General features: G+C 40.4%; 2 protein-coding genes across 8 annotated transcripts; both read right to left on the bottom strand.

Annotated features, from left to right (window-relative positions):
• Window positions 1-35,603: 35,603 nt before the first annotated feature.
• LOC132239671 (serpin B8-like) lies at window positions 35,604-51,026 on the bottom strand. 4 transcript variants are annotated; one of them, XM_059706320.1, is made up of 7 exons: window positions 50,837-51,026; window positions 46,576-46,815; window positions 44,320-44,457; window positions 41,850-41,967; window positions 40,095-40,237; window positions 37,957-38,109; window positions 35,604-36,130 (listed from the first exon to the last, which is right to left on the bottom strand). In XM_059706320.1, exons 2-7 carry the CDS (start codon window positions 46,741-46,743, stop codon window positions 35,726-35,728), a joined length of 1,125 nt encoding a protein of 374 aa, XP_059562303.1. In that variant the 5' UTR covers window positions 46,744-46,815; window positions 50,837-51,026; the 3' UTR covers window positions 35,604-35,725. The 4 variants fall into 4 exon arrangements, with proteins under 4 accessions (XP_059562303.1, XP_059562305.1, XP_059562307.1 ...); XM_059706322.1 differs by lacking the exon at window positions 50,837-51,026 and having other exon boundaries at window positions 41,801-41,967; window positions 46,576-46,716; XM_059706324.1 differs by lacking the exons at window positions 44,320-44,457; window positions 46,576-46,815; window positions 50,837-51,026 and adding an exon at window positions 43,195-43,240.
• A 2,482-nt stretch (window positions 51,027-53,508) lies between these two features.
• SERPINB10 (serpin family B member 10) lies at window positions 53,509-71,015 on the bottom strand. 4 transcript variants are annotated; one of them, XM_059706317.1, is made up of 9 exons: window positions 70,859-71,005; window positions 70,287-70,339; window positions 66,220-66,396; window positions 63,995-64,060; window positions 63,411-63,548; window positions 62,327-62,444; window positions 58,334-58,476; window positions 56,506-56,661; window positions 53,509-54,055 (listed from the first exon to the last, which is right to left on the bottom strand). In XM_059706317.1, the coding sequence occupies exons 3-9, from the start codon at window positions 66,385-66,387 to the stop codon at window positions 53,651-53,653; spliced, it is 1,194 nt and encodes a 397-aa protein (XP_059562300.1). In that variant the 5' UTR covers window positions 66,388-66,396; window positions 70,287-70,339; window positions 70,859-71,005; the 3' UTR covers window positions 53,509-53,650. The 4 variants fall into 4 exon arrangements, with proteins under 4 accessions (XP_059562300.1, XP_059562299.1, XP_059562301.1 ...); XM_059706316.1 differs by lacking the exon at window positions 70,287-70,339 and having other exon boundaries at window positions 70,859-71,010; XM_059706318.1 differs by lacking the exon at window positions 70,859-71,005 and having other exon boundaries at window positions 70,193-70,291.
• Window positions 71,016-72,089: the final 1,074 nt, after the last annotated feature.

Raw genomic sequence — 72,089 nt, 5'->3', positions numbered from 1 at the left:
AGTGTAGATGGTTCTAAAAACGCAGTTTGTACTCCCATTAGGTCCCCACTGCCCTTGGTGGTCATCACTGATGCTCTTGGCTAGAAGCATTCTTCAGCTGGAGTGTCTATGCACAAAGAGAGCAGGCCTTTTGAGGATGTAAAGGCTGAGGGGCTTACAAAGAACTCTCCTACTGCTATTGTGCATTGAGGAGCAGAAGAAAGGTCCCCCGACTCTATACCTGGCCAGCAGAATGTCCTTCTCACACACACACACAAATGAGTTGCTGAACTCCGCCACAAGCTACACAGCTCACAAAGTATTCACAGGCAGAGTGGGTGAACAGAGGGATCAATTTCGGGTAGATTGTTGTCATAATCTGAGCAAAATAGAAGTGCTTGTCCTTTGAGTCAGAAATCAAAATATTTCCATGACAACAGAAAGCTTTTCGGCTCTACAATGACCAGGGGCAAGTTTTCTGATCTCTTGGAATTTATAATCACAGAGCATAGAACAGTAGGCATGCAACTTGTCTTCCTGGAACCCGAATTTCACTGAAATTCTTCAAATTGTGCATTTACATTAGAAAAATTTTAGATTTTTTTCATGCTTCATTTTTGCAGGCTAGTGTAAGTAAAATCAGAAATAAATATGAATTATTGGTGTGAATAATAAAACTGGTTGGTGCAAATTAAATTTATTTCCCGTTAAATTTTAAAGGCCTAAAAAAAAAGTACTAACTTCAAAAAGTCATAGCTAAGGCACAATTTTACCCTTTGATAGCTGCCAGAAATGCTTCATTCCATTGGTTATGATCAAATTTTATTACCTCATGACTTACATATTCTATCTGCTAGCTTTTCTCTCTTACTAGAAGATTTTCAAGTCCCTCCTACAAAGTAGGAATAAAATGCAATGAAATGTTCTGTGTTAAAACAGGGGAACTATGCCTTACTGTCAGAAATTGCTTTCTTAAAGAAATTCCCAGAAACTATAGTGAGGACCACAGGTCACTGAAAAATACAAAAACTAAACCAACTATTTGTGAAAGAGGAAGTTAGGCCACAATGGGCAAAGGCTAAAGTACATCAACCTAATGTTAAAGAAAGTGTTCATGTAATACATATGCACTTACTATATCTGGAATAAGTTTGTATTTTAAAAGTTTAAAAGCAACAAATTCTTCCACCTTCTCTCCCGGCCTATGGTTCAACTGCAGAAGGTGCTATTAAGTTGGGTTTTATCATTTCAGTAGATCTATTGTGACTTATAAAAAGTTTTTAGCAGCTTTTTTAGAGAATAAGTAACAATGAATTGCACATATGGAGAGCACCCAGTTTGATAAATGCAGACATATGTATGCACCGTGAAAGGGTCATTATCATCAAGTTAATGAACACAATAACTCCCTAAATATCCTCCTATCCCTCTGTGAGCCTCCTTTGGCCCCTCCTCCCATCTTCAGACAACCATTGATCTATCACCATAGATTCGTTTGTATTTCCATACTTCTATTTGAATAAATCTTTTGACTTTGGCCTGGTTTCTTTTACTGAGCAAAATTACTTTGAGATTCATTTGTGTTTTAGCATGTATTAATAATTCATTCTTACTTTACTTCTGAATATTCTGTTGTGCAAATGTAGTACAATTCTTTTTCCATTCACTGGCTCAAGGACATCAGAGTTATTTCTAGTTTTTGGTTAGTACAAATAAAGAAGCTACAAATAATCATATACAAGTGAACATGTGCTTTCATTTATCTTGGATAAATTCTAAGAGTAAATAAGAATAGATAAGTAATATGTTAAGTGTATGTTTAACTTTTTAAGAAACAGACACATTGTATTTTGTTTGGTTTGTTAATCTTCACTTGAGGATATTTTTCCCATTGATTTTTAGAGAGAATGGAAGGGAGGGAGGGGAAGAGGGAGAGAGAGAAACACACACATAGAGAGAAACATCCAGAGAGAAACGAGAGAGAGAGAGAGAGAGAGAGAGAGAGAGAAACGTCAATATGAGAGAGGCACATCAATCAATTGGTTGCCTCCAGCAGGTGCCCCAACAGGCACTGGACCTGCAAGCCAGGTACATGTATATATATGTAAAGAAGTAAAGAAGGCTGTGTTCACCAGACTAAAACTGGGAGCAAACATCCGTAGTTCCTTAATAAATTAAAAAATACAGTGGACAGAGTGTAGAAGTTTGACCCTCAGAAAGTACACATGATATCTAATAATATTCAACAGGAGAGGAGGTATTGAATCCTGAGGTCATAAGTTAGAAAACTTAAAAAATATTAGATAGATCCTGGTAACATGTATTTCAAAGTGGCCATAAAATTTATCTTCTGAACCTAGGTAATAAAAATTGATACAGCTTTGGTCTGTCTCCATGTCCTTTCCTTGGGTTGCTTGCACTGTAGGGATATTACTTCTATGCAGAGAAGAAGCTCAATATATTCTACGAGGAGAAGCCATGTGGAAAGCCAAGAGGAAAGGAAATGAAATCTCTCAGACAAGATGTGTATCTGTTATCTTAGGCCTCCAATTATTTCTACAAACAAATTTGCAAATAAAATGTGTAGCTCATAATCAAAGACAAGCAGACTAATCAGGAACTTGATGATGTGAAAGAGAACCAGAAAGTACCAAACAAACAAGAATCCCAGATAATTAAGCATTAGCTTTATATAATTATGCTTACTGTGTTCAAGAAGATAAAAAAGACAAGTTTAAATATTTTGGCAGATGACTGGAACATAGCTTTTAAAAGGACAGAGCTGATTTGGAAAAGAACAAAATAAAATTCTAAAACTGAAAAATAAGAACTCTACGGATATGTTTGAAAGTGCACATCTTAGAAACAACTAGTGAAAACTAAGTTAGGAAATAAGGTGAACACCAAGAAAGATCCAGAATAAAGCCCAAAGAAACAAAATGTTGAGGAGAAAAAAGAGAGAGCATGAACTTAAGAAACCAGGACAATACAATAAATAAAGTCCTGAGGTGAATTTACTAGAGAGAGAGAGAGAGAGAGAGAGAGAGAGAGAGAGAGAGAGAGAGAGAATTGGAAAAGAATATTTGAAAGAAATATGGCCTTTTTTTTTCAAAACAGTGAATGATTACTACACAGATTCAATAACCTCAATGGATTATAAGAATGACAAACAAAGAATTACATACCTAAATGATTATGATAAAACTAGGGGCCTGGTGCACGAAATTCGTGCACTGGGTGTGTGTGTGGGGGGGAGTGTCCCTCAGCCCAGCCTGCCCCCTCTCACATACTGGGAGCCCTCAGGCGTTGACCCCCATCACCCTCTAATCGCAGGATCGGCCCCTTGACCAGGCCTGAGGCCTTCGGCAGAGGTGTCAGGCCTGGGCAGTGGACCCCCAGCTCCCCGTGGTTGCAGGCTCCGCCCCTGCCCAGGCCTAACGCCTCTGGCTGAGGTGTCCGGCTCGGGCAGTGGGGACCCGCAGCTGCAGCGGCCCCACGATCGTGGGCTTCGCTTTAGGCCCAGGCAAGGGACCCCTAGCTCCTGGGACTGCCAGCTTCGACTGTGCCCAGCTCCCATCGCTGGCTCCACTCCTACTTCCTGCTATCACTGGCCAGGGCGGAAAAGGCACCTGATTCTCCAATCATGGCTGGGGGGCAGGGCAAAGGCGGCCCCAGGGCCGCCTTTGCCCTGCCCCCCGCTCTTAGCTCCCCCCTGGGTTTCCAATCACTGTCAATGGCAGGGGGCTTCTTCCTGCTTTCCCTTTCGCCTCCCTGCATTGTGCCTACATATGCAAATTAACCGCCATCTTGTTGGCAGTTAACTGCCAATCTTAGTTGGCAGTTAATTTGCATATAGCCCTGATTAGCCAATGAAAAGGGTAGCTCGTACGCCAATTACCATTTTTCTCTTTTATTAGTGTTGATTGGAGGAGGGGAGACAAATGGAAGGAAAGAGGGAGGAAGGAAGGTTGGTTATTTACTTTTGTATTAAATTACAAAACCTTTTTAATTCCACTCCTACATAGGTATCATAAAGAAGGCACACATGCTACAGGATCTACCAGTATTCATAACAATATTATTTGTAATAACCTAAACAAGAAACAGCCCAAATGTCTACCAGTAGTGTATATAAATAAATGGTGACATGTTCACTCAATGGAATACTTCACAGTAATTAACACATTATAGCTCTATGTAACACTGGGGATTGATCTCACAAACATGGTAGTGGACAAGAGAAGCCAGTCTGAAATATTTGCTTTTTGTTTCCAATTAATCACATTTCAAAGGTAGATGAAATTTAAGTAGCATTTAGAAATGCACACGTAGGAGTGAAAGTATAAAGAAGAGGTATAGAAAAAGCAAAGACTTAGATTTGCATGAAATTCTAGATAATGGATAACTTTGATAGAATGGGGGGATTTGGTTATGAAAGCACATGCAGTGGCTCAAGACACTGTCAACATTATAATTCCTAATCCAAATGGTGTGTGCATGAGTATGTCAAAGAAAATTGCACCAGTGGAGTTAAACAGGAAAAGAAGACTTTACCCAAGACTATTACACTAGGGAGTTCATGGGTAAGTGCTGACGGAGGTTAGTGGGAAGATTGGTCAGTGTGATTAGACCATCTGTGTTTGCTAATTGGCAATTATGGAAGTTAGGCTCCCACGGGAAAAGGGGCCCTGTCTTTCTTGATGATTACATTTCAAAATATGACTGTCAAGTACTTCTTGGATTGACATTCCTGGGTTGTAGATTTTCATATCAAAGGAGCAGAGAAAGAATTGACAATTGCCAGTTTTCTAAAGTAAATGCTCTAAGAAAAAAAGAGAGGCTAGGAGCTTATTGTCAGAAAGAAACCTTTCTGAAGAAAGTTTAATCAGCCCATGCAGGTGTGGCTCAGCAATTAAGCAGCTACCCAAAAATCAAGAGGTCACCAGTTCAATTCTGGGTCAGGGCATATGCCCAGGTTGAGGCTGGGGCACCAATGGGAGCATGCAACATCAGTGGGAGGCCTGCAGGAGGCTCTCATTATTGATGTTACTATCTCCCTCTCCCTTCCTCTCTGAAGTCCATAAAAATATATTATTAAAAAAAAAGAAAGTTTAATCAAGCCAAGGAAAACCTTAAGTCAATCTTGGTCAGATAGCAGCTTTATCATAATTCATTTAGCTGTACACCAATGTTTTGTGCAGTTTCCTGTATACATTAAAAAATTGTTTAGAACAAAGTCCATATAATTTCCAATTTGTTTTAAAAGAAATAGATATATTAATAGTTATGAAACATAAGAATTCTGTTGTAAACAGGTACAACATAACAGTGACCCTTCACGAATGATAGGATATTAAGTGATTTCAATTAATTTTTGTTTATGCTTGTTTTTAATTTTTCTTCTCTGGTCTTGTATGGCTCAGGTTATAGTAAATGACTAGAGGCCTGGGGCATGACATTCATGCACCAGGGGTGGGTAGGTGGGCGGGAAGGGCCCTCAGCCTGGTCTGAGTCCTTTAGCAGTCCGGGAGCCCTTGGGGGATGTCCGACTGACAGCTTAGGCCACAATCAGACATCCTTAGCGCAGTGCTCCCCCTAAGGGAGTACACTGACCACCAGGGGGCAGCTCCTGCATTGAGTGTCTGCCCCCTGATGGTCAGTGCACATCATAGCAACTGGTTGTTCCTCCATTCGATCAATTTGCATGTTACCCTTTTATTATATAGAATAATAAAAAGGAAAATATTTCCCCAAATACAATGCATCTATCTACATTCTGCTTGTATGAAAAATATATGGTTTTATAATTAACATGTTTATATTTAATTTTCCCAAAGAATCTTAGGATCTGTTTTGTTTGTCTAGAAACCAAAATACGAGTAAATAGGGTTAACTGTACTTACCCTTTCTCCCTCTTCCTTCTCTTTCTTTCTTTCCCACAACCAGTATGAGAATGCAATATGGGACTGAACAAACTCAACTGGGCCTTCCCAGAGTGTGACCTATTTTCTGCAAAGATTTTAGGATCTGTGAGGGACCAATGTATCAACCTGTTGAAGGACCGTCCTCTGTTTTATTAAGTGGAAATTTTTAGACATGTGACTTGAAGAGTATCCTAAAGGTCAAATGTCCTCCTGGGGAGTAATTTAAACAGAGGGGAAAACCAGAGTTTCTTCTGTGCATCACTTTACTTGAGTTCCTATGAATTCAGAATACATGGAGGTTGAAGTGACTTTGTGGAAAGCACCTGAGTCAACTCTTAGTGCCTGTGAGAAAATTCAATCTAATAATGTGTGTTGAATATTTACATCTTTATACGGTTCATAATATCTTTGTTTTCCCCAGCCTTTGTTATTACTTATGTATACTTCTCCATTCGATACTTACCAAACCCTGAGGCTACCCAATAACAGTGTAATGTTCCTCACTTAAGTCAATGAACTCTAACAGAAACCAATGCATTTTAACTGAATTTTTGTTTATCTCAAGGAGCACATTTTAATGAAATCAATACATTCTTGCTGAAAGCCACATGAATCCACTGGAAAGCATACATTGTTACCAAATCCAATATACAGTTTTTTAATGTCTGTATGTTTTAGGGTAAGCATAGCCATACATTTTCACTATAACCAATATATTTCTGAAGGGCTGATACTGAGAAAGCCTTATTTCATAATGAAGTCAATTCATTCTTACAGAAACTAATACTGTATTCCAGCAATGTCAGGCTGAATGAAGACTATGATTTATAAAATGTAAATTCTTCCAGAAATGACATTTTTTAAAAAGTAGTTTTGAAAGTGTATAAAATATTTTAATATCTTCATTAAAGTTACAAAAGAAGCTGGAGAAAAGTTTTTGAAATGAAAAGCTAAGGGCCTTGTTTATAATTTGTGTTTAAACACTCAAATATATTTATTATATTAGTCACTAAATTTTTGAAAATGTGTTTTTATTTCATTAGATGCCCACAAAAAGTGGATATATTTTGGAGAAAATTGTAGGTTAAATTGTAGGTTAAAATATTTAGAAATTTCCAGTCCTAACAATATTACATCTTCTCTATCTTACCTAAGAATGACAAACCTCATATGATTCTTCCTCTGAATTCCCTCCCCAAAATATGAATAGTCATTGTAGTAAAAAAACTACATTTAAGGAAATAAATTCAAACAATGACTCAACAATAAAATTATCAAATAAAAATACTTTGTCATGCAAATTTTTACCTATGTAATACCCATGTATGTATGTTTGTATTTGTAAGTGTTGCGTAAGTCTCTTGACTTGTGTTATGTTATTTCCACACCCAGACTGGCCTACTCCATTTAACACTTAGCCTAGAAATTGAAAATGCATCACATTTTATAAAGCTAATATTTTAAAATTCAAATGTGCTTGTATTTAGAAAGTGGCTGGTTATCTCCCAAGACATTATCTAATTGGGAGAGTAACCTTATTGTATAATTCATCCAGAAGAAAAGCAAGGGCAGCTTGTTTCCCCAGATATCTTAATTTGCCCTTTTAGTTTTCTCTCCTAATGACATTTCCAGAGGATGAATAAAATGAAGGGGAGAATTATACTACAGTAAATGTAACAAACCCAGTCAAATTTTTTAAAAGCAGCTTTCAGGGAAATATACATCCTAGTTCAAATTAAAATGTTATAGTTCACATTCATATAAATAATAAGAATCCAATAAGCAATTAAAAAAAAATTCTCAAACCACCCAGTGAACTTCTCTAATTAGAAAATGTAGAAAAACACCAAAGTTCTAAAGGAAGTGCAATATTCTTGTTAAAACAAACAAACAATTCAATGGAGCAGATGCTAAACCAAAATATAGCCCTGGAAACATTTTCTCTTATTAAAACAACTCTAAATTATTCCAAGTCTTTTGGCTTCAAGGCAGCTTTGTAAACTTGTCCCACTAGGGATATGTCTCTGAACCTACAAAGACCGAAATTTTTAAATGTTACTTTTACTCAAGGTGTGTGTGTGTGTGTGTGTGTGTGTGTGTGTGTGTGTGTGTGTGTGTTTAATAAGGTCAAACTCAGATGTAGCACTTCACCTTACACAATTAATAGCAAATACCTTTAATCTCCTTGTTTAAGAATTAGGATTCCAGACCTGAAGCAGTTAGTGTATCTCAAAAAGCACATTACTACAACCTGGAACTTCACAAAAAGAAACTCCATATTCTTTCACTTCCCCTATTTGGAGGGGCAGGAGGTCTACAGTAACTTTATTGTAACCCGAGAAAGGAGGCGATGAAAAGTGTATGTGATTAGAGCAGATGGGGGCAATCTTTCCAAAGCTTGAGCCTGAGCTCAGTGGGCAGCACACAGAGGTGAAAACCAAAGCCCAGGACGTGACCTTTCCTGGTTTCCCTGCCCTGCCCAACTCGCCATGTGAGGTGAGTGACTGCGCATGTGCACTGAAGGCAGCAAGTGGTCTGCCTGGGCAGAGGCCATCCTATGGGAGACAATCCATCAAGCATTCAGAGGATGCTGAACTAAGGTGCAAAGAAGTGAACCCTGAAGCTTCATTTAATGTTACAATCCACGATTAAAGCCCTTCCACATGGAGCCTGGAAGGTTACTCCCCAGCTTCCACTTCCAGGTTACTATCCGCTCACCCTGAAGTAGCACCATCGCTGTTAATCATTATCCATCTACACATCATTTAAGATTGAGTATAAATCTCACCTCCTTCTCTGCACATCCTCCCCATATCATACTGCTTTTTTGTTTTTAACAACTTCTGGGCATTTACTGTTTCCTACCGTGCACTCACAACGCTCTTCACACCCATTAGGCCCCCTTTCCTTTTTCAAACCCATTCCGTAATTGGCTTCTCCTCCCCTGGCTTCACTTTGTCAAGCCATCAAACAATCTTTAAGCCTCAGCAACTTAACCAGCAATAGTGTGACCCATCACTCATCTATGAATGTGGCCAAGAAAGCTAAACTGAATCCAAATGAACTTAGACGGTTTATTACTTATGGCACAGGGGGCCTGGATATCATGTTTGCATTGTTCAACCAAGTCCCCCAGGTCCTGTGGGGCAATGCAGAGGCAGGACCATGGTGGATACTGCACACATAAGAAATTGGTGTCACAGTTGAGGAACTCCAAGATAAGGAGATCCTGATCTTATATAGGACCCACTGGCAAACCTGCCACTCTCTCCCTCCAAACAGTGATTCTCACTCAACTTTCCTAATGCCGCGACCCTTTAATACAGATCCTCATGTTGTGGTGACCCCCATTTCATTGTTACAAATTGAACATAATTAAAGCATAGCGATTAATCACAAAAACAATATATAATTATATATGTTTTTCGATGGCCTTAGGCAACCCCTGTGAAAGGGTCACTCGACCCGCAAAGGGGTCGCGACCCACAGGTTGAGAACCGCTGCTCCAAAAGGTGACATTATCTTTATTCCCAAGAACACTCCTAGTGATGGGAAGGAGACATCCAGGGAGAGAAAGCCCTCAATGTCTCTGGAGGGAATCACTATTTCTATCTGCCCCATACCCATGTACTGTGCAAATATCCTTGGCAAGTTGTTAACATCCTTTGCTCAGAAGATGTGCAGAAATGCCAGATTGTGGAGAATTATCTCCCAACATACTTCCATATCCAGCCTAGACCCCATGGTTTATTATATCAACATGTTTCTTGCCAGCATCTTCAGCTCCCTGCACCTGTCTTGCCACATACACCTTGCTACAGTCCACACCGGTTGTCTAACAATTTGCACGTTGACTTTTTCATGGAATTTAAGCAATGTTGGAAAGAAGATCTCACAATAGAAGACACTGATGTCACTTCAAGTTCAGATGGGCCCTCAAAACTCCTGAGTAAGCCTTTTCCGTCTTTGATCAGGTCCTTTCTTCCCCTCCCCGCAATGGCTAATTCAAACCCTCAAAGCTCCTATAAGCCTTCATAACTCCCTGCCAATCAACCTGCCTCCAACCTGAAGAAAAACATCTACACCATGGGCCCAGCCTAACTGCTCAAGTCCTCTGCCTTACACAGAGTCACTTCTTGTTCTGTCCCAGGTTTATGATGTAAATCTCACTCCTTTTCAAGCCTTGCCCAATCAGTATTTCCTGTCTATCTTGTTTCTCCACCCTCTTTATTCCTCATTTCTCTAAAATCCAAGCTTTCTAAATTTCTTTCCATCTTAAAAATAATCACATCTCCCACACACTGTATTTATCACCCCACCATTTGCCTTTCTTTCATAGCTAAACTCCTTGATAAACTAATTAAATCACATTTACTTCTCTACCTACTGTCCTCACCACATCACACCAAGCTGCTTTCTCCAGAGCAGTGACCGTGAGCAACCTCTACTCAGTCACTCAAGCCAGAACCACAGGACACCTGCTTTAATAGACATATTTTCAGTGGGTCTCTCTCCTCTTTAAAAAGCTCTAACAGAATCATTTATAAAGTTCTTTCCAAAATAACACAAGAAGTCCTAACTGGTTTGGCTCAGTGGATAGAGCATCAGCCTGCAGACTAAAGGGTCCCAGGTTCGATTCCAGTCAAGGGCATGTACCTTGGTTGCGGGCACATCCCCAGTAGCAGGTGTGCAGGAGGCAGCTGATCAATGTTTCTAACTCTCTATCCCTCTCCCTTCCTCTCTGTAAAAAATCAATAAAATATTTTTAAATAAAAATAACACAAGGAGTATACATCTTTTCCCAGACTTGACAGCATACCCCCCTCAAGAAATTGTAAAGAATTCTAACTCCTACTTTATTTTCACTTATAAAGAAAAAACTTGTATGTTACTCCAAGTGAGGAAGAAGTTAATTGCTCCCCCATGAAATCATTGTTGTGTTTTAAAGGAAGAAATTGAGGCACACAGCAATTTTAAAGACTGGCACAAAGTTGCTGCATGGATGATTAAGCACAAATTTCATCACTCTTGCAATAGATGGTCCTCCTTCCCAAAGAACATAAAGGACATGAAATTTCATTAATTAATACTCTTGTTGAAAAGAATTTCACAGGAGCTGAAAATATGGGTTCTAGACTATTCCATGAAATACATGTCCACTACTTTCAAGTGAACACATAAGGTAAATGTTACTATTAACAAAGTGTTGCCAAAGAGAAGACCTGCTTGGACAGTCTCTAATGAAGAGTCACATAGGTTGTTTGCAATTAAAACATCAAAATGGTGGTTATTAAAATTAAAGTGCTTTGCAAATGGTTTGTTTCCAATACATTAAATGTATTGGAAAGGTCCTAAGACCTTTCCACCCTATTAATTTACCTAGGTAGTATCAAGGTAGACTTCTACCAGCCACATAACTATTACGAATTTTCAGATAGGTGGAATTGAAAATGAGATTTTACTATATAAATTTAGGACAAAAGGAAAGCATCAAATTGTGTGAAAACTAACTTGAAAATGTGTGATATTTTTAAAAAAGTGTTGTCGTACTACAGCTCAAAATGTACATCATCACCTCTTCTGTGAATGGCCCACATGAGACAGTCCCTTCCCCCTAACATATACTATGTTATAGATACATCTGCGTCATAGCAATTATTACAGTGTTTTGTAACCATTTATATGTCTGCCTCACCTTTATAATTTGTGATCTTCAAAGGAAAACAGATTTGTCTTGTATGTCTTTGTATGAGAAGTAGTATGATATTATTTGAGCATCTTTTGAGCCAAATTGATTAAAATTTAGCTGCCTGCTCTGCAAATATATATGAACATTTGTGTCAGAGACTTTAAGTGTCTGGTACATAAAAGGCTCTCAATAAATGATTGTTGCTATCACTATTAAAATGACCATTATTGTTATTGTTGATTCTCCATTGTACTTCCCGTTGTTTGGTATCTTTAGGTGCTCAGTAAATGGGTTACCAATGAATAATGTATAAGCTATTATATAAATACTAGAGGCCCAGAGCACAAAAATTTGTGCACTTAGGGGTCCCTCAGCCTGGCCTGTGCCCTCTGGCAGTCTGGGACCCCTCAGGGGATGTCCACCTGCTGGCTTAGGCCCACTCCCCAGGGGATTGGGCCTAAGCTGGCAGTCAGACATCCCTCTGGCAGCCCGGGAGCCCTCGGGAGATGTCCACTTGCCAGCGGGGAGCAGGCCTAAGCTGCAGTCGGACATCCTTAGTGATGCTGAGGAGGCGGGAGAGGCTACTGCCACGACCGCTATGCTGGCAGTTGTCAGCCTGGCTTGTGACTGAGCCGAGCTCCCCCTGTGGGAGTGCACTGACCACCAGGGGGCAGCTCCTGCATTGAGTGCCTGCCCCCTGGTGGTCAGTGTGTGTCATAGTGACCAGTCATTCCCAGTCATTCTGCTGTTAGGGTCAATTTGCATATTACTCTTTCATTATATAGGATAGAGGCCTGTGGCACCGGTGGGGGCTGGCTGGTTTGCCCTGAAGGGTGTCCCGGATTAGGGTGGGGGTCTCACTGGGGTGCCTGGCCAGCCTGGGTGAGGGGCTGATGGCCATTTTCAGGCTGGCCACACGGGGGGGCTGGAAGCAGGTATCTGGTATTTATATATCTTCTATAATTGAAACTTTGTAGCCTTGAGCGGAGCTCAGGGCCAGCAGGGCAGGCGGGAAGCTTGGTTTCCTCCATCCTGGGGGCAATCCAAGTCTCCTGCTTGCTCCAGCTCTGTGGCCACAACCATCTTAGTTGGTTTAATTTGCATACTCTCTCCTGATTGGCTTGTGGGCGTGGCTTGTGGGCATGGTGGAGGTATGGTCAATTTGCATGTTTCTCTTTTATTAGTGTAGACTAGAGGCTCACTGCATGAATTTGTGCAAAGTGGGGTCCTCAAGGGGCGAAGGGGATGAAACTTGATCGACCCTCCAGGTGGGAGGAGGGACGCCCTTGCAGGCCCAGGATCGGTCCTGCTGACATTCATGCCAATTATCGGAAGCCACCTGGTGGCTGCTTTTATATTGTTTCTTTCTTGTGGAGCATCCAGGGAGGGGAAGCAGCCACTCTCCCCAAGGCCAACTTCCAAGAGGTCAGTAGTACTGTCGGGATTGTGCCGGTGGTGCTAGCCCGTCAGTGACTCGCCTATCCTCTGGAGATTGGACTTGCAGGCCTACTGAGGGAGTGAGTGGCTGCCACTGGGCTGGTGGCCTCAGCTGAGCAGCACTCCCACTGTGAGCTCACTAACTACCAGGGGGCAGCTTCCGCGTTGAGCATCTGCCCCTTGGTAGTTAGTGTGCATCATAGCAACTGGTTGACCTGTCATTCTGGCCATAATGGTCTCTTAGGCTTGTGTGTGTGTGTGTGTGTGTGTGTGTGTGTGTGTGTGTGTGTGTGTAATTACTTTAAATGACTATCTTATTTGTTGACAATGGCTCTATGTTACTTATTGGTATTCTTCCAACAACTTTTCAAGTAGGTATTCATTAGATGTTTATTAATTAAACTTCTCAGCGGTCTTTCACTTCTTTGGAGGATAAAGAGTAATTATTTTTCTTTTTTTAGTTTTATTTACCCAACTTTATTCAAATTTTTATTATTGGCATTCAAAATCCTACAGAGAGTTTTACATTTATAAAGATGCTGTTTGAATTCAACTAAAATTTTTTTGCTACTTAAATGACTTTCAAGAAGAAATTAAAGATAGGGCTTTTGAAAATAAGCCTACTTTAACATACTCAAACCTCATGACCAGTTTTTGAAGCTCTCAAGAAACAACTTGAAAATGTCATACACTATACACAGGCTAAGATTAAAGTCCCAGTGTTTCATTGTTGAACTCGAATGGATTATGAGACATTTAAGAGGTATTGATAAAAATCAAGTGGCATGGTTGTAGATTTAGTTAATTAAGAAAAGGATTATAGTAAGTGCTAAGTGTGGTAACATTGCTTTGTGTGGTGTAGATTTAATATTATTAGAGGCAGCAGATGGCATCTTCTTCCAGTCCTTAAAGCATTTCCCACCAGGCAGGGTGACCAGTGTGGGGCTGGCACTTACTATAGCTGATGTGGGTGGTTATGATGATAATCTCATGGATGAATGTCAATAGATTCACAACGAAATTATCAGTCTGCCAAATCCCCTTTTCTAACCACATTTTTGATCATGGAGTTTTTAAGTAAAATCAATGTCAAAAGACCTTGCTTACTACAACAAAACAACCTCAGTTATCAATGACTGGGGGGGAAAATTTTGAGACCAACAATTTCAGAAACCACTCTTTCCCCCTCTTGCTTATATAAAACCCACTCTTTTTAAGGGCAACTTTTAAAGGCTTTACACCCTTCTAACCCACAGGGCATCATTATAGTAATGAGCAAGAGTTAGAAAACTCAGAGTTAACTGACTCTACTTCACCAAAAAGGATATTCAACAATTAGGGGAACATGACTATCAGAAATATTTATAAAGCATATAGCTATTACTTTGAAGATACAGGTATTTTCTTTATTTTGTGATACATAAAGAGAATACCCTTTATCATTATGGCTACCCTTTGACATATTCCTCATTGAAGTATAACCTCTATGACTCCCAACAAGAAAACCTATGCATTTGGGATTCACATCAGTCCTGTGAAAGGGGAACAACCTGGGCCTCTATTTGGACTGTTGTTCATTTTCATACCACATAACCTTATATTCTCATCCCTTCATCTACACAATGGACAGCACTCATAGCTTCCTAACTTCAAAGTCTCTGACTACTTTAAAAATAAGGTAAAAGATTTCTATTGTCTGGGATTCACCTCACCCTACAGCTAGTTTGTGACTTAAATCATGGGGAATAATGTTTGCAATGGTGACCTCTGGTGGTGATTTTTATTCTACTCTTTTTTTGTTTGCTTACTTGTCCTAATCACTTATGTAATAGCAAACACACACAAAAAAATTAAGTCAGTTTGAATACCAAATAGAACCTTTCAACTTCACACATGAAACTGGAACATATGACCTATCAACACTACTGGGATTTGCTCCTTACTTACCCTCTAGTCACACACTTAGCTAAATGTACTTTTATTGTCTCTTAACTGTAATCACTACAAGAAGAGATTGGAAGAGTTGATATTAATTAAGCACCTTCCATAATCATTTAAAAGCAGTTAATTCATATCTCTTTACCTATCCACAGATAGATTATTATTAGTGAAATGTGTTTGTCATTTTCCCCTCCTATTCATCTCTGAAATATTTTAACACAAAATTGTGCTTGCTGGTAAAATCTGGTGACTACAAAACCAATGGTTTTATTCTGCTTGAGCATGCCTTTTGTAAAATGCAGCCCTAATTATTATTAATAATAATAATTATTATTATTATTATTATATGTGTGAGTTATTAATCTAGTCTATGTCCCATGCTTTGCAGAATATGAAAAATAGTGTGAAGTCTAAAGGTTCACCATCTCTATTAAATGATGACTGATAACCCCAGTGGAAGCTACATTAGAACATTTACTCTCAGCACACCTGGAAGGGGCTCCTTCTTATATTAGGGAAATAGACTAGTATCCATCTAGATAAATGTGATATTTTTAAAAATAGGACCTCTGGGTCCTAATTTCTAACATTTGAGTAATTTGGAATGTCACTAATCCTTTATAATAAATCTCAGGGCTACATAGTTACAGAGTTCCTAGAGCTGACGAAAGGTGTGCTGTGAACAGGAACTAACTAGTATTTGTGTTACATTCTCAGGTTATGTGGTGGTAGCTCTTTCTAGATTGTTTTAAATGTGTTACACAATTTAAGAATTATGCTTTGCATGCCCATAGCTATGTCATTTCACAACCAGTGCATGCTTTGATTCTATCCAAGGAAACTAAACAACTCAAGCATATCCACAGACCAGTGAGTTTCTTCTATTTCTTACTGTTTGGTTCTTTCTTCTCCATCTATCTCATATCCCAGATTCAGCTCACCCTTTCTCATTGCTCCAATCACTACCTTCACTGCTAAATCTCAAATTGTAACTCCAGGTAGAGTTAACAGTAGGAAGGCAATTTCCTTCCCACTGTTGGGGGAATGGTGAGGAGCGTTTCCCCCCTTGATTGCAATCTGCAGAGCAGATATCTAGAACTGGTTCAGAGAAATCTAGTGACTGAATTAAAATGTTCAAACACAAAGATTAGGCCAAAGTATCAAAAAATAAGCCATTAAACCAAAAAGAGAAAACACTGATTACCTCCACTTGTGCTTTCCATGATACTTTATGCAGTCTTCTAATATAACATCAGTCAAATTGTATTGCATTTTTTATTTTACATGTGTCACACCTTTGTTAGATTATCAGCTCATCATGGAGAAGGAATATATCTTATTCATCTTATATCCCTGGTGCTTACGCCAGGGCCTGATGTGCTGGTGTTACACACACACACACACACACACACACACACACACACACACACACACCCCTAAATGAGTGAGAAAATAAGAAATGCAACCTAAGGTATTTGACTCCTCCATAAATTCCACTAAATCTTAGCAGATTCACAGGCTTTCTGAAGCACAGAGTCTTCACTATTAAAGGTCTTCAGATGCAACCTCACCCAACAAAGGACCTCCTTCTATCCTGTGATTTAAGATGATAGAAGACTCACTGTCTTCTGAGGCTGTTGTTCATTCTTTGACCAGTTTAAATTGTTGGAAAGTTGTTCCTTTTATTGACATATCTGGCTTCCTCCCACATACTAGTTGTGCCCTTCAGGCTTCCAGTGAATAAATAGAATCTTTCAGAAGATTATTTGTCGTTGATTTGAGAGCTATGTCTAGGCCATATTTGATTTCAAACTGAATTTGTTACCAATCTTACGTCATTTCATTCACAAACCATAATAAATGATTATCAAAAACTCAATTGAAATTACTCAGTGCAGCATCAAAGGGATGGCTGCTTTCTTAGGACTTACCCATGTTGAATCAAGAAGGGAGAAAAGAACTGTGAGTTGTTTAGTGCCAACAATGTGTCAGCTAGTTTCCACACACTTTGTACTTCATCTAATTTAACTTTTCTCATCAAATTATGCTACAAACAGTATCATTATTCTCCTTTTACAGATAAGCTAACTGGTATTGTTAAAGGAGCAAATTGTACCTGGTTCAATCATATAATAATATGTATGTGATTTTAGATAAAATTGACTAGAAGATTGTCATAAATTAATACATGAATTTTTTTAAAAAAAATCCATTATTGGCAGAGAAATTTACTTCCTCTAGACAGGCACCATGGATTTTAGAATGAAGGGGATCCTGGCTCTAATTCCTGGCTCTGCCTCTTTATAGCTGAATCATAGGGCAAGTCATGTAACTTCTCTGGGATAGAGTATCCTAATCTGTGAAATGGTGATCAAAGTATAGACTCGGGAAGGTTGAAGTGTGGAAAAAATGAGATCATGTATGGAAAAGCTGAGTACAATGCCCAGAACATGACAGTGGTGATAATGATGAAGAGACATTGAGATCCAGTTCAAAAGACTCACAAGATTTCAGAGCTGGGAGTCACTTTAGCAATCACTTAGTCAATATATATATAGACATAGACCCTGAGGGGACATGGGTCTTATTCAAGGTCATAGAGCAAGTCAGCATTGCCTGCCAGTTCCCTAGGTCTGTGCTATTTCCTGCAGTCCACGGAGTTCCCAGACTTGACACCTCTTTCTACAAGTTAGGACAGAAATCAGCAGGCAAGATAGCCCCTGCACTCAGCATGTCCTCCAGCCTGCAGGAGGGGTCCAGGAGAGAGAGAAAGCACAGCCTCGTTCTCCCCAATGTGCTCTTTCTCTAGTGTTCCCTTTATACTTAACAGCAAAAGACAGTCACATGAAAAATAAAAATTCATTCCTGTGGGGTCCATCTGTTCCCATCACTCATCTGCAGTGAGAGATGCCTATTCATAAATGCATCTCAATTTCTAATGAACAGTCAAATAAAAGCTACTACCATCAAGGCTGCCTCATAGGTGATCAAAGCCACAAAGACAGGGCTCCTCCTGGGGCAAGAAGCTCATGGCTTCCCTGCATCATGACCACGCTCCTAATACTGAGGCAGGTAAGAAGAGCCTGCCAACGCCACTTCCCCAGACCTGGGGCCCTCAAGCAGGCAGATGTGTTGAGCGTGAAGAGAAGTTTCCAAAAGCTTCCTCACCCCCAGCCTGGGGCAGAGCAAACAGGGCTGGGACCACTGAGTCCTGAGCAACTGGCCTCCAGGGCTGAGGACCTACTTATGGGATTTTAGCTTCACCTTCTTTCTCACCCCTGCTCCAGTTAGTTTAGTTGTGTGTTTTTGTAGACTTGTAAAGTTATTTTTCTTTTATTTTTTCCCTCGTGCCTATGTGCTGATGTGATACCAAATTGAAAAGACAGGCACCTGACTAATTCTGACTGAGTGAAGAAGGCATATGGTTTTCAGGGAAAGGCGGGAAAGGGCTGAATCTTGTATTTTTAGTAACTCCCACTTTTCTTGATACTGCTATCCACTTTGTGCATTCTACAAAGCAGTGATGGGTGGGAATCATGCCTGAAATACTGTGAATTTTCTGAAGAAAACCACATCTCCCCCATAAGGCTTTTTTTTTAAAGACTATTAGAAAATAATTAAGTTCTTGCATCTGTGGACTTCAATATGGAAATATATGAGCGTAGAAATGTTGGGGGCCACCATGTGAAATCGAAGAATGAAGGCTACCCAATTGAAGGCAGAGCCCAGAAATGGAGAAAAACTGAACTCTGATGAAACTCACTGAGAACCTAGATTAAGCAATGACTGAAGCTATAAATGTTCCCTTTTGCCAGTGTCTGCATTTTGGTATTCATTTGAAAAAAGAACTAACTTATCAATTTCATTTAATAATCTACATTAATAAATATTTTGGTAAGGCAGGTTCAGCGCAAGGATATGTGAATTTGCTAGCACAAAATATTAAAATAAAACATCACACATTATTTCATAAAACAATAGGACGATTTATCTTTTTTTCTTTCTTTCTTTCTTTTTTTTTTGCAAGCACTGCACAAGAAGAAAGCTATTAGGAACAAGTTATTTTAATAACTTACTCCCTCAAATGTCTTGAGCAGTACAATAAATTGTCACCCATTTACTACTTTGACTAAATATTTCTGAAGTCCAGTTCCCACTTTGTAACAATGTCTTCTTTTCTTTCCTAGACAATGGGTACCTTCCCTGGGTTCCTTTAAATGCAAAGAGTCAGTTTGACTGGTGCCCCTGCAAAGAGAAAAAGTGAAAAGCATGCTCAATGCTGTGGGCTCATGTGCTCCTCAATTATAGCCATTGCTGACAGGTGTGGCTGTTAGTTTCAGGAGCTACAGTGACTGAGGACTCACTAAATTTCTGGCCTAGAAAGAGTTCTCTAGATGCTAGGGAGAGAATGATCCTTCTTCCTCAGTGTGATGCTCCAATATTGTCACTCCATGCCAACATGGGCATGACCCAGTGCCAAAGCGTTCTAGAATCTTGATAGCCTTGGCTTACACACTCAGCTGTTCTTTGAGGTGTGGCCTAAATACCAGGGTGACTGGATTACAAAGAATTTGGCTAGGAGCCACATTTTGTATCAAGAGGTAAACCTTCCCTAGGAATATGGAGAGAAGGAGGGAGTGCACTTATGCAGGAGCACCTTTATTGGGTTCAAGAGGTCATTCTGGTTCCTCTCACTAAATGTTAGAATTATCTGACCAAAGGTGGTGTAAGCATGTGGGTGGAGAAAGGTTTGGAGGTGATGGGCAGTCAAAATAACCCCCTTTCCAGTAGCCCCCAGTAGACCACCACACATCCTAATTTCAGCCTGACTCTATGTTTCTCCAAGACATCATGTTTTAGAATAATTTGGGTTTTCCTGTAATACCCAGAGCAGGTTATATTTTCTATGGAGATCAGCTCCCTACTCCACTATACACTGGTTTCCCCCAGCATTAGCTCCTGCACCCTGTACTTGTTTTTCCTTCATCACAAACAGTTCTTCCCTATTTTAGCCTTAGCATCCAGTGTGTGCATGAAAGGGTACCTAACCCACTTTCTGCCTGTGGTGTCTATGGAAATAACACATCTGCCAAACACTCTAAGATATTAATCGCAATCTAAAAGTTTTCCCTGTACGCCACCCTAGGCATGCTTTCTACGATCAAATGGGGATTCACACTTTCACAGACCACACAGTCCTTCCACACTGTCAGAGGAGGGCTGGCCTCACTACAAATCACTCTGATTCCACGTGAGAAGCACTGAACCCCAAAGGGCCAAGTTGCACTACCTTGATCAGAAGAGTGAAACCTCCATGCTCTTGAGTGAGGACACACTCCTTGTCACCTAGGCTTTCTGAGCCCAAATGAAATGCTTCTGATGTGTCGTACATGATTGTAAAGTTTCAGCCAGCGTTTCTTGTTCCACAATTTGGAAGCAATTTGGGAATGTCTAGCTGGGAGCCAGGTAGTAACCAACCATCATAGACGTCACACCGTCATAGACCAACCTATCCTCAGGAACTCCAAGGCTCTGAAAGCTGTCAGGAGAATGAAAAGAAGACACTGTGGGCTGGGAACAGACACAAGAAATTAAGGAAGAAGAAATGAGAGTTCATCTGAAAATCTGTGAGGAGACCAGCCCGTCACTCTCCACTAGTAGCTTCAGCAGCTCCACAGAAATAACAGAATGATGAGAGTAGACCAACAGGTGACACCGAGGGGGACAGAGTCATACCCTCAATGCAGCTGGCCACACTCTGACAGCCTCATGTGCTCTCAGGATTCTGACTACATGTCCCGGGGACTGTGTCAACCTAAAGAATTGGGATTTGAAGCTTTTCAATAACATCAAAATGTTGAGTCTTGAGCAGCTGTTGAGTGGATGACAGAGAAAGCGAGACAGTGTTTTATTTATTTGTTTTGGTTTTAGTTTGGGGCTTTTTGTTTGTGTTCAGTGAAACTGTCAATTCTGAGAGAAACTGTGAGAAAAGCAGAATCTGCTCCTCCAGATGGAAGGTTGGACACCCGCCTGCCAGAGGGGCTGTGGGAGTAAGAACACGAGGGAGAAACAGGAGGGAGCCCAGGGAGCTGAGGGGAGGGGAGGGAGGAGGCGGAACGGGCAAGGAGGACACGCTTAAACCAGGGTGTGAAAATAGAAATGGAGGGGGCCTGATGTTCTGACAAAAGGCACCAGGAGAGACCTGCATTTGACTTGCAGCCAAAAGGGAGGGACTCTGGTGTCCCACGAGGGACGGAAATTCATCCACCAGCTACACTTGAAATTGGAAAGTGGAAAGAAGAGCAGTTTGGGAGTGGCCCAATTCCCTTTGCATAGTTTCTGAGAGATAGAAATTAACATAGGTGAAAAGGATACTTTTTGTTTTATAATTGTGTGTTCTGTTTTTAAACCTCTGAGGTGTGACATCATTTTTAGCACTATTGTAAACCTTATTGACTACACTCGGACATAATAGGGTTTTCTGGAGACTGTTACTTCATTTGTGAAAGTCAGACTTTTGTATTCAGACTCTGCCCACTATCCTGTACAAACTCATAAGAGGAGAGGGGGTAAAAACACAATTTTGTGGATACATATTAAATTTAAAATATTTGATTTTTTTGTTGTTGGTAATCCTCACCACAGGATTTTTTCCCATAGATTTCTAGGGAGGGTGGAAGGGAGGGAGAGAGAGAAACAGAGAGAAACATTGACATGAGAGAGACATATTGATTGGTTGCTTCCTGCAAGTGGCCACAGGGGGCCAAGGATCGAACCTGCAACCAAGGTACATGCCTTTGACTGGAATTTAACTCATGACCCTTCAGTCCGAGGACCAACACTCTAACCCCTGAGCAAAACCTGCCAGGGCTAAAACATCTGATTTTAAACATTTGAATGCAAATATTAAGATAAAGACAAAAGCTACAGGTGAAAAAAAAAATGTTAAATACAAAAGATTAAAAACTTTCCATTACAATAATTGCCTAAGTCACTTTTAAAGAATTAAAATGTCATTACTTAGGATCAAATTTTCTGAGGTAGGTGGCAAGAAAATCTCCTAGTGTGGATGTGAGCATAAAGCATTCTGATCTGACTGGCAGGAAGATGTGTTAAAAACAATAGCTGAGTGAGTTACGAGCTTCAGTAGCTAAAACTGCTGAGAGTTTTATTTAATAAGATTTAGATGAAATGCTATTATATAACTCATAATGAAGAAAAAAATCTTTTTTCTCAAAATGCCTAATTTTAGTTTTTATGGAATATACTAAATACAAACAAAGGATTTTTTAGCTGTTCCCAAAACCAAAGGCAATATATACTGGAATTATGCAAATCCTGTAAAAAACGAAGAACATCAGTTCTCAAATAACAGGGAAAATGAATTCTTTTTAAAATTGGTCTTTAGCAGGTATAATGAAGAAAATAAATTTGAACAATTAGAAACTAATAAAGACTGTGTAAAAATTGCTATTTACAAAGAATAAGTGGGAAAATTATTGGGGGGGAAATGGACATATATTAAGTAATAGGTCTGAATGACAAATGCCCTAGGCCAGTGGTCGGCAAACTCATTAGTCAACAGAGCCAAATATCAACAGTACAACGATTGAAATTTCTTTTGAGAGCCAAATTTTTTAAACTTAAACTATATAGGTAGGTACATTGTTATTAACTTAATTAGGGTACTCCTAAGGCTTAGGAAGAGCCACACTCAAGGGGCCAAAAAGCTGCATGTGGCTCATGAGCCGCAGTTTGCCGACCACGGCCCTAGGCTATTAAGGAAATCCTATGTAATAAGTCCTATATAATAAAGAGGTAATATGCAAATTAGCCATCATGGCCACCCCCATGTGATCACAAGATAGCCACGCCCATGTGGTCAAAAGATGGCCGGCTCGGGAGGGCAGTTGGTGGTGACCAGGCCAGCAAGGAAGGGCAGTGGGGGTGCTCAGGCCAGAAGGGGAGCAGTTAGGCATTGATCAGGCTGGCAGGCAGAAGTGATTAGGGGCAATCAGGCAGGCAGGCAGGCGAGTGGTTGGGAGCCAGCAGTCCTGGATTGTGAGAGGGATTTCCCAGATTGGAGAGGGTGCAGGCTGGGCTGAGGTACAACGCCCTACCCGCCCCTCCCCCCCCCCCCCCAGTGCATGAATTTTGTGCACCGGGCCTCTAGTTAGTCAGTAAACTTAATTAACTTAAAATGGTATTTCAAAACTCTTATAATAGATCAGATACTGGCAGCATGGTGTCCAGCTTCAGGAAAAGATCAGAAAGAATGAACTCAGAAATTGCCAGGGGGGAATTTTTTCATTAAATATATTAATTACTAATAAAATCATAAGGTTAGAATGCAGTACATGCAAAAAGATCATGGCACCAGATTCATAATAATCATGAGCTTATATTTGTTAAAAAAAAAAAACCACACAATATAAAAAAAACTTTTATTTGTTTCCCCTCAATACAATTGAAATGCAGAGAGAAGGAAAATAAAATTTACATTGACTAAGAACATATATATTTTTATAAATTTGGAATGTAAAAAATCAAACATTCACTTGAAAAATTACTTTGAATGACTTGTTTAGAAGTTTAGCTATGTACGTTGAAACCTGCCCTTGGCAAGGAAAGACTGATCATTATCGTCACATAAAAGAAATCTCTAGTGAAGGGTCAGAATAGTTCTTGGAAGTCTAATTTCCATTAGTCTGTACCCTATAGTAATGATGTCGGGACCTAACGTTGTGACATTTGGTTAAATCTCAATAGTGAAAATAATCTGAGGATTTAAGCTTTCATTGCATTGGAAATTTGTGGTTAGTACTAGTATGGGGGGAGAGAGAGAGAGAGAGAGAGAGAGAGAGAGAGAGAGAGAGAGAGAGAAAGAAGAGAAGAGAAGAGAAGAGAAGAGAAGAGAAGAGAAGAGAAGAGAAGAGAAGAGAAGAGAAGAGAAAGAAGGAAGGAAGGAAGGAAGGAAGGAAGGAAGGAAGGAAGGAAGGAAGGAAGAAAGAAAGAAAGAAAGAAAGAAAGAAAGAAAGAAAGAAAGAAAGAAAGAAAGAAAGAAAGAAAGGAAGGAAGGAAGGAAGGAAGGAAGGAAGGAAGGAAGAAAGAAAGAAAGAAAGAAAGAAAGAAAGAAAGAAAGAAAGAAAGAAAGAAAGAAAGAAAGAAAGAAAGAAAGAAAGAAAGAAAGAAAGAAAGAAAGAAAGAAAGAAAGAAAGAAAGGTTCTAAAAACTCAAAGCCAGGAGAAAAAAAAATAGCTTTAAGTGGGAAAAATTAGAGACAAGTAAGTATTAGAGAGGAAACAAAGTCTTTAATGAAGATAAATGTGTGGATAAAAAGCAAGTAATCAGTGGAAGAAGGATATTCCCCAGCCCGTGGCCATCCTGATGAATTATTCACTAGAACCATGCCCAGGGCCTGCTGGGAACTGTCCTCTCCTCAACTCTGCAATTACTGGCAAAGGCAATGGCTGTGTCCGGACTTGACTCCATGCACCCTGGGCCCAGCCTTGAGAGGAGTCAGACTGTGGCAGGTTTGGGAAAATTATCTTCATAGTGTTGAAATAGACAGGAACCTGCATAAAAACCTTGCTAAGCTGCTTTGATATTTGATGTTCTGGAGACTCTTCATGCTATGTTTCCTTTGTCTTATCTTTTTCTTCTCATATCCTGATAAGAGAAGGGAGAAAAATAGAATATTTGATGCATTTTGGTTGATCCTAGAGACAATATTAGTCATTCGGAAGAGGAGCTTGGGAGAGCAAAAGTTGTATATCCACAGTATAAGTGTTGCATCGTCTCTTACTTCAGCATTTATGCATTTGCATTTAAAACCCAGAGCATATATACTGTGAGTCAGAATCAATTTTGCTTTAAATCATTTGGGTAGATCCAGAGCCAAGGCACACTGGCAGCCAAGGTACCTGTTAAGGGAGATGATAAATTGAGTCCTTAAGTCCTTGGCAGAGGAGCTGACTTGGAGATAAGAGATAAGAAAATTAGTTTGCAATAGAATCTCTAATGATTGCTTGGGATGGAAATCAGAAGGTCTTCTGCAGTCTTGATTACATTTTTTATTACCTTGGCAACTTATTTGGCATATCAGCATCTTTTGCAACTTTTCCCCCTCAGTCCCTTCAGTAGCATCTTTTGCTCGAGTGAGCAGTAAATAACAAGCAGAACTAGAGACAATTAACTATTATCGTAGCCCTATGACTAATGAAAATTCGTACATTGCACTTTGGGGGAAAATGTACTTATTAACTTGCCTGCGGGGGGTAGGTTAATGTTGCTATTTTAACTTTGCTTAGGAGAAACTGAAGTAGAATAAGTTAACCAAGGTTATCCAGCTACCTATAGCAGCCAGAATTACACAGATTTCCTCCCAGCAATGGCCCTAAGCTACCTTTTTAAGAAAGTCCAGGGTACCTACAGGGTCCTCTTGCCATACCCCAGACTCTAGACAGAGGATTCATCTCTGTATAGTGAAGCTGCTTAGCTGACTAACTAAAAATTTACGTATAAACTAATAAATCTTAATACTCCCAAATCTTTTCACATGCATTCACACATTTACTTAATCATTAATTTTTGAGGATTTTTTTAGCCCAACTCAAATTTCCAAAGCTCCCCCAAAAATAAAGTTTCAGTGGTGTGGCAATTGGCGGGGTTGAGGTGCAAGCCTATTCTCCATCAAATCACACTTAAATTCAAAATGCCTTGAGGACTTTTTGGGTAGTTCAGTGTGGCCATAGCATAAATCGTAACAGAGTACTGTAGTATTACACAGGGAGCAGATACTAAGTGCTTTCTGATTTTAACCTCTAGTTAATGGTTAGCTACTGGGAAATTCTGAACACAAGTGTGACTTGATTAGATTTTCTTGGCTGGTTCTGGCAACAATCTGGAGGACAGAGTAGAGGAAAAACTGGAGCAAGAGTTAGGAAATAGTCCTTTTTGTAAAAGAGATGATGAGAACTTGAACTAGGGTATGCAGAAATTGCCAGAGATATCAGTATCCAGAGGACAAACAGGAAGACATGAGTGACTGGATATAAGAGACAGGAGAAAAGGGAAGTCTAGGATGACTTCCAGGCTTTCTGGCTTGAAGAATGGGGTGGATGATGGTGCTCCTGGAATCGCAGGGGGCAAATAAGATGGGGTTGGTTGGGATGCAGCTGATATAGGGATGGAAAATGTCTTTAGTTTGAAATATGCTGAGTTTGAAATACCTCCAAACACTCTCAAAGACTAGGCAGCTTGCTATGCAGGGATGACCTCAAGGCGAAATCAGTACTTACATAAAGATTTGGTAATCATGATGTAGTTGACCTTCATGCATGTTGGTTGGCCTTGACTTTTCACCCAGCTGGTATTTGCTCTTAAATAAAGGTTATAATCCTTAGACTTGAAAAACTGGAGACAGTTTTCTTTTTCTTTTTGTCTTCATTATTAATATGTATTTTTTAACCATGAGGAAATATGATGAATTTAGCAAGTACTAGGAACAATGTGCAGTCAAATATCAAGATGTGTCTAATGAACTTGGGTACACTTTTATAAATCCATAATAATAGGGAGTATAACTCATGGATGTTTCTCCTGTGTCTTCTTTGTTTCTGGTTTCCCTGAGTATTTTTTGACATTTTCCCTCTGCCTAATGGGAGTCATTCAAAGAAGTGCTTTGTAAACTGCATAATATTAAAGAATTAAAATGGTCATAATGATGATGATTAGACTTCATAAATGTAAATCACTTAACAAAAATATTCACATAATAAGTACTCAATCAATATTTTTTTTTACCCACCTCAGTGGACCCACATGCTTACATCTTCAGCATCATAAAAACTAGAACAGTACTGATAATCAAATTACTAGTTGGAAAAAAATCAACTCTAAATATTCCAACTCACTTTGCATTGATTTGGCTTTGACAACGTTTTTAAGAATTTCCTTCTGGTCCTTTTATTTCTGCTCAATACACTGAGATGACTTGGATGCAATAACCAAGGCTTTTTATTCTTAATTAGAGAAGATCTATTTGTTCAGAAGTGTGTCTACTGAAATAAACCCAATGTTTTGAAAAATAATATTAAAAAGCAAGACATTTAGTTGAACTCTGATAGATCTATTTCAGCTTAGCCCAAAAATATTTCTTTAAAATAAACAAGTTGTCATTTGTTTAGAATATATATACACTGAAAGGAAATCATTATTTGGTCAACAGGCTAACAGCGACACCAAGTGGTATCATGTTAGAAATGTTTTTAGTCTGGTTTTTAAACATCTGAGAGAAATTACAACCCGGGAGAATGGTTACTGTGACCAGCCTATCTGTGTTCCGGCCGTAAGTGGGTGGAATTTTTAAAATTATAATTACAACCAGTACTTCTGAAACACAAATGTTGTCTCTAGTGCAGACTCAGAGTCCAATAAGAAATTCCATTGAGGCCACCATGATTAGTACAGAAATGAACATAAGTAATTTTGCTTATCCTTTTAGAAATAAGGGGGAGGCAGGTGTTGAGCAGTGTGGCGTCAGCATTCTACAGAGGCAGCTTCTAATCATGAGAAGTACCAATGGGAGGTTCAACCCAAAAGGTTAAATCTTTCTTTGCTGACTATTAGGTGCACTCTTTGCAGCGCATTATTTAAAATCTCTCATTAATACGTTGTTCCTCCATCTCTAAAATGGGAAACCTAACCTCATCTGTATGAGGGAAGGCCAGGCAATGGATCTGTGATCACATTCAGATAGCTGGACACCTCTTGTCTTACATTTATCTGGAACCACCTGAGTTATTCCGGGTTGCAAGATGCTCCATACGATGAAAAGAAACAGAGAGTATGCCCCCTGTTTAACTGATACCCGTGGGCACGAGGACACGAAGCCATGTGGGATATTCACCAAAGTACCCCACTCACTACAGCTGAAATATTATGTACAAGTACCAGTAGAGTCTCATGCCTCCCCTTCTTCCACACCCATCATTCAGGACTGCCACCAACAAGATTTGTGCTCCAGAACACTCATTCAAAATAGTTAATAAACTTATAAAATGTGTAAGGCTATGTGCAGGGTGCTGGGCAAGCCATACAAGCTCTATAGGTCTTAGATATCATAAAAGAAAGAGTGGTGTTTAGATTATTCTTAAAATCCCTTCTCATTCAAATACCAAAACTGTGACTTTCCAATAAACCGGTCTCCATCACTTGTCAGTCTTAGCAATAACAATGTTTATCCCTTCCACTCATCACCATTGGTATTTCTCTCTGGTGTCTACCTAAACATACGGAAATTAACCTTCAACCTCCCCTGAAAACAGAAGTATCAGAGATTCTGGGCTTTCTAGAACAAACCTGATTTCAACCAGAACAATCTTGATTTCAAGCTAGAAAAGAAAACCTGGTTTCAAACCTGTTTCTCAGAAAACACGTCTGCATTGTGCCCTGATTCCACTTGAACGCTTTCTTTGTGTGCCTTCAGGAAAGCTCTCTGACCCACTGGATAAGCGAGGCCTCTCCCTGCTGAAGGGCTTTATGGTGTTTCACCAGCTATGCTTCTCAGGAAGGGATAACCAGGTCAGCTATTCCCACCCCCCAGCCCCAGGGCTCCCAGGCCTCCCTCTCCTGGGGAAGAGGCATAAAGGGTCTGGAATATAAATAAGCCAACTTCCAATCAGCATCAAGAAGGCTACAGAAGCCACCAAGCCTTAAGGGAGTTGTTTCCTCCAAATTGTGGTCCCCTAATTGAATGTTGGCTCTCTTTATGGGGAGGAGAGGAGATTGCCCAGAGACCTTGGTTAGCACAAGCAGGTTTTCGTAAACCTCTTTCTGAGGCACAAGCAGCAGCCCTGAGAGCTATTAGCAGAGGCCTTAATTCTGATGAGAAAATCTTCACAGGCCCCGAGTGAGGGAAGAAGTGTCACTGAAAAATGTTAAAATGACAAGTAGCAATATTCCCGCTGACAAAAGATGAAGATGAAACACATGTTAGAACAGAAAACATGATTTTATTTGGCGATGCTCTCCCTGGCAACTGTCATCAAAGTCTTGAACTGAAATGAAAAAGGTTATCGATATAACAAGCACACGAGAGCATACTTAGATTTCTAACAACAAAAGTTATCTTTGAAATAACAAAAGCTTGTAACAAAATGAAAGCTCACAAGGCAGAAAGTAAAGGGGGTGGCCCCAAATAGCCTGGTGCTGCACATTTGTTAGAGCACGTTAGAGCTGGAAGCCACTTAGGGATCATCTGGACAAATCCTTTAATGTTACAAAGGAGGAGATGCTGAACCCAAAGGACTTTAAGTTACTTGTTCAAGGTCATATAACTAGTTAGTGACTTCTGAATTGTTAGCAACTACCTTCTCTGCTTCTGCAGAGCCAATTTTTGAAGTCTTGAACCTGAAAACTTACCTTTGCCTAGTTACTGAAGTTCAAGGTCACCAGTTGTTGGGCCTCGTATTTGTCTTGTTGTCTTTGATCCATTCTGTGTTCTGCTCACATAGACTTGCTGGAAGACACATCACTACCATAGACTACCACCCCCTCACCTGCAGATCCAGCCTGCCATTATCTGACATGATAGAGACAAAGACTGTAAATCCCAGAAAAATCTTGGGCAAAAAGGTTAGAGAAGGCGTGGTGCATCCTAGAAACTGAAGCCCACAGAATTAAATATTGTGAATCAAATGAAAGATAGAAAACCCGAAAAGTAAATAAATAAATGAATAAATAAATAAAAATTTTAAAAAAATTAAAAACTTTAAACACTGCTCAGTATGAGAGGTCCTGAGGATCAGTCAATAGGTGAGACATTTGGACAATTTACCTTGTAGAAACTTGTCAAGGATTTGGAGCTCTGTAGCTTAATCTGCCTTTCAGATAAACAGATTATACATTTTTTAAAAAATGTGAAAAACATATTTTAAAAAGCATGGAGCATATAGAGCAAAACAACTTCAGATCAAAGGGCAAGAAGCAGCATGAAAAATACTCAGAGAAACACAATTGGAGAAAGATCTTCTGCAGAATCTAGTGTACTGGCATATGCAGCAGAAATCAGGATGTGCTATTTTGAAATGGGATCACACCATCAAGGAGAGAAGAGTCTAGCATGGCAAGACTGAGATAACTGGCATACGGAAGGATGTCCCAAGGACACTCAATGCACACTCTCTTCCCAGGTCTCCTGCTTTCTCAGCCTCACCATGGCCTCTCCTCCAGCTGAAACAGCCTTCTAGGTTCTAGACCCAACTACGAAGCTGTCTTCATGAAATAAAATGGTGGAATCTCAATGTTAACAAGTTCAAGATGGGACTCTTGGTCTCCATCCCACCTAAAAATTCTTACTCCTGATCCCCTTCAGCTGTCCCTTATTGCAGGAAACACATCTCCTTCCATTCCTTTGCTCATCCCAACCCTTCAATAACTTTAGTTCTCCACACCAACCCCACATGTATGTTGACACATTCTGTCCAACACTTGGACCTCTGATTTCTTCTTTAATAGATGACTCCACCACATTCCCTTCCCTACATATATTTCTCTACCAATCCAGTGTGAACAGGACTCATCTGTTGTCAAGGCTATTAAATAATCTTCCAGTTGGGCTTCTGTTCCTATTTTTGATCCCTTTATTTCATTCCTCATATAGTAGTCCAAATAATCTTTATAAATTACAAATTTAAATGTATTTCTCCTCAATGTAAAACCTTTTATTCATTGGTTTACTACAGGACAAATATTGACACTCAGCAGAGTTGATCTGGAAGAAACAATTTAGGTAAGAACATGAAAAACCTTCATTAATATCTTTAGCTAATTCTAGAAGTTATTACACATGCTTACACACACATAGACAAGCACACACACTGATGTGAAAAAAAGGAATGATCAAAAGGCAAAAAATACCACATTATTGCCTCCTTACTCAATAGAGGAACTAGGAGAAAAAGCTCAAGATATATTTTAAAATTTAAGAAGGGAAACTAGAAAGAAGTTGAGTGTAGGGTCCAACACTCAATGCACATGCATTCTAGACAGTAAGATAGTAAGAGAAGAAAAACCCAATAAACTATACCCCATTTCATTAATTCTAAAATGACCTCAGCTCTGAAATGCATTATTATTTCATGTACCCCTAAGAAAATGAAAGCTCTGCCAATTGAATTATGATATTATATTTTCTTTCACTTAAATTTTTATTCTATATATATATGTATATATATATTTCTTTTATGTACTTAGATATATATTTTAATATGCCTTATTATTGTTCATAATTAAATATTTGCAATATATACTTCAAAATAACCTTAGAACATATTTAGAGTCTGAGTCTTTTTCATCATCATGGGGCATAAACTATGGATGTTCATGTTTTTCATCACATCACTGTGAATTGATTATGCCATCAACAGCTTTGCTATGTGGATATCACCAAACACCACCAAACAGGAGCAAACACAGCCCTATTGTCTCTGAGATTTTCTTCCAAGTGGCTAATACCCTTTCTGCAGATTCTGCTGTTGGTATGTGATTGGTCATCCTTTAGCACAACTTTTGCTGCTTGTCTGTTTTGCTGCTCCTATAAATCATGGCCACTGCTTTGCAAGAAAATAGAAAAATGCACTAGTTCCTCCAAATATAAAGTGTTTGCTTCTCTAATATCAAATCCCACATCAATTTCACCTCAATAATTTTTGATATTCACAATAATTTTCTCAATGTCAAATAATAATATAACCTTAAAAATAATGACCACTATACTTAACACATATATCACCAAGGATAACTTAAAGTGGGAAAAAATTATAGTCATCTATGTCTAAATGCAAGCATGTATGGGCAATAAAAGTTACATCAAGACATATCTTAATTTCAGAGGTATAAAGGTGTACAAAAATGGGTCTTAGTATAAAGTACAGTGTAATATTGAACTTTTCATCCAAGTTTTATGATTTATTTTTTCTATGTTCATCTGTCCAGTTTGAACATTTTACCTTTCCTATGAATCATGCCCTTTTCTATATCAAATGATAGCATTTCTCCATTTTCATTAATTTCCTTAAAGTCTACTTGTTCTGATATTGTTAATAGCTTGACTACTGCTGTCCTTTTAAATTTGCCTGATACATCTTTACCTCTCAGTTCACGTACATATTTTGTGTCACTTTGTTTGAGAAATGCTAATTGAAATCACATTTGGCAAAATACTGTTTCTCATCTCCAATCTAAAAGGGTTTTTTTTGGTCTTTTAACAGGAAAGTTACATTTAGCTTTATTATTAAATTTGCAATATTTTATTTTTTTCTATCTTAGCTGATTGTAGTTCTCACCACATCATATCATACCATGATTTATCTATTCTTTTATTAAATTTCTTTTCATTGTTAAATGCATCATACATATAATGCAATGAATTTACATATATACTATACTTAAAAGTTAATAGTAGATTGAATAATTATCTAATATCCACTACCCAGTTTAAGAAACAGAGAATCATGAATAATTTTAAAGCTCCCTGCTGACCTAGCTAATCACATTCTTTCCTGGATTTAATATTATTCTGTTTTGTATGAATTTCTTTGTTCTTTCCTATGTAGCTTTATTGTGTGTGTGTGTGTGTGTGTGTGTATAGCACAATAATCAGTTTGCCTATTGTTTAACATTATGCGAATGCAACTGATACTTGTTATTTTGGGTTGGCATTGTGTTTTATAGTGGTAGCTATGGTTAATTTATTTTGCTTAATATATGGTATTCTGCACAAATTTGTACAAACTCCAGAAAATGCCAGTAACATTATTGAAATGTGCAGACTATGTGAATAGTGCCCCAGAGCTGAGCAAGGCAATGACCCTGATTCTTTCCTCTGCACGAGTGCAACATGATTTATTCATTTTAATAATTCAGTGTTTTTTCTATATTTCTACTTTTTTTTTTCTTGCTATGATGAACAATGTTGCTATGAGCATTATTTTTGCATGCTTTTTTGAACATAGAGTTTTTCTAGGGTTTCTAGCCAGGAGTGGAATATCTGGTCATAGTATATACAAATGCTTAACATTACTAAGTCATGCCAGCATCTTTTTCTAAGTGGTTTTACCAATTTCTGCTCCCTCCAGCATTATATGAGAATTGCTCTTGATCTTTGCCAAGATTTTATATTTGCAGGCTTTTCTTTATAAATCTAGAGACTATAAAATATAATTTATATTTTTAAAGAGTAATTCAAATTTATTAATGGTCTATGAGTATATGATAAAATACACTTTTTTTTTTACTTTGACATATTAGCACAAACATCATTAAAAAGATAATTCTGTTTCCTGCAAAGATGCCACAAAGCAGGAGTTTGACTCTCTTCCCAAAACTCAGCTCTAGAGAAATTAAAGGCAGGAGAGAAACAAGAGAACTAATCAATCAAACAAATAGTAACAACAAGATAAGACTCACCAAGCAACAAGACAGCCAAGCCATCCATGGGAAGCAGAATGGTGCTTGGACTCTGGTGCTCAAGCAGTGCACAGCTGCCATTTGGAAAGGGAGACACCTGCTGCCTACAGAGAAGATAGGCTGGGCCTGATGTTTTAAGTTCCTGCCTTGCTGGCCTTATTCCTTCAGAACAAAACTCTAAATCGATAGTCTATATCATCTGTATTAGCATCCTTGAGATTATATTGGTACATTTTAAAAGCCTAGCAGGGGTGAGGAGTTGAAGTTAACAGGTGAGAATTTGGTTCCCTTTGAGTATGACTGCTTCAACCCGATGAGGTTTTCCTGATGGACTGACAGAAAGTGTGTCATCAAACTGTGTAGGACTGTCACTAAAAAAAAAAAGACAAAATTAAAAAAAAAGAAAGGTCTGACTTTTAAGCCTTACTCAACCCATATCAGCAGAACATATCTGATAACCCAAGGTCAACTTGAACCCACAGGCCAAAAACTGGATACTTGAGGAAGAAAAACACTATAAAATAAATTGACTGAGGTGAGCAAAATGGGGGTTGCGGGCTGGGAAGGGGGGATGTGGGATATCTGTAATAGTGTCAACAATAAAAAAAAAAGAAATTGACCAACTTAAACATTGAAGCAGAACTGTTGCAGCAGACATTTTATTTTTTTAATATTCTTATTGATTTTGAGAGAGAGGAAAGGAAAGGAAGAGAGAAATAGAAACATTGATGAGAGAGAAACATTAATCGGTTGCCTCCTGTGGGACTCCCTACTAGGGATCGAGCCCACAACCTGACTGGGAATCAAACCAGTGACCTCTCGGTGTATGGATCAATGCTCAACCACTGAGTCATACCAGCCAGGCACAACAGACAATTTAAATAAGAAAATAAAAGAAGATAATAGTGATAAAAAGTAAACAATTTAAAATATCTTATAAGAAAACACAATGATTAAAATAAATAAAAAGAAAATAGATGAGACCCATAATAGTAAGATTTATAAGGAAGCCAAAGACATCTAAGATCAAACTATAAAAATCGACAGCATTTCTCTATTCCAGAGATAAATTAACTAAGACATACTACAAAGCCTTCCTAATTAAAAATAAACATAAAAATAAAAAAGCAGCTTGTTCAAGGACAAATAGATGGAACTACATTAAGGGCATAGACAGAACAATACGTATTAGAGCAGAAAATACTATAAATATGTTAATGCGAATCAAAAGCAGATAGTTGTAAGGGTAGAAATTAGCTACAGAAGAGCATGATTAACTTGTGTTGGTTTATAAACTTCTATTTGCATACATAGAACACGGAAGTATATTTATCATTGTTAACAGTAGTGATTGCTGGGTAGTGGAACTGTGAGTGACTAATTTTTTTTGTATACTTTTCTATCGTTTCTAAAATGTTCAGATTAAAAGTGTGTTTTTTTAATCTGAAAAAAATGATGCAGGGAGATCTGTTTTTTAACACGGGGGGTGCTTGAGCTATGTGTGATTAACTAGAGGGTCATTGCTTCCAAGAAGTGCTTGGTGTGGGTTTTTTCCTGGTTGTGTGTATGTTTCAGAAGCAAGGGAAATGGGGAGGACTGGGCATGTTTCAGAGATTTGGCTCCAAACTCATTTCTGAAGCTACCTGCTGAGCCCCTGAACTCATATCAGGTTTATGGCAAAAGGATTTGAAGGAGTGATTTGCATAAGGGACTGTGTGAGATATGGGACATGCAAGGCTGCCTGTGTGATACTGCCCAGGGGACACTCTGTCTCAGTTGTTATGAGACATAGGTGGCTAGTGTTTGTTGTAGCATCCACCCCTGGCCTTGTATGCAGGGGGCCCGGACACTGCCATCTCCAGCTGAGCCTGGCAATGGTGATGGGCACCTCAATGATCTTTGAGATCACTGTAGAATGGAAGGGCATGTGGAGGGCAGATTTGTCAATCCTTGACATGTTCCTAAAGATGCCCACAATGGGCACGGACTTTGAGGATTGCTGGCCATCTTATAGCAGGTAGGTGAGGGCAGAGTCTCTGAGGGAAGAGCTCCCCAAACATATCAGAACAAGCATACCCTTCTCCTTCCCAAACTCCACCCATCTGAAGTCTCAATTAGTCTCAGTGGCCGTGGAATATTTGGTAAAGACATTCACATACATCCTAGGTGCAAACGCTTTATTTTGGCATTCATACCACCACATGCACCAATTGGGTCCTACAGAATCTGAATCAAGGCAAGGTTGGCAGAAGGGAGAGGAGCACCTGTAAGCAACGGCACCTCTTTATGGAGAAGAGAACCTGCCGCAGAACAAGATACTGTTGGTTTTGTGGTGCCTGATGAAGAAAAGGAATGGGTGGTCTGCACAGAATCGTGGCTCTATCCTGCAGGACCGGGAATTCCTGACCACGGCAGTGGCCGCAGTTGCCTCTGTGCCTTCCTCATTGACCTCTACAAAGCACTTGTGTGCAACCTTGGACACGGGCACATTCTTCTTAGTTGACATTCCAGAAAAGTCTGCCTTGGCTTCCTCAAAAGCATCAGTCATTCCTAAACTTTGAAGATAAGACTCCAAGTCATAGCTCTTCTCCAGTTTTAACCGGGGAAGAAAAACTTGAACTTTTATCTCACTCATGTTTTCTGGATCCGTCCAGGCTCTGAACTTCTCATATGTAAGTGCCTTTTCCACCTGAAATAATGAAGAGTCAAATCCTAAAATCCAGATGACAATAGCCTGGTGTGCACCCCCCTTTATTCATCCCCCATAGAATGCAACTAGATGCTGAGTTCTGATCCAAGACAATCTACTGAGATTGTCCTTACACCCAGATTTCCCCTCAAATTCTCATCTTTTCCCTGTTTTGTGGAACCAAGAGTAAAACACCTAAGACAATGGGAGGGTTTTTTTTAAACCATCCATATCAAATTCATTTCAAAATTATTTAATATCCTATCTAACAAAAAGGGAATATGCTAATTGACCCTCACTCCGTTGCAAAGATGGCAGTGCCCACAGCCAATAAGGAGGGAATATTCTAATTGTCTGACCTGCCCTCAAAGATGGCGGTGCCCACAGCCACAAGATGGCAGCGCCTAGTCCCCTAAGGCCTGCCGGGCCCAGCCTTGCCGCGCACCTGCCTCTGGAGTCCCCCAGTCCCCTCGGCCTCCCAACCGCCCAGGGCCAGCCCAAGGCACAGGCAAGCCTTGGATGGCGGCTTCCCAGTCACCCAGGGCCAGCCAGAGGCGCAGGCAAGCCTCAGATGGCGGCTGCCCAGCTGCCCAGAACCGCCCAAGGCTCAGGTAACCAGGGCCGGCTGAGACTTGCGCTGCCGGCAGTGGCAGCAGCAGAGGTGTGATGGGACCACTGCCTTCCTCTGATCACCAGGTCAACTCCTGCCCCTGAGGGCTCCCAGACTGTGAGAGGGGGCAGGCCGGGTTGAGGGACCCCCACTCCAGTGCATGAATTTTCATGCACCGGGCCTCTAGTATTTTAATAATCAGGCAGACCCCACCCTCAACATCCTGTGCATTGGTATGCTGGAGCTGGCTTGTATATCTGGCGAAAGTCAATTGTTAAATTCTTGGTAATCTAAACTTAGCCAAGTGGAGTATTTGCATGAAATCAGCAAATATTATAAATCCCATCACCCAGGGATCCAGATAGCCAGCACACTGTTGGTTCTCTACCATCCATCTTACAAATTCACCTTCCTCCTGAACTCTATTCCTTTTCTGTCATGGGAAGAGGGCTCTCTGCTCCTGTCTAAGATACACTGCTCACCTGTACTCTTGTACTCAAAATGTGGTCCATGACCAATAATAGCACCTGTATCACCTGGAATCTTGTTAGAAATGCAAAAAATCTCAGGCCATAGCCCAGCCGTGGGCAAACTATGGCCCGCGGGCCGGATCCGGCCTGTTTGAAATGAATAAAACTATTGAAAAAAAAGACCGTACCCTTTTATGTAATGATGTTTACTTTGAATTTATATTAGTTCACACAAACACTCCATCCATGCTTTTGTTCCGGCTCTCCGGTCCAGTTTAAGAACCCAGTGTGGCCCTCAATTCAAAAAGTTTGCCCACCCCTGCCATAGCCCCTAGTCAAAAATCTTCATTGTAACAAGATCCCTAGGAGATTTGTATGCACATGGATGTTTGAGGAACTCAGCCCAGATCAATCCTGTCCTTTTCTCGTACTTTCATTCAACAATTATTGGGCCCTCAACTAGCCTCTCTCTTAAGAATAAAGAATAACGATTAATGAATAATTCTTTTAAATTCTTGGAGCTCTCCTTAGCTTCAACATTTGTCCTTACCCGCAATTCCATTCCTAGATATATACTCAACAGAAATGCATATACACTCCCACCAAAGACATGCAATAGTGTTCATCCAGCACTCTTTGTAATAACCCCAAATTGAAAACTCCTCAAATGCTATCTGATGGATGGACTTAGAGAAAGGAGCTAAGACTAGATCCACAGACACTCAGACTCATTGCCAAGGGCTTACCATTGCAAGATCAATGTCTTCATCAGGCAGCAGAATGACCATGCTCAGCTCCTCCCCCACATAGGGCAGCTCCAGGACCTGGCTTTTCACCTCCTCCACACAGCCCATTTTAAATTTATCATGCTTAAACATCATCTGCACTGTCTTTTTTTCCTAATAAAAACATGAAATTAAAATCAGATTTTTGAAAAATGAGCACAGTTCACTAAAAATATGTCTAATTCACAGAACCTCTAGGTACATTTAAGAGAATGATTACTTCTGTGCATTTATGCTGATAGATACAAAATCCTCATTATTACATATTAGTATTGAGTATAACATGCTCATGCCCCAGCAGATCAATTATAACCAGATAAGAGAATAAATTGTAAAATATGGACAGACATAAAACTCTCTCATTATTTTTGGAAGAAGTTTAAGTTTTCTTTTTTGAGAAAATACATAAAGAAGCACTCCCAGAGACCTTATAATTAAAAATTGTTTTTCTAAGTTTAGAGGAGAATTAACTAATATTCAGGTCTTTGGGCTGGAGGATTAGGTTAGAGAAGATGTATAGGCCAGAGGAAGTTAGACTTTTATTCTGAAAAGTTGCTCAATTATACAATTGATTATACAGCTTTGATTTTCTTGAAGGGAGAACCTTAACAAGATGTGTAGGGTTCACCATTTTTAAAGCTTGCATCAAATATACTCTAGCCTTTTAAATCTTGGTGCAATGTGCTATTGTCAAGTTGATGGAGGTGAAATTCCAAGCTAACAGCTATTGACACCAGCCATTATCATACACAAAAGGAATGGAGAGATATGTTTTTAATGTTCGACTTATAAGTCTGGATACCTAATGTAGAACATGATGACTATATATATATATATATATATATATATATATATATATATATATATATATATATAATGCAAATTAGGCTGGGACTCCATAACGGGTCACGACCAGACAGGAGGAGGTTGGGTGGGCAGGTGAGACCCAGAGCAGAGACAAAGACAGGGGCAGGGGGGCCTGCCTGAGCTGGCGCGGTGGCTCAGGTGGCCCCAGAGCAGACACAGGCAGGGGGGCCAGGAACACTGCAAATCAGGCGCGGGTCCCGGCCTCCTGGGGTCCCAGAGTGGACCAGTCTGGCCTAACTCCCATGGTGGGCAGTGCTGCACGAGTCAGGTGTAGGTCCCCACCCCCTGTGGGGTGCCTCCTCCCACAGGGGGAGGTGGGGCGCCTCCTTGTGTGATTTCAATCACATGCTGGGCCTCTAGTAGTTAATAAAACTGTACTGAATTCTGGATAATTGTTAACAGAGTAGATTTCAGGGCTCTCATTACACACACAAGAAGGTAAGTATGTGGAGAGATGTTAGTTAGCTTTTCAGTATGCATATTAAATCATAATCTTGTACACTTTGAATATATACAATTTTTATTTTTAAAAGATTCCCCCAAAATTAAAAATAAATATTCAGCCCTAACTGGTTTGGCTCAGTGGATAGAGCATCAGCCTGCGGACTCAAGGGTCCCAGGTTCGATTCCGGTCAAGGGCATGTATCTTGGTTGCGGGCACATCCCCAGTGGGGAGTGTGCAGGAGGCAGCTGATCGATGTTTCTCTCTCATCAATGTTTCTGGCTCTCTATCCCTCTCCCTTCCTCTCTGTAAAAAATCAATAAAATATATTTAATAAATAAATAAGTAAATAAATAAATAAATAAATATTCAGCCTTAACATCTGTTAACAACTTTTTCCTTGTGCTCAGAATTGCATAGCCATGGATTCTAAGGCAATAAATAGGCACAGTTTACCATGACACTAAAGAGGTGTCTAAATAAATATAGTCAGTGATAGTATAATACAAGCATAATTCCAAGGCTTAGAAGAAATTTTCTTTCCATCACAATAATGTGACCAGGGATAGGTCATTTTGAACAAGGACTGAAATATGGAAACTATCAATAGAAAAAATTATTTTCATTTTTCTCCTCTTTTTTTCTAATAACATATAGGAGGCATGAAATACATTCAGAAATGGGTCATCAAAACAGTGTGAAATAAATGATTGATATTTTTCCCATTCACAACTATTCCCAATGTGCTACTTTAAGAAAATAGCGGTGTATCTGAAGTCGCTGTCCCTACCTGGTTGACTTTGAAAGGCATCCCCCTTGTGTGCTTTCTGTCGAACTGCTCCTTCCACCTGCCTTTGAAGTAGATCGCATTCACCAGAACCAGTTTGGTCAGTGGATCAACGGTGCCAACACCCAAAATCTCCGAAATCTTACCTATAAAGAGTAGAAGAGGAATTTATTGCTATTTGGGGGAGAATAAATATTCTTTTACAAAAATCCCCTTGACATAGAACACTGAGGCTTGGTTGACAGCCAGGCTGGAATCCTGTCTTTCCGGTTGCTTGATGACGCGGGGTGATGATGCTTTGGGCTGGGCACCCACACTGAGTACTGTCTGTCCTTAAGCAGCAATCCTGAAAAGGGCAGGTCAACTATCATTTTGCCCTCAACTGACAGATGTAGAAATTCAGGTTCAGAGCATTTGCCTAACTTTTTTGCTAAGGTCACTAGATGGCAAGTGACTGGGCTGAGAAAATAATCCAAGAGATTTTATTTTAACTATAAGCCACTCAACCTTGGCACCATAATTTCTCAACCATGCCACTGTTGACATTTTAGGCCAGATAATTATTTGCTGAGGGGAGGAGAGCCTTCCAAAGAATGGGAAATGCAGCCCGATCATGGGAGAAAGCAGGCTTCCTGAACAGGGTGAATGGAGCAAAGGAATTAGGGGAATGCAATGAAGAAGCCCAACTTGTTGTTCAATGAAAGTAGGGACAAGGTGATCCCCAAAGTCCCCCCAGCTCTAATATTCTGGAAAAAAAACCATGGGTGGCCAGCCTGATGGAAGGAAAGGTGTGAACAGCTATGGAGGGGATGCAACAGGTGAAGGTGAGGTACAAAGCTTCTGGCTTTGCCAGTGACTTACAACTGCTCCAACTACTGGGGAATGAGAGACCACCGCACATAACACCTAAGAAAACATGAAAGGCTCTTCTCTTCCAACAGTCATTACTTTATGGGCTCTCAGTATAATCGTGATCGTTGCTGCTGCCTGAGATGGCAGGGATGCCAGAAAGACTGAATGGATGGAGTGATGAGTGCTGGGTGGGCACAAGGAGAAATGAGTGACTGAAGTCCCCATGTTCTGGAAGTCTCTACATGCTAGCTATTTACAGTGCTTAAAAGCATGTCCTTTTTCTCTGCACTCTAATCAGGAACTGGTGGAACTATATCTGCTGAGACGGAATGTGGTTTGGACAGGGGACTTTGCAGGCTCCGCATAGGCTGTGGTTCCTGAACCTGGGGCAAACTCAGAAAACGTCACCCTCTAAAAACAAACTTAGCCACAGCCTCGTGACAAAGAAGGAGCAGGCCAAGGATGAAACCAGAGCTGTTCCATTACCACAGGGAGATAATGTGAAAGGTGGCCCTATCTGAGCTGCCACCTAAATTGGATGTCATCCTGCCCTCAGAGTGGGGCAAGGCTCCTCCCAGATAGTAGAAAAACAGGGCCCCATGAGGATGCATTTTTCTGATATTTTCTAGTAGAGTCCAGCGGGGATGGTGTCTGAGACCCTCACACCTGGTTTAAGTTTTTATTTGAAATCACCGCTCTGGGATCTGATAAGCCCAAGAAAAATCACAGAACTGCATGGCTGGCCTGAAATCACAGTGAGCACGTGCACACACACACACACACACACACACACACACACACGCTGGTTACAGGGTGCCAGTGGCAATACTGTGGAGGTCACAGCCAGGCCCTCTCACCTCCTGTTCCTTCGCAGCTTCCCAAGTGCATGGAAATGAAATCTCTCACCTTCAGTCTTTTCTGCCACCCAGTCGTTGATGTGCTTTCTGCATTCCTCGGTGTCTTTAGCAAAGGATAGCTCCTCCAGCTCGGCCTGATAGAACTTCTGGCAGGATTCCTTAAAGGCCTGCAAGCGCAAGACACCAAGTCCAGCCCCATGCAGCAGGTCCCCATGGTGGGAACACATCTGTTTTTTCTGAACATGTTTCTAGCCTAACTGCTTGCACAGCTCATCCTGCATTTTAACACTCATTCATGCAATTAACAAAAATGCACAAACCACCCACTGGGTGCTGGACACCAGGGTGAAGACATGGCATGAGACCAGAGATGGCTCCCAGTCTGTGAGAGAGATGACATACACACAGATAGTTATAAGATCTCTTGAGAACATGAAGGGTGGCAGGCATGCACCAAAGAGCCCATCATGAGTGCCCATCAAGCACTTAAACTGCATATTAATTTCTGTTTGATTTTTCTGTCTCCCTCCCCACCAAGCACTCTAACTTTCTTTATTCACTTTTGCATCACTGGCACCAGCCCCAGGGTCTGAAACATATCTGTGGAGTGATTGGGAGGCTCCATGGCAGAACTAGATTACCAAGAAATCTTACAGGTCTCCCAGGAGTGGAATGTGGCTGTCCTAGATGTGTGTGTGTATGTGTGTGTGCCGTAGACCAATTCCAGCATGTCATAATTTTAAGAGTTTCATCAAAAGGCTGATGAGACTTGGGGACTCAACAGGGTTGAGTCACACATGTAGTCACCTGTGGGAATGGCTAAAGGCATTTCCCCAAACTTGAATAGTAAAGTGATTGTGGCTGCCAGACAGTTAAAGGGCATCTTAATCTACATGTTATTGCCTCCTACTGGCCAAACACCTGAATAGCTGTAGGCTATTCCCCAAACTGACAATGCTTCTGTAGCCTTTGAAACCTTACCCTTTGTAGTGTATTATCTCTACCTTGCCTTAGGACAAATTGTGTGAATAAAAGCAAGGGTCCTAGACAAGGAGGGACTCTTCAGTTCCTTTAACTGAAGGTCCTCTGATGCCCAATGCCTTTCAAAATTATATCTCATCTCTGGACTCTTTATTAGTCTCTGGATTCCTATGCCATCTATGCACTATGCACAGCCTTTTCCAGATTCCTGAACCCTTCTTGATGCTGGGACAAGAACCCCGGCATGTGTGTGTGTGTGTGTGTGTGTGTGTGTGTGGTGTGTGTGTGTGTGTGTGTGTGTGTAAGGGATTAGAGGAAAAAACACAGGGGCAGGGGCTGAACCTTGAAATGTAAGGTGGGATCAAATCAGGGCGGCCCTGTACCCAATATATTAAAACCCAACGATAACTCACCTCACAAAAACTTGGTCTCAGATATAATGTGCCTGGAGGGTGCCTATCCTCCGCCCATCTCCTGTTCTCAAATAGTTTAGCTTCTACAGAAGAAAGAAGATGTAGAGAGAAGAGCCCAGCAACTGAGAAAGGTGGCAGGTGGTTCCCTGTGTCCCCAATATTCCCCAATAACAATATTCAAAGATTAGGCTGATGTTCAACGTGAACATTGTTTAACCAGTAGATTCCTGGAATCATGCTTATCCTGGAAGACCTAGCCAGCTGAAAGATCCAGAATCATCTCCAATGATTTTTATGCCCAGTGCAGGCAACCTCCACAGGGTAGTGCCCACCAGCAGGGATGTATGTGAGTCCTACAGAAGAATCCTGGGAACTGCCAGCCAATAAGACGGCGAGGCTCATCCTGACCATTTCCTTTATCTCAAGATAGCATCTCTCTGCATATTACATAGCAGCATTTTTTGGACCTCACTTACTGAATCATGGCAGGCTTTCTTTCAGTGGACAAGGGAACTCTGGAATTATACACTTAAATCAATAGGAACTACTCAGATCAAGAGGAAAAGAGTCTGGATGTCAGAGGATGGACATATTGAGATTAAAGTTCAGGAGGAATATATCAGAAACAATTTAAAAAGGGCATAATTCAGAAGCCATCATAAAATTCAAAATTATAATTACAGAGGTAAAATTCTAAGCAAATGTTTAAGGTAGTAGAGTTATACTTTATCTCAGTTCCTCTGAAGTTTCTATTTTATTTTCAATTTATTGTTAATCAATGTGTGAGTACTACTGCGCTGGCCCATGTGGCTCAGTTGGTTGGAGCCTTGTCCAGTACAACTAAAGGTCACAGGTTCGATTCCTGGTCAGGGCACATACCCAGGTTTCAAGTACAATCACCAATCAGGGCTTGTGTGGAGGCTATCTATTGATGTTTCACTCTCACATCAATGTTTCTCTCTCTCTCTCTCTCTCTCTTTCTGTCTCCCTCCCTCTCTCTTCCTTTCTCTCTAAAAGCAATAAAAGCATGTCCTCAGGTGAGAATTAAAAATAATAAATAAATAAATAAATAAATAAATAAATAAATAAATAAATAAATAAATAAAATATGTGAGTACTACGTACTGGAAGGAAATCACACGTCTTTTCTCCAAAGAGTCTGTTGGCAGTTCTGAGCAAGTACTGGGTGTCAGATCTGTTAACGTCCGAGAGAAGTGCCTGGAAACCTTGGTGGACATCACCAGCCTTGTTCAGACAAAGTGCCTGGTAAGAGAAAACACAGACTTTTAACATTGCCATTTTGCTCCTCCAAACAAATCTCCATGCTAAAAATCACAGCGGATCCTGCCGGGAGCCGGTCCATGCTTGCTGTTTCAAAGGACCTGGCATATATGGCATACTGTTCTTAAAATGTTTGCTCACCTTCTTGGCACTATGTGTTTTAACCAAGGACTACTCTCTGAGAAAGGTTGTTTCCCCAGGTAGGGATTTTCCCCTGAAGTTAGGGAGGGGATAAAACCCCTCAACTAAGTGCAAGGCGGGTAATTAATCACTTTAACTACGAACAATCATGCTTAAGCTACATAATCTTTACTCCCTGGAATGGAGATAAGAAACGCCCTAACCTTTGTAATAGAGATTGATAGGATTGAATCAACTGGTATAAATACAGATGTAACAAGACAGAAAAAAACAGAATCAAGAACACAGGGCTTGGAAGACAGGACCAAGAGAGACAGAGCCTAGGCACAGAACCTACACAGAACATTCTCTAGGGACAGAAGAACTTCGCTGGCGAGAGCATGCCGGAGGATCCTGGACAGGGACTGGCCTTGGAGCCTGGAGGCGGAGCCTGGCGAGAGAGCATGGCAGGGGATCCTGGACTGAACCTGACTGCGGAGATTGGCAGGAGAGCCTGACTAGAACCTGGACAGAACCTGGCTGGAGAACCTAGCGAGGGAACATGGCCACAGAACCTGGCTGGAGATCTGAAGCAGAACCTCTCTGGAGATCGAGACCAGAGCTTGGCTTGAGATCCTGGCTAGGCTGCTGATCAACTGAACGCTGATCTCCGTGTCATTCCTTCTTCGCCGACTCCGTCCACACCTTTGGGGAACCCCTGGACCTGCTGGGGTTGGACCCCGGCAGGATCCCATCTCGATATGAGTTTGCTTTCACCAGTCAGCACAGGTTTTCTCAACCTCGGACTACTGACATTTTGGACCAGTTTCTTTGTTGTTGGGGCTGTCCTGTACACACAGGATATGTTGCAGCATTTCTGGCCTCCACCCACTAGATGGCAGCAGTACCTCTCACTTATAACCACCAAAACTGCCTCCATTGCAAACTGCCCTCCCCCCATCCCCTCCCTCCTGCCACCACCCCCCCCCCACCCCCCTCGCCAACACCACCGCGCCCCCACCCCCCCACCCCCCCACCCCGACCGCCCCCGCCTCCTGTCCCTGGGTGTTTTGCAGGAAGGCAGGATGTGAAAACTCAGGAGGGAGAGAGAACACAACAAAATAGGTGGCTGGAATGGATCTATTCTAGCCTGACCTGGGAAAATGTCAAAAATGAGCAGAAATAAACATGAAAATCTCTCACCAGCAATTTTACAGAGGTTCTCCAGCCCAACCAACACCCCAGCCCAAAGCCTCGGTCCTCCCGTGAACTGGATGAAACAACCACAGAGATTCAGACAGTGGACACGCTTCTGTACACCCTGACATGAGTGGCAAAGTGACGAGCATAAGCAATTTTCTGGGTCTCTTTCACAAGACGATCAAAGAAACTAAGACACAAAGAGGTTAAGGACTCCTTCCCTAGGGTATCATCCTCCACCAGTGTAGCTGAGGTCACACCGAACCCCCCTCAGATCCGTCAGATCATACATTCCTTCTAAGGGACTCTGGGTAATAAAAGTCCACACCTGTGTGCATTCTTCCTCCCCTTGTGCACAACCATACATTAGAAATAACTTGTTGGACAGAAAGTGCATTTACATAGCTACGTTTCCATTTGAAATGTGTTAGCAAAAGTTAAAATATAATAAAGCTTAAATTTTTGGCCTTCTTATGGGACAAAATTATAATTTACCTTACTTCTCAAAGATACAATTTTGCTGTAGCATACTGATGCTTTTTATCCACAGAAAATAACCTGAGACTTGATTTCTCCCATAAAAACACTAAGAGGAAATCCCCTGTCCTATGTAATTTACCTGCTCTACCTATGTCTGCCCTTTGTCCATCAGCAAGAGTCCCCCTTCCCACCTATCAGCCACACTGGCTTTCATCAGCTGGGATAGATATGAAAAGACCAGCCCTGTGGAGGCAGAGAAAAAACCATGCATTGCTCTTCCTTTGTGGCAGGCACACCTACCTGGGACATCTGGGCTGCAGTGTCTCCTTTGGCCCCCATGAAGACCATGGCCAGGGCAGAGGAGATGCTCAGAGGAGATAAGAACACATTCTGTGAGTTGTCTTCTTCACCCAACATTTTTAATAAGTTGATGGCAAAAGTGCCATTTGCTTCCCCAAAGTCATCCATCAGGGAAGGTCTGTTGATACCAAGGGAAGGTCTATTGATGGATGATACCAATATGGATCTTGCCCAATGAATCTGAAAAGGAACTAATTTCAACATTAAAACAAATTAACACCTTTGGATACCAGTGCCACAATTCAACTGTGTCATAAAAACATAACACAGAAGCACATCAGCCAAACCCTCTGACACCAGGTGTGGTCTGCAGAATAACCATACCCCCAAAGACATCCACGTTGAATTCCCCAATCTGTGACTACATTATCTTATGTGGCATGAGGGACTTTGCCGATGCCAGCGAATTAGGAATAATAAGATGGGGAGAATCTACTGGGTGATCCACTTGGGCTCACTGTAATCACAAGGTCCTTACAAGAGGAAGGCAGGAGGATCAAAGTCAGAGATGTGATGATGAATGCAAAGATCAGAATGATGAGAACCCAGGAACCAAGGAATGCAGGCAGCCTTTAAGGGCTGCAAAAGGCAAGGAAACTGATTCTTTCCTTGGGCCTCCAGAAAAAGAAAACAAAACAGTAACTCTGGGGACCTATTTTGGACTTCTGACCTCCAGAACTGTCTGATAATAAATTTTTGTTGCTTTCAAGCACCAAATTTGTGGTAAGGTTTTACAGCATCGATAGGTAACTAATACACTGGTTTACTCACCAAGTAAATCCCAGAGCTCATAACTGATCCCATCCTTAGCAACAGGACCTCTGCTGAGGCTCGGACACTCTCCAAGACCTGCTGACTCCTAATCTCATTTGTACAATAAAGCTGTTAGAGCAGTGTACAACTGCTCTTTAAATACAGCTCCTCATGTTGTGACCCAACCATAAAATTATTTTCGTTGTTACTTCGTAACTGTAATGTTGCTACTGTTATGAATCGTAATGTAAATATCTGATATGCAGGATGATCTTAGGCGACCCCTGTGAAAGGGTCGTTCGACCGCCAAAGGGGTCTCAACCCCACAGGTTGAGAACCGCTGTGTTAGAGGATTGGAACTTTAAACAAAATGGACCTTGCCCAATGAGTCTAAAAAGGAATTAATTTCAATATAAAACAAAATAATATCTTTGGGTACCAGTGCCACAATTCAACTGTGTCATAAAAACACAGCAATGTCGCCGAGACCGGTTTTGATCAGTGGATAGAGCGTCGGCCTGCGGACTGAAGGGTCCCGGGTTCGATTCCGGTCAAGGGCATGTACCTTGGTTGCGGGCACATCCCCAGTGGAGAGTGTGTGGGAGGCAGCTGGTCGATGTTTCTCTCTCATCGATGTTTCTAACTCTCTATCTCTCTCCTTTCCTCTCTGTAAAAACTCAATAAAATATATTTAAAAAAAAAAAACAACACAGCAATGTGATTTCCAGTCAATAAAATGAGTTGGCATTAAACTAGTTTTTCCTTTACAGGTGAACAGACAAGGTCAGGACTCATAATAAGAGTGGCCGAGTTGGCCGCAAAAGCAAGCCTTCTGGTACCAAGTGTGTCATCTTCCTCTTCCTGGGGGCTCTGAACACCTGCCAACTCCCTGCTCCACTCCCCTTCCTCATACACACACCCCAAAGTGAATTTGTTCAAAGAGCATTTAAGTAGAACTTTCCTTATTTGGGTTTGGGCAAGGAAATGAACAATAAATGTCATAATTCCCACCTGCGAGCTCCCTCCCTAGGGGAGACACACAGACACAAATGCATGGTTACAAGCCAGCCAGGGGCCCTGTAACAGGATTTACAAAGAGCCATGGAAGACCACAGAACAGCAGAATGAATTTACTTTAGCAGCCCCTGTGGTGAAGATGAGTGGTGAGCTGGCCCTACAAGGTGGGGCAAAAGTTTCTGTAAGCTGGTGAAAGGGGGAGGTGAATTTTAAGGCTGTGGCTGTGGGATTGGCAGATGCAAAGAATGTAGCAGGGCGACATGTTTGTGTGTGGCCAGGGAGTGGGTCTGTGTGGTGTCCTCACAGGGACAGGGTGTGGTGAGGCAGGATGGGCCCCTTGTACCAGGTTTAAAAGTCTGAACTTGAGCTATTGGCTGGAAAGCCATGCATGGTTTTTAAACAAATGCTTTACAGGAATATATTGGAATTTTAGAGAAATTCTGTGGCTCACCCTATAGCATGAAAAAAAGGCTGGGGACCCAGCTGGTGGACCACTGCCATTAAACAGTATAGCTGAATACAGAAGAAGCTCATGCACTAGAGAGTGGGAGATGGAACTGCCCTGCTGGGGGACTGATCACATCAGGGCAGGGAGCAGCGGGAGTCAAGGATTACACTGAAGCTTCTTAAAAGACAACAGACCCAAAGTGGAGTCACTTATGCGAAGCCCCACATCTCCAAACCAAGACTTAATTACAGTTTCTGCTCTCCCAGAAACGGAATCTTAAAGCAGTCAATCAGGGTACCTGATCAGCACTAGTTAGGTCATCTGCCTGGTGGCCCCCTGCCGTCCCTAAAGGAAAGCAACTGCAATAACCCACCGGCCTTTTGCCCAATCCTTGTCCTGGTCCCTTCTGCCTACAAAAGCCTCTCATTTTCTACAGCTCCTTGGAGCGCCTTTCTGTCTGCTAGATTGGATGCTGCCAGACTCAAACTGATCTTTTGCTCAAATAAACTCTTAGAATTTTTAATGTGCCTCGGCTTTTCTTCTAATAGACTCCTAATTATGCTGAGGAGGGGCCAGGGGCCACAGGAAGTTCATATGAGGAGCCAGCACGGAATGGGGAAGGTGTACATTCCAGGTGACATGTGTGGAACACACCACACCAATAGAACAGAACTAAGAAGGCCAGGGCGTTGGCAGGTGACATAAGGTGAGCAAGGGTCCTAGAGGGAAAGCTTGGGAACCACAGCATCCTGATTCCAGGAGAGTCTAGGGCAAATGGGATGATATCACTCAAAAGGTACAGTGGAGGCAGAAGACAAGAAAGTCACCTAGTTCTGGAGAATGTCCAATGTTTGCAGGTAGGAAGAGAAAGAGGGCAGGGACTGCCTGCCACCCAGCAATCGGGACATTCTGGGAGAGCTGATTCTGGGAGAGCTGCGAATCAGTCTCTCTCTCTCTCTCTCTCTCTCTCTCTCTCTCTCTCTCTCTCTGCGGGGAGGAGGAACAGGGAAGCTGGGAGGCAGGCGGGAGGAGGGGGCAGGCAGGTAGTGAACTTGGAGGCAGTTTGGCCCAGAAGCAGCCTCAGCAAGGAGAGGGAGCAGGGGCTGGAGCTACAAGGCTGAGTGGCTGGAAAGTGAGGACTCCATTCCATTAAGTACTGCGGCTGCTGCGGATAAGACAACAGGTGAGGGCGCACCTTTTCAAGTTGAGAGAGAGAAGCCCATGAAGATAGTTGGAAGAAAGGAAAAATGGACAAAGAATTGAAACAAAAATAGAAAAAGAAAGGAAGGAAGGAGGGACGAAGGAAGGAATCGGAAGTGGGGGAGTAAGGGAAGGAGAGAGAGAGAGAGAGAGAGAGAGAGAGAGAGAGAGAGAGAGAGAGAGAGAGAGAGAGAGAGAAACAAGCTGGATCGCAGAGGGACAGTCAGGGGACAGGCATTTGCGCGGGAGGTGGCTCGCCCAGCACCCCGTAACTTGCCCCAGGAGGCACAGAAAATCTAGGCCAGGGCGCAATTAGCACTCCAGTTTTCCGGCTGCACCCTGCGGCTCCTCCCACTCTCCCAAAGTTTCCGCCCACCCTTCTGGGTCACTGGCTACTCCTTCACGGCTGGCAAAGGGCAACGCAGTGGCGTCAGCAGGCCACAGTGTCCCTCCCACCCGGGACCACCCTCTGACCCAGTCGCCGCTCGGCAGCGCTCGGGTCCCACGCCCCCCGCCTAGGCGGACACGCACCGCACGGTAGCGCACCAGACTGCGTGGCGGAGCCAAGGGCGCGGCGGGGACCACGGCGACCCCGGTCCAGTAGCAATCCAGCCGGGTTACCCCTCGCCACCTTTCCCCTAGTCGTCTCGCCCCTTCCTCCTCTAGCTTCTGCCATCTGCCTGCCTTCCTCCCTCCCTTCCTCCTTCCCACCCTGCGCCCGAGCTCCTGGCCAGAGGGGTCCGCGTGGGAACCTGGGACCCGAGCGCCTCCCAGCCCCGGTACCTGGGAAGTTCCTGCTGCGGCTGCGGCTCCTGCTTTGCAGCTACTAGTCCAACTTGGAAGATGCTTCCCGTTCGCTCTGATTTGCTTCCGGCGATGACTCACAGCAGCCGGATTGCACTGGCCTGAACCATCTGACCCACATCCTCAGGCTGGGCCCCGGGAGGAGCCTGAGCATCGCGCTCACCCTCCGCCCAGGCCCGAGTGCAGATGGCTTGGCGGGGGAGCCTCGTGTCCAGAACTACACCCAGTGGGGGATTGGTTCCTTTTCCTTTTCCTGTGTTAGCATGCGCAGAATTCCTGCTCAGTGTGTGCATGCAAGAAAAGTTCGGACATCGAGACTTGCTTTTGAAAATTAACCAAAAGCGGGTGGGAGGGCAGGACGGGGGGGGGGGGGGGGGGAGGTGGTTAAGAGACCAACCGAAGGACTTGTATGCATGCATATAAGCATAACCAATGGACATAAGACACTGGGGGGTAGGGGAGGCCAGGGGATTGTCAAGGGCGGGGGGAAAAAAGGAGACATATGTAATACTCTTTGTAATACTTTAAGCAATAAAAAAAAAAAAGCTTTCAAATTTTGCTATGCCAAAAAAAAAAAAAAGAAAATTAACCAAAAGCAAAACCAGAGGTGAAAAATGGTTATTAAAGCCATTTGTTTCCAAACTGCATAGGGTACACCATCAAAACAATTGTTGAGCATATATCCCCAGTACCTATATGAACTTATGTGTACTAATATGTTAACTATTAATATATGATGAACACTATAAAACACATAAACAGAAATTAAAACGAATAAGAAATAAAAATTTTATTAAAATACTCATTTTTTTCTGCTTACAAAAATTTAATGAGACCAGGGTAATTGAATGCGTGATTGTTTTCATTTTAGTTTAAAGCTTTGAAATAGAGTTAATTTGAAGACCTGGTTTTAAGTTCAGTTTATTTCTAAACTTGCATCATTGATGGCTGTCAGGAAGAAAGGCTGCTGGGGAAATGGGTTGATTTAAATGGAATAAAAATATCTTTGGCTCTACTTACTAAATCCTGACACTTGATTTTTTTCAATGCATATACTAATTGTGCAAATATTTCTAGTTGACATCTCACTAGTAAAAAACCATTCATCCTCTTGAAAGTCAGTTCTTTCTGCAAGCTAATTTTTTCTAAATGTTGTATTTTTAACGTTTTTACAGTTTGAAGCCCACCAAATGTTTTCTGTTTGGAAGATTTTTGTGAAGTTTTAAAATTGTATTTCCACGTTTAAATGCAAATATATGAGAGTTTAAATATTTTTTTTAGTAATAAAATCATCTAATGATGGAAAAAATACACAAATAGATGTTCTCAAAAGGATCACTCCACATTCTTTAAAAAAAAAAAAAAGTTGCTTTCTCATTCACAGACAATGAGCACCTTTACCTACAGGCAACCTAATACCCCAAGGCTGAGATTCAGACTTCTTTGAAGGTATGGCTGACACAGAAATGTGCCTTCTGCCTGCCAGTGGCAAAGAAATTTGCTGGAGGTCAGAACTAGTTCACAGAAGCTGTCTGCCCTTACAGGAAGGTGTGGGCAGTCGACAGCTGGCCTATGGAAGCAAAATGCCAGGCAGCAAAATCCCCACAAGTGATTTCTTTCATTGCGACTTAATATGAGGTGTTCCATAAAGAGATGATACAATATCATATATATTACAATTTTCCATCTTTATAGCTAAGACATTGTCATTTGTTTAGTACATTTTCTTGTACTCATTTATATAATAATGTTCAGGTCTGACCCACTCTTCCATTTGTTAAATAAAGTCAAACAAGCAATCTAGAGTGACACAATCAATCTTCTCTAAAAGCAGAATAACAGCTGGTGAGACTACCAATAAGCAGTTTCTGGAGAGCCGAAGCACTCACCGAGGCTCTGTCCTGTTGCTTCTCCCCTGAGACCTCTCAGCTTCATATTCCCAGCTTTAATAAATGTCCTCTAAAAATTACTTGGACTTGTACTGTGAAATCTTTCCTGCACAAAGTCAAGAACCCACGCAGGCCGACCCTGCTCAGAGCTTGCTCCCTTTCCAGTGACACTAATATCTAACATGACCAAGACACATCTGTGAAAACTAAGAAGCCAACATTGGTACATTGCTGTTAAGTAAATTCCAAATTTCATTTGGCTTTCACTAGCTTTTCCATTAATGTGAACAGAGTATTTTTAAATAGATAACAGAAAAGGGGGGTTTAATTTTCCAGTAGTAATTTATGAACTATCAAAATTATACTTCTAAAAAACTCTTGTTTATCAATATATCGTCTTTATAAAGATTTTTCTTCATTAAATGATGCATGTGAAACATAAGTGATAATACCATGACAGGCAGCTCAAGAATTACAAGGCGTTCAGTTGAATAGCATAGTAGTTCTGAAATGTAAATAAAAGCCACATTGTAAAAAATGTCTAGTGGTAGAAATAAAATTTGCCATTCTTTCTAGCCATATATATGACAGTATCCAAGTTTCTTAATATTAAGGAATTCATGCTTGTGCTGGCTATGATTCCCCATGCTGTAAATAATATCTTCTCTTATTTTCACTCTTGTGTAGTCTGACGCCTGGATGTCATTTTTTAAATATAATAAATATTATAGTAATATTTGAAAAAAAGATATGACAGTATCATTAGAATGCATTATTTCAAGATTTATTTTCTAATATTCAAATGTGAAAAATATCTAGACTGCAAACTAGTTTTTATTATAATTGTTCTTCCATCTTATGATGTATTTTTCACATCATCTTGTTTGATGAGGAAGAAGCAGGCTTAGGGGGAGCAGAATCGCCCATAAAAGAGAATGGTGTTGGTTTTGTTGTGCCTGATGAAGAAGAGGAATGGGCGGTCGGCACTGAATTCAATGGACGGGAGTTTAATCCGGTAACTCACCTCACTCCCACTACCAGCTGCAGCCTCGGTACCCTCTTCGTTTATTTCCACAAAGGACTTGTGGAAAACGTTGGACAGAAATAGGTTTTTCTCTGGGGACATTCCTGAGAAATCAGCCTTGCTCTGGCTAAAGGCATCGCTCATCCCCATGCTGCTTAGGGCTAACTTGAGATCATAAGACTCTTCCAGCTTGAACTTGGGAAGGTGCAGCTTCACATCATACATCTCCATCATGTCTGCGCTGGTCCACTCACTCAACTTTTCATAGGTGGCGGCCTTTTCCAGCTGCAGGTGTGGAACCAAGGGAGAAAAAGTCAGTAATTCCAAAGTGGAGTGGGAAATATTGGTTGAGTGAGATCTCTATATAATTGATGAATTACGATTACTCCCAGTAACAAAACACACACGTATGGAAATTCTTTGGGTCACAACATCTTTCACATGGTTGACCTACAGAATCTTTGTTCTGCAGATTGATGGTTCTCAGGATGTAAGAGAATTCTATCTTGATTCATAATGAAAGTACTTCTATGATAATATGCAAAAGATGAAAAATACACTCAGATACATAAAAAATAGATATAATTTACATGTTGTCTACACAAAAGCATATACTATAGGACAAGTTGTAAGTCCTATACAAAAACCATTAGTGTGTTTTTTAGTTTTTTTTATTGATTAAGGTATTACAAATGTGTCTTTATCCCCCCATTGTCCCCTCATGCCCCCAGTCTTGCCCTCATCCTCACCCCCTGTTGTCTGCGTCCATCGCTTATGCTTATATGCATGCATATAAGTCCTTTGGTTGATCTCTCCCCCTTACCCCAACCCTCCCATACCTTTCCTCTGAGGTTTGAGCATCTGATCGATGCTTCTCTGTTTCTAGATGTTTTTGTTCATCAGTTTATGTTGTTCATTATGGTCCACAAATGAGTGAGATCATGTGATATGTATCTTTCTCTGACTGACTTATTTCACTTAGCATAATATTCTCCAGCTCCATCATAAAAAAATGAATTTAATTTGCATGTTGTCTACACAAAAGCATATACAAGTATGTCAGGGCACAAAAACCATTAGTTTTATTAACATAGAAGATAATTTTTTAACATAAAATCTGAGATAGAATAAGATGTCTATAATCACAACAATATGAATTTAGTAACTATAAACAATGCAAAGAAAGAAAGAAAAAAACCAAAAAGATAGGGAAATCCCCAAATCTTAAGAGTAATGACTTTTAAAAATTGATTAGTAACATTGGTTAATAAACTTACATAGGTTTCAGGTATACAATTCTATAATACATATCTGAATATTGTATTGTGTGTTCACCACCCCAAATCAAGTCTCCTCCCATCACCATCTATCCCTGAGTAATGACTATTTTTATAGTGATTTTGAGGGTGCTTTTTCTCCTCTTTATGTTATAAATTTTAAAATAATAAATATATATGTATGTATATATACATATGTGTATGTGGAGAAAAAGTTTTTGAGTTTTTTTTAATAACCTGTTTGTTTCAAAGTATGTGCTTTTGCTACTTTGTGAGTTTAGTTTTCTAGACCCAAGTTTTGCTGTCAATGACATACTTATAAATGGCATACATTAATAATGTGACAATATCTTAAGTTCAGGAACCTGCACTTTTAGGAAGAAAGGCTTATCTTGTAAGAATGTGACTCTCATGGTTTAGTGTCCACACATGGTCTTATTTTTACCATCGTCTCCAGTTTCAAAAATTTTATGATACAGTGGGAAATCTTTTCTATATACTAGTAGGACCATGGAAACTTCTAAGTATAAAAAGTCTAGCACACATAAAAAATTAGGCATTGTGCAAAGAAAGACAGGCCATCTGCAGAGAAATCAATTTTCAATTTAGACATGCAAACTACTCAGAAATGTCATCTGGCCAAAATTATATCAGGCTTAATAGAAATGTGGCTGACAAACAACTTAAATAATACTTGAAGATGATATTTATATAGACTATTTCTTCGAAAGACTGTTTACATGATAAAACTGTGTTTACAATTTTTGGAAGTAAATTTAATGTTTTAAAATGTACATCTAATGCTACTTTAATGCAGGTGATTAAAAAATTAATCTCCCATACTAGCCAGTTTGGCTCAGTGGATAGAACCTCAGTCCATGGACTGAAGGGTCTCAGATAAGATTCTGATTAAGGGCTAGTAACCTCAGTTGCAGGCTCAATCCCCAGGCCTGGTCAGAGCATGTGCAGGAGGCAACCAATGGATGTGTCTCTCTTACATCAATGTTTCTCTCTCCCTCAGGAACCTGCACTCTTAGAAAGAAAGGCTTATCTCGTAAGAATGTGACTCTTCTTGCAAGGTAAGAGAGAGAGGCTTCCACTCTCTAAAAAATATCAATGGAAAAATACCCTCAGGTGAGGATTAACAAAAAAAAAATAATTTCCCATTAGATAGGTCCTGCCAGAGGGAGAAGAAAGACCTGAACGATCAATCCACATAACTTTGTGACTGACAGTATCTGTATCTGTTGTTCATGTTGCTGCTTGTGGGACTACCCCAGATTACAGGTGTCTATCAATTACTGACACTTTCTAAGGAATAGCCATATCATCCCTACAGAGTTTTGTGAAGCTGAAATGGTATTGGTTGCCTTCCTCTACAAGTTAGGAGACAGGGAAGCCATATTACATGGGGGTAAACACCAGAATCATCCTCATGTCAGACAGATGATGTCTTACCTGATCCAGCCCACCGATGTCTTCTGGCAGCAGTATGAACAGGCTGAGGGCACGGCTCTCATAGTAGAGTTGAAGGCCGATTGCTTGTGGATTTTCTATGTGAAAAACGGGAAGCTTTTTTTTCATCCACATCATTTGCACTGGTTTGCTTGTAGTCTATAGAAAATAAGTAGCAAAGTCACTGAGGAGGTGTTTCACCAAATCCTTCATTCTTTATCCTCATTGGTCCCCAGGAGTCTTGGGCAAGGGCTAATTTGGTGATCCTCTGCTAAATACTGAATAAAGTTATTCAGACTTTGCTCTCTGAAAATATGTCTTCTACTGGATAGCATCATGAACAGGTTATATGGAGTTTCATTCTTTAACATTATTGTGGCAGCATGTATATATCATAGTTGCTGATTCTATCAAACACTTAAAAGATTATATAATCTTATGCAAACTATGTAAGTGCCAATGATTCAGATACTGAATAAGGTGTGTTTCAAAGGCAAACATTTTGAGAAAGTATTTCAGTTTCATAAAAAATGGAAATTCACTAAGAGAATGAAGAGATAAGCAATACACTAGGAGAAAATATTTACAAAACACACCCAATAAAGGACTGGTATGCAAAATTTACAAAGAACTCTTAAAAACTCAGTGGTAATAAAGCAGAAAACCCAATTTTAAAAATAGGCAAAAGATCTGAACAGATACCTCCTCAAATAGAAAGAGAGAGAGAGAGAGAGAGAGAGAGAGAGAGAGAGAGAGAGAGAAGTGAGATTATGTTTTTGAGATTCTTGGGTTGCCACTCTAGGACATGTCAGTTTCTCTTATTTACATGAGTCAATGCTAACACAATTCACATTTTACTGGAGCTAGTTTGGAATGCTTTCCTCTTTCTTGCAACTGAAAACTCCTGCTGAATATACCAAGGTGACTATCTAGCTCAATTCTGGTTAGCCTTCCCCATTGTTATCCCACTGATTGGGAACTGCTTATCGCATACATCCACAGGATTTCAGCAATAGGTCCTCAGCAGCACTGTTTGTATGAGATGTCCCACCCCAGACTAAACAGCTTGTGCAAACTTTGTCCAATCAGTTCCTTTCCCAGGAATTTTGGAATGAGATCTATTAGAATATCTTGCAAATGGAAGAGGTGCGTGGGTAGCCAGGTTCTGCCATTGCCAACTGGGAAGAAGAGGAAGTTAGACCTCAGCTTGAGAGAAGAATGATGAGAGAAACAGTTGAAAAGGTAGAGAATGAATCCTGACAACATTTGGATCCTTGTTTCCATGCAAGTCCCAAGTTCCAGCCACCTACTGGCCCTTGGATTCTATGAGATATATCTGCCATCTTATGTTTGTTTCTGTTTTTGCTGTAGTGGGTTCCTAGCACAAAAATAAGTGTGTTATGTCCTAGCATGAATAGAAGCCTTAATGAGAGAAGTGATTTTTTAAGTTTTTGTTTCTTTTTTTGGTAGAAGATAGTATAGGTTTAGTAGAAAAAAAAACAGAAGTAATAGTGAAGACTTTCGGTTCTAGTAGACTTCTAACTTAATCACTTAACCACACTGTATTGCTCACCTGGGAAACAAATATAACTTATTTCTCTAGCTTACTTGTAGCAAGGACTGAGTGATAACATACGTGAATAGTCTATTTTTTAGAGAAAAGGAGATTTCAAGGTGGGATGAAATTGGGAATGCTCACTTTAGCCATCTGTGCCCTAGTAAAAGCCATACTTTATAAGAACATATATTTAAAAAGAGGATTGAATTTAAAATAGGATCCCCTTTACAATGCCACATGAAAATCCATGCTGATTTATTAAATGATTCCTACCTTGTTTATTCTGAAAGGCTTTTCTGTGGTGTCTTGGACTAAGAATTGATGTTCCCAGGTTCCTTTAAAGTAAAGGGCATTCACCAGGACCATTTTGGTTGCAGAATCTACAGCATCATCAGGTAGGAGATTCAGAATTTTTCCTACAAGAGCAAAAAGACAGATTTCAAATGGTTTAGTTAAATCTCGATGACATACCACACTTATAAAAATGATGATCATGAAATATTATAATCCAAACCAGGAAGCCACCTTTTTTTAAAAAAAATTTATTAATTTCAGAGAGGAAGGGAGAGAGAGAGGGAGAGAGAGATAGAAACATCAATGATGAGAGAGAATCATGGATCAGCTGCCTCCTGCATGCCCCCTCCAAGGGACTGAGCCCTTAACCCATGCATGTGCCCTGACCGGGAATTGAACTGAGACCTCCTGGTTCATAGGTTGATGCTCAACTACTGAGCAACACTGGCCAGAACAGGAAGTTAGCTTTGGTAGAATACTATGAACAGATCTTATTCAAATTTTATCAGTTGTTCCAATAACTTATTTTTCTGGACTAGAAAATGATCCAAGATCTCAAGCTGTGCTTAGTTGTCATTTCCTCTTAGTTGTTAGTCCTCTTTAACCTGGGAGAGTTTCTCAGTCAACGCTTGTCTCCCATGACCTTGATACTTTTGAAAAAGTTTTATAAGAATGTGCATCAGCCCTAGCTGGTTTGGCTCAGTGTATAGAGCCTCCATCTGCAGACTCAATGGTACTGGGTTCGATTCCAGTCAAGGGCACATGCCCGGATTGCAAGCTCGGTCCCCAGTAGGGGGCATGCAGGAGGCAGCCAATCAATGATTCCCTCTCATCATTGATGTTTCTATCTCTCCCTTCCTCTCTAAAATCAATAAAAAATATATTTTAAAAAATGAATGCCCATCAATTCTTAGTTCAAATTTGTCTGATGTTTCCTCACAGATAATATTTAGGTTACAGATTTTTTTTTAGAATGCTACCATTGTGGGTTTGTATCCTCCATCCCCTGAAGAGATGTGAACTGGCTCTTGTGAGCCTTTGCTATGGACTCCAACATACCCCTCAACCGCTAGTCTTCACGGGGCATCTCCCAAACACTGCAGCTTTATTGAAAAGTTCTAAGGGCAGCACTTCTAGAGATTCCACTAGCTCTGAGGTGTGGTTTGAACATGTCTACTCACAACAAAACAAAACAAACATCCCCCCTATGAAACAGAACTTTAGGTTTTAGAAATTAAATATAAATTTGGTTTTCAATGCTGATGTGAAAATTTCCTGAAACTTTCATATTTGTTTTTCTATCTGATTAAAGACAGTATATTAAACTTAATTTGAACATTTTTTGGTGATTTAACCTGGGGAGTCATGTGTCATTTTTTAAATATGGTTTTTGCACAGAAGTTTTTTTTTTAAGCTCTGTGTCATACTAAGTGAATTATTCTATCATTTGATAGAGTTGTAGATGCAAATAGAGAGCATATAGAGGACTGAGGTTTACACAGGTTGATCTCAAGTTAGTTGGCATCCAGATGATTTAAGTTTCATTCCTTATTCTCTGGGTTCATACGTTTTCAAGGAGCATAGCCTCTTGAATCCACATCCGTGTTGTTAGTTTATTTGACAAAGAATGTACAAAATGTATTTACAGACAACTTCAAAGTAATGCAGAGCAAATGGACTCTTCTAAGAAATGTTCTACTATCCTCTTCAGAGTTAAAGTGCCGCCTACTGGTTTGCACATTGCACAGATCCTTGGTAGCTCTAGGTAATGGGAAGGGCATTGGCTTCACAGATATTCAGGTTACTGGTAAGTCCTGCTGGGCACATATTAATGTGACACTAGAGGTTCCTATTTGCCAAGTGCATAATAGATTTTGAGATTACAAATATGCACACAATAACCTTCCCCAATTCCTCACATTTTAGGAGCTTATAGATTATTAGGAAAAAAATTGTAGCAACACATGACTGGTATTATCTTGGAGAATTTGACTCTGAATGCCTTGTGTTCCGGTAGTTCATGCGGCTATTTGGAAAAAGACCTATTCGAAGGGCCAAGGAAAGAAGCTTCTTTCAAGTGGTTCAGATAGAACGTAGGCATGCTGAAGAGTTTCTAGCAATGTCTCCATAAGGATGCAACAAAGTCAAAGTTCCTTATTGCTGATCAATTTTTTACTTAAACTGATGTTGAGTAGCTGCCAAATAGCAGATATTTGCGTCCAATGTTTAAAATAACATACAGAAAAATTTTAGCTTTCTCCCTCATTGGAAGGTCCAACTTCTAAGAAATAGAGTCCACAGGGCCAGCGGGAGGAATGTAGACATGAAATTAGGGAAACAGGGACTTAAAAGACTCTGACCACATCCAGGGTGGGCATAATTTGGGGGATCTCTTACTGGATGAGTGTTATGACAACAGAGGATTTTTCAAAGTGTGCCCATTGTGTATTTTGACCATATAGTGACCATAATCTGAAGTTTACACTTTCCTCCATAATGTAAAGTATTTGTTCAGTTCTTCTAAAACATCTGTGTTGTTGAATATGGTAGCCACCAGACACACAAGTCTACTTAAATTTAAATTAAATTAATTAAAATGAACTAAAATTGCCGTAACCGGTTTGGCTCAGTGGATAGAGCGTCGGCCTGTGGACTGAAAGGTCCCAGGTTCAATTCCGGTCAAGGTCATGTACCTGGTTGAGGGCACATCCCCAGTGGGGGGTGTGCAGGAGGCAGCTGATCGATATGTCTCTCTCATCGATGTTTCTAACTCTCTATTCCTCTCCCTTCCTCTCTGTGAAAAATCAATAAAATATATTTTTAAAAAAGAAAAAAATGAACTAAAATTTAAAAATTCAGTTCCTCTGTTGAGTTAGCCACATTTCAAATCATCTCTAGTCACATATGGACAGAACATGTGACCGTATCAAATTGGGCAATGCAGATGTATGGCACATTTGTCATCACAGGAAGATTGCCAGGACAGCTCTGTCATCTAGACAGTTATCATTCCCTTGGAGTGTGCCAACCTCACTGGGGAAGCATGACAAGAACCAAGCTATGCAGCATCTGAGGACAGGTCTCCTCTCAGGTCTAAAAGGCTTTGCTGGGTGAAAGGTAGCAGATTACTTATTTGCTCATAGCCTCCCTATGTGTAGGGTTCCCAACTGTCTTCCAGACAACATACTTGACACTGGGCTAAAAATGTAAAGCCAGAGATCTAGTTTAGTCCCTTACTATTCTTCTACCCCTTACTATTCTCCTATCTCTGCCATGTTGAATTTGAGTTGCATATTCCTATGGGCTGTTCCTTCTACAGTCCTATTTGGTCCTCTTGTAAACTGGAACAGTGCAAGTACCCAATAAATGCTAGCTAATTCTAATTCTAAAAGAGTCAACTTTTGGATGACTCAAAATCAGGAATGAGTTCAATATAATGGTCATTTTTGCCTCACCATGGCTTTTGAAAGTTACATGAAAAAGGAACTGAGAATTTAGGGCTGCCAATTTCCTCAGTTCACTCCAATGAACACTAATTTTCTGAATAACAACTATTAGTGGGCCTTTTATATGTTATTTATTCAAAGCTGAAACTAGAGCTATTATGCATGGGATCCTTCAGGGGAGGCAGATGAAAAGAAGCATCAGAGTTAATTTCAATAACACTGTGGACAGTGTAACAATAAACAATGCTTGTCCCTAGCCTGTTTGGCTCAGTGGATAGAGTGTCAGCCCGTGGACTGAAGGGTCCCCATTTTGATTCCAATCAAGGGCACATGCCTAGGTTGTGGGCTCCATCCCTAGTGTGGGATGTTTCTCTCTCTCTCTCTCTCTCTCTCTCTCTCTCTCTCTCTCTCTCTCTCTCCCTCTTTCTCTCTCGCTTCCTTCCTCTCTGAAATCAATAAAAAATATATTTTTTTAAAACCAATGCTTGGAGAGATCATGCGGATGAGCACCTTGGTGACAGCTTACCCTCAGTCTGGCTTTCAACCCAAGCGTTGATCTCCTTTCTGATTTGGTCAGAAGCTCCCAAAAAGTTCACAGGCTGTGGCTCTGCACCAAAGTATGCTTTCATGTCTTCTAAATATTTCTGAAAGATACCGGCAAAATTTCCTTTTGTAGAGTTTTTCCAAAACTGAGAAATCAAGTCTATTTAGGTTATCAAAAAGCTAGACAGAAGTACAATTGTCCACACACACACACACACACACACACACACACTGCTCCATTCTCTCTTTCCCACTCCTGTTTTGGTCAAGGACTATATTCCTCCTCTTTAAATTTTTCTGGGCTCTGACTAGCCATGAAAAACCCCAGGTATAGAAGGAAGGTCTGCCACCCACAGCTCTGACATTACTGCTTGAAATCTCAAGATAGGTTTATTGATTCTACTGCTATCCCTCCACCTTGCGCAATGTCCTTGCTTTTTGTCCACTGGACCGCTCTGTCCTCCTGCTCCTTTCTAAGATGTGCTAAAGATGTAATGGACAAATATGAGACAAGTAAATGCTTGTCCTGGCTCCTGGGTAGACCCCTCTGAGAAGCCTTTGAGTCTGAACTAAGGATGAAGTCATGGCCTGCTCCATGGAATTCCAACCACCCAAGAAGGGACAAAGTTGATATTATTCCATGTTAAGAATCTTCCATAATCTCTAAAGTCATAATAGAAAATGACTTGTCTGATTCCAATATCAGCTTTGCTCTCCATTACAGTTTCCAGGCATATTCCTCTGTCCAACATCACCCTCTGCTCCTTCAGATTTATCCTACATCCATACTCTACATATTTTATTGCATTTCCCATGAAGCAAATGTTGGCACACAGATTATATAAACCACATTTATATATTACTACTTTGGATAAAGATCTGCTTACTAGACCTGGTTTTCTTTACAACTAGACACTTATTGGTTGGTCTAAATGATTGTTTACCAGAAATGTTGACCACATTAAGGTTGTCCCTGTGATCCCTAAAGAAATGTACAAAGAGTTCATTGATTGATCTCACATGGCTCTTTGTTTCCCATCAGCTTTAAATAACATATTTGCACTTACTTTGAGAAATGGGTAAGTTTTTTCTGCATATATCCCATTGGCTGTTTTAAGTACATAGGCATTACTGGGACTGTTGATTTCGGAGATGAGTGTTTGGAAATTGGAGTGTATTTCTTCAACCTTCCCCAAGTTGAAATCCTTTAAAAGAAAAGGGATTAGTCTAATAAAAACATTGAACAAGAATTGTATATATAGGAACATCCTACAACTAAATGAAATAATTTGGTGTATTGTGAACAAAAATATGAAATCAATTATAAAATAGATAAATGTTTTCTCTAATGTTACCAGGGCAAAAACATAAAAATAATTGAGGGCATCGTTTCCTTCACAGTTACTTTGCAAAAGCAGGAATAATTTTGAAAGTAGAGCAGTTTTGAAAGAGAAGCAAAAGAGGAGAAGAGATAAGGTTAAAAAAGATAACCCTTCCAAAAAGTGTAGACATTCAGTATTACAAAAAATTTTTAACATATGTTTCTAAGAATATTTACTCAGTAAAGTTTGCTTAAATTAGCCATTAACATGCAGATGCTAAAAGTGGTTTCCCCCTTACCAGCAAATGGATATTAAAATATAAAATATACCGTTTTCCTTTTCTTTTCACTTTCAGGATAAGATTTGATGTCCTGATCTCTGTTAAATTGAAGCACCTGTAATTTCAATATAAAGACAATATTTGAGTGCACTTTGCAGAGAAATAATCATATCAAACACACCTTGATAAATACATTGCTACAGAACATATAATTAATGAACCAAGGGGGTTCTGATTTGATTTAACAGTATGTTAGCTTAACTAGTACACTAGGTCAAGAGTTGCTTTTAGCCCAGCCAGCATGGCTCAGTGGTTGAGCGTGGACCTATGAACCAGGAGGTCACAGTTCAATTCCTGGTCAGGGCACATGCCCAGGTTGTGAGCTCCATCCCCAGCATGGAGCATTCAGAGGCAGCCAATAAATGATTCTTTCTCATCATTGATGTTTCTATCTCTCTTTCCCTCTCCCTTCCTCTCTGAAATCATTAAAAAAAAAAAAGAGTTGCTTTTAAATAAAATTTTTAAAAGTCTGATTTAAGTTACTCTTTATTTTAATATTTTATATAGGACATTTAGGATGATGTTGGAAATGCCCTTAGAGGTAAAATTCTCTTGTTTCCCAAGTTTCATTTTTGTCTATGGTTGCTTTGAAAAGAAGGCTAGGTGTTCAATTGAGTCCAATTAGCAATTTAAGCAAAAGTAACCACCCAATTATCTGGAAAATGCAAGGGTTTTAATTGTTTTTCCTAGGTTAGTGCTTTTGTTCCCATTGTCTATCACCACTTGACATATGGATGAATTCTTTATTTACACCCCAGGGTTTTATTTGCAGGTTAACAGGAAGGATGTGGGCACCCTTGTTTCCCCTGAATTGTACAACAGTAAAAAAAACAAAGCGATAATTCCATCTCCCACATCCTGACCCAGCTCACAGTGAGGAACAAAGTCTGACCAAAGCCCCTGCTGACACACAGTGACAGCACAGGGACCATTTGCCATAGGGAAAAGGAATGCAAACTGAAGCTGTTAATGTTTAAATATATATGAAATAAAACAAGGGCAAGAGACACCCAGCAATATATTTATATGAAACAGACCCAAAGTGAAATTCACCTAAGATTAAGTCTATCGCTGAATGGTTAAACCTCTGATAATTAATTATTAACCAGGATTTTATTGTTGTTTTAAACCCCATAGTATCTTGTGAACTACAAGAATAAAGTTGATAGCCTAAGCCTAAATTCACAGAATATATATTCTGCCTGTCTTACCCAGAATTACTGGCTGTACCCATGTCCATACTTGGCATAGAAGACACCTTCTTGTGTGGAAATTCTGTCATTTGGTCTTTCCATTGTTGTATGATTTAGGGATGGATTTATTCTTTTTTGGTTTATTTTTATTTAAAACACACACACATATATGTATAAGTTTACACATGTATGCATACACATATATATGTGGCTATTTTATTATGTTGTTTATCTATGCTTACACATACACACATACATACACTATGTTTTGAGGATGCTTATTCCAAATCAGTAATTGCTTATACAATAATATTGTTTTGCATTTTCATGCTCCAAATAGGCTTTTTAAATTCATCAAAACAAATAACGATTGAAAAAGGAAACAACCAAGGTACAAAGAACAGAATTCACTTGACTTTTCTATTTGTGTTTTCAAGAAAATCCTTCTGGAATTCAAAACATACTAATTCTACTATTTAATGTTTGAGCCATTACTTCTTGAAATGTCTTGATAGTCCAAATAAAATAATTTTTGGTGTTGAACCAAACTTGATAAACTCATCATCTCTGTGTATGATTTTGCTAGAGAATACAGGTTCTTAAATGGTTTTCCTAGCAAATCGACTTCCTTTTCCAGACTTCCTTTTATGGTCTATAAAACTTTTTAAACTATATATTTTTTTATTTATTTCAGAGAGGAAGAGAGAGGGAGAGAGATATAGAAACATTAATGAGGAAAGAGAATCATTGATCAGCTGCCTCCTGCATGCCCCACACTGGGAATCAAGCCCACAACCCGGGCATATGCCCTGACCAAAAATTGAACTTTGACCTCCCAGTTCATAGGTCAATGCTCAACCACTGAGCCACGCTGGCCAGGCTAGAAAACTTTTTAAACTGCATCTTTTGTTTTGGAAAATATGGCTATAAAATGTGAGCTATCTGGAATTTGGAAGAAAAATGAAGATAAAAGGTAAAGAAAACATTTTGTTTTAAGGCAAGGCTGAGCTTTGCCACTTACCTGGGCTATTTGGGATGCAGTGGTACATCTGGTGCCCAAATACACCATGGCTAACGAGGTTGAGATGCCCCAAGGAGAAAAGAAAATATTTTTACCCTCAGCAGACTCAGCTAGCTTTTTGCTAAATTCCAGGGCAAATTGGTTGATTGATTGTGTTAGAGAATCCATTGGGAAAATCTAAAAAAAAAAGGAGAGAAAGAGAAACCATGTTAATAATTTTAATAATCCTTTCCATTCATTTTACTTTTGTAAAACAATTTGTTAGCTTATATATTACTCTTTAACTATACTTCAGTGAAATGACACAAATATATATTACCCAATTTGTATTCATAAGACCTAAATGGACTTATGGGCTTTAAAAGCATATTAGTCCAACAGTATTAGTTTACATATTGGAAAACTGAAGTTCAAGGTGTTTAAGAAAATTGTTTCAAATTTTAGTGCTGGTGTACATCAGAGAACAGTTGGGTTCTGGTGTGTCAGGAGCTCCTTGTTGAGACTGTCACGATGAAAGTGGCAGTGGAACCAGGCCTCCCTCTCAGCCAGTGCCTCTTTTCAATACACTGCACTAGTGCTGACTTTGCACAGAAAATGAGAAATAAGAATGTGTCTCTTCAACTTTGTACTTTTTCTCATCCACTTTCATCCATATTTTTATTTTTTTAACCTTATTTACCACTTTATATATGACATTCCTGTTTCTTAAAATGCCTTTTCTCCTCCTTTATTGAAATCCAACTCTGTCCAAGGACCTTCTTTTCCCCTGAAAGCTTTTCCTGACCTTTGGGGTAAACAGGAGCATGTCTGCCACCAGGTCCCATAACATAGCTCTGGCCACGTACTTGACATTGGTCATACTGCTAGTTCTATTTCTATCTTTCCAACTCCAGGGTAAGTTTCTCCAGAGCGAAATTTTCTTATGCTACGTCATACATCCCGCATCTATTAATCGCACTTTGCACAAAATGGATTCATAGGAATACTTTTGTGCATCATATTCATTGTTGGGCTCTAGCTACACTTTTTTGTTTTGTTTTGTTTTGTTTTTAGCTCCTTAAACTTGAAATCATGCACAATTTAATGGAAAATGCTTGTAGAGAAATAGAGAAACCAAGGTTTTTTTGCCATTATTTTCATTCACTTTTGACCCTCTGAAACTGGTCTTCTTGAACAAAGGAACTCAGGATTTCTCTCTGTGTGTCATTTTTGATATTATATTCAACTTTTAAATATCACCTTTAGTTACCCGAACATTTTAATTTAAGTCTTTTTGAGCTGGGTCTCTATTTTTAAAAATACCAGTTAAATTTACTGTCATTTTATAATCATACTAGAGGCCTGGTGCACAAAAATTTGTGCACTCAGGGAGGGGGGTCCCTCAGCCCGGCCTGTGCCCGCTCGCAGTCTGGGACCTCTCAGGGGATGACCACCTACTGGCTTAGGCCCGCTCCCCAGGGGATTGGGCCTAAGCTGGCAATCAGACATCCCTCTGGCAGCCCTGGGGGGATGTCCACTTGCCAGCAGGGAGCAGGCCTAAACTGCAGTCAGACATCCTTAGCGCTGCTGAGGAGGCAGGAGAGGCTCCCACCACCACCACTGTACTGGCAGCCATCAGCCTGGCTTGTGGCTGAGCAGAGCTCCTCCCATGTGAGAGTGCCCTGACCACCAGGGGGAAGCTCCTGCATTGAGTATCTGCCCCCTGGTGGTCAGTGTGTGTCATAGTGACCAGTCATTCCCAATCCTTCTGCTGTTAGGGTCAGTTTGCATATTACCCTTTTACTATATAGGATAGAGGCCTGGTGCACGGGTGGGGGCCGGCTGGTTTGCCCTGAAGGGTGTCCCAGATCAGGGTGGGGGTCCCGCTTGGGTGCTTGGCCAGCCTGGATGAGGGGCTGATGGCTTTTTGCAGCTGGTCACACCACCTTCAGGGTTGGGGTCCCCACTGGGGTGCCTGGCCAGCCTGGGTGAAGGGCTGAGGGCTATTTTCAGGCTGGCGGGTGACAGAAGCTCCCAGCCTCTCCTTTTTTTCTTTTTCTTTTTTTTTTATTCTGGGATTTATTTACCTTCTATGGCTGTCACTGGAACTGAGAGCCAGCTTTAGCTCTGAGGCTCAGCTCCAGCTCTGAGACTTCAGCTGCTGAAAGCAGGTATCTGGTTTGTTTGGCTTCTGTAATTGAAACACTGTTGCAGCTCCAGCTCTGAGGCCCAGCTGGCTGAAAGCAGGTTTCTGGGGTTTGTTTAACTTCTATAATTGCAACATTGTTTCTTAGAGTGCAACTCAGAGGCCGGCAGCGGCAGGTGGGGAACCTTGGCTCCTTCCATCACTGGAGCAAGCAAGCCTCCTGTTCGCTTCAGCTGCCTGGCTGCTGGCCGCCATCTTGGTTGGCAGTTAATTTGCATATTGCCTGATTAGCCAATGGGAAGCGTGTCAGAGGTATGGTTAATTACCATGTTTGTCTATTATTAGATAGGATAATGTCTCAACCTTGTTAAATGATTAAAAATAAATCAAATTCCTGGGCCTTGAACCTCCTAAAATATTGTCTAGAACTTAGTCTTCCACTGACACCACCTGACCCTCTGAGGAAACTAGAATGAGAACTTGAGAAAAGTCAGTTCTCCCTAGTCAAATAGTTGAATCAAGGGAGAGGCGTGTGTAGGCAAAGTCTTGGTTTCATCATGACTGGGATTAAATGATACCATTGAAATTAGTCTTAGCCACAGTCTTGTACTTAACAAAACAGCTTCCAAGCCTCTAAATCACATCCTAGTTCCAGCTCCTGCATATTCCAGAGGCTGATGCTAATCCTAGGCTGACATTGTTGATTAAAGGAAAAGAAAAAAAAAGTCGAGATTTATAGTAATGCTACACCCTCATAAAATATTAGAAACTTTCCTGTGAGTATTTTATTTCTTATCAGATTCAATGCCAACTTGGAAATAACCTCTCTCTTTCTTTTAGGGTGATATTTATTCAGATAATGCTTTCTTTGCTGCCTATATATTACTTTGTCTTTTTAGAGCTCATGCATTAAATTCATATGGAAAATGTTTGGCTGGTTAGCCAAACCATACTCAACGTAAAGGGAGAAGAAGAGAAAATACTATCTTAGGGTCTGGGATTTTTATCTTTCTAACTAGTTATTCTAGAATTTAGTTACTTAAAACAAATTCCTACAAACAATAATTCTTTCCAATGAAAGAGCTAATTTCTTGTGGAAAGCTAATATTCAGTTACCTCCCACATCATGAATTCTCTCATTAATATTATTATTAATATATCATATGTAGCCCATATATATTAGCTCATATACAACAGAAAAAAAAAATTTTCCACAGAAATTTACAGAAGCGCTAAGCCAGTCATTAGTAAAGTTTAACTCAACAGTGTGTTTTCTGAAAGGATGCAAAATTTCAGGATGCGATTTTACAGGAAATAGTTTGTCCATATAAAGGTTGTACATTTTTTTTTCAGAGAAGACTATAAATGTCTAAATCAGAAGCCTATTGTGCCTTTTTTAAAATGAAATGCTCTTTTGCTCAATCTGTAAAGGGGCTTAGGGGAGAACTATAAAAATAGGAAAATGATTATGTCTTTCAGCAGAATGTCTCATTGTAAATACACATACTCTTGCATATCAGAATTGGAAAGAATTTCAGAGTCCCTCTAATCCAATTACCTCATTTTATCAGCTAGGAAACTAAGGCCCAGAGACGTTAAATGTGCCGACCAGCAGGCACAGCTATCCCATACCAGAGTTATCGCTACAATCCCCTTCTCTGGATTCTGAATACACTTGGTTTTGTCATTGTATTTCATTGTTGCTAAGATTTTAATGGTAAATCAAGGAATTGGGTTATGAAAGATGATGGACAAGAGGAGGGTGAAAAGAGGAATGATGAGGAGGAGGACGGCATGGGAAGGAGTCCCGTGCCCTGTTCCACAAGAGGAGGTCCAAAGTCCCTTTACTTCCTCATGACCCTGATGATGTTTTCATCTACTTCATGGAGTTGAGCATATCAGAAGGTGACATCTCCCCACCCCCCAGCATGTCTATATTCACCTAATGCTGTTTTCCAAAGGAAGTAGAAGCTTGGGGTGTTTTATGATGAGCACCTAGCATAAGGTTGGGAGGAGAGGAGGGATTTATATTATTCGGTGAAAGAGAGGAAAGATAATGGCTAATGGTAGGGTGGCCAAGGCAGGAGTGTAGAGAGTCAAGCCATTAGTTCCACACATTAATGACTAGGATCAAATTCATGTTGCCAAGTGAAGGATTTGGGCTCAGTTATTCTGAGAAGATTCTATTTCTCTGCCTAGGGTGACAGACACAAAAGTAGCAAATCCAGAAATGTGACTGAAAAAAACTTCATTCATAGTTTCACAATCCTAATAAAACTATTTTTCTAGCTTCTTTAGAAATAAATGCTCTCTCCCCCTTAGCCCTCTTTCCAGTAGAAACGTTGAGCCAACTCAAAGTTAAATCTCTCTCTCGTGCACAGAATTCCCGGGGAATGGAGCTCTATATACTATTTCTGTTTCTGGGGCTCTTGATCATTTGTTATTGAGCTAGGCACTTCAACAAAGAAGAAAAACATAAATAAACATTTTTAAACAAAGAAGTATTTACAATACCTTGTTTTCTTCCCCTGGAGCAGAAGTGGAAATTCGTTTCTAAAGTAAGAAATTGTGGCTGAGTTAAGTAACTTTTAACTGTAGGAACTTAAAAAAGCGGTAACTCCTCCCTCTTCTTAGCCCCACCCCTTTGATTCACTTTCACAAGCCCATACACTCTTCCTTTCAGGTTCATCGTGGCCAGAAGCTCAAATCAAAAGACAGAGAAACAGATGAGCAAGGTTTTGCCTGCATGCTTTAATTACTCATATTTTCCATGTCTGTCCACATGTGGAGACCTGAATTCTGACAAATTGTAACTCACAGTTTCCTTACTTAATCTCTCCTCTAATCTGCCAAATGGAAGTAATTATAGTGCTTCTTAAGAAAAAAAAAAAAAAAGGAAAGAAAGAAAGACTCAAATTAGTGGGATAACAATGGACAATAAAATTAAAATATTACTGGTGAAGTATTTACTGCGATAGCACCTCTTCCCATTTATGTTGGTGTAGAAACCCGAGAATAACTATGATGAGTGGGATGTCCATCTCCCTGCCCCAGGCACAAGGGGTCTGGATCAGTTACTGAGTCTGATGTTGCTTCATCAGTTTCTAGTTCTCTTTTGTTTCTCCTTATAAATGTTCCCCTCACTTCTCCACCATATTTGTTGGAAAGGAAGATAATAGGGTATAGTTTTATTTTCTATCACAGCTGCATTGCTTGGGGGGATGCCGGATAGAGTGAAGGGAGCGGTGGGAATGGAGGAACAATCCAGAAAGGATGAAAGGAAAGGAGGAGCCTATTTATAATGTACTTGGCACGTTTTCCTGCATGTGGTTTTTATTTTTCTCTGCCTAGGGGCACACATATACTCTGGTAAACTGGCTCAGAGTTTGATAGTTGAATGTTGGTGTGGAACCTAAAGCAGAATGTTCCTCTGGATTTCACTAGGGAGTGTGACTTGTGGTAGGAAGTTCTGTGATGCCAGCCTGACATGTGCTGAGCAGATATTATTATCCATGGGTGCCTCCAGACTATTCTCAGCTGCAAGTATTGTATGGAGGCTCTAGATAGAGGGACTATCCATCATGACAGACAGTAGTCCACCAGTGAGTGACTTGCGCTGTCTCTCAGCACAGCATGAAGACACTCCAGTTATCATCCATTAAATGTACAATGTAGATGTGGCTGAAACAGCCAAGAAATTGTTTCAACTCTTTAAAGTCACAGACCAAGTTTTACTTATTTCCCC

The sequence above is a fragment of the Myotis daubentonii genome, chromosome 8, assembly GCF_963259705.1.
Source record: "Myotis daubentonii chromosome 8, mMyoDau2.1, whole genome shotgun sequence".
Classification (NCBI taxonomy): domain Eukaryota; kingdom Metazoa; phylum Chordata; class Mammalia; order Chiroptera; family Vespertilionidae; genus Myotis; species Myotis daubentonii.
Note: the sequence above shows the minus strand (reverse complement) of the source record. Positions and strands in the feature narration are given on the sequence as shown.

Coding starts and splice junctions, on each gene's coding strand:
- SERPINB10 (XM_059706316.1), bottom strand. CDS start 66,387: ATGGATTCTCTAACACAATCAATCAACCAATTTGCCCTGGAATTTAGC. Junction 62,445..63,410: donor AAACTTACCCATTTCTCAAA/GTAAGTGCAAAT, acceptor GGTATCTTTCAG/AAATATTTAGAAGACATGAA. Junction 58,477..62,326: donor GGTTGAAAGCCAGACTGAGG/GTAAGCTGTCAC, acceptor TTGCTCTTGTAG/GAAAAATTCTGAATCTCCTA.
- LOC132239671 (XM_059706320.1), bottom strand. CDS start 46,743: ATGGATGACTTTGGGGAAGCAAATGGCACTTTTGCCATCAACTTATTA. Junction 40,238..41,849: donor GGTGGCAGAAAAGACTGAAG/GTGAGAGATTTC, acceptor TACTCTTTATAG/GTAAGATTTCGGAGATTTTG. Junction 38,110..40,094: donor TGCCTTTCAAAGTCAACCAG/GTAGGGACAGCG, acceptor TGTTTTTATTAG/GAAAAAAAGACAGTGCAGAT.